Here is a 72,089-nt window from a genome sequence, read left to right as displayed (position 1 = left end):
TCCTCTCTCCGGGCGGCTGTGCGCTGTGGGCAGCGGTTGCCCGCAGCGCACAGCGGCATGTAATGAGTCCGTTTGACTCATTACATGCTTTGGGCCCTTGGACAGAGGCGGCCCCCAGTGCAACGCACTGGCGGTAGGAGATCCCTCAGGAGACCATCCGCCACCTCATCAGGAGCATGCCCAGGCATTGTAGGGAGGTCATACAGGCACATGGAGGCCACACACACTACTGAGCCTCATTTTTACTTGTTTTAAGGACATTACATCAAAGTTGGATCAGCCTGTAGTGTGTTTTTCCACTTTCATTTCATTTTCACTTTCAGGCGCTTCTTCATGCCCCTCCTGCCTCTGAGCTGCATGCCAGGCTCAGCTCAGCATTCAGTTTGTGCTCAGCAGGGACGGCCTCTGCACAAATGGAGATGGGGGCATCTAGAGGCTCCCGGCAGTACTGCACTCGACAGTGATGGGTGCCCTGCTCTCTCTCTGTCAGCGTCCGGCCGGCTCATAACAGCCGTCCTCTGGTCGGAGATGTACTGTACACTAGAGATGAGCGGGTTCGGTTTCTCTGAATCCGAACCCGCCCGAACTTCATGTTTTTTTTCACGGGTCCGAGCGACTCGGATCTTCCCGCCTTGCTCGGTTAACCCGAGCGCGCCCGAACGTCATCATGACGCTGTCGGACTCTCGCGAGGCTCGGATTCTATCGCGAGACTCAGATTCTATATAAGGAGCCGCGCGTCGCCGCCATTTTCACACGTGCATTGAGATTGATAGGGAGAGGACGTGGCTGGCGTCCTCTCCATTTAGATTAGAAGAGAGAGAGAGAGAGAGATTGACCTGATTTACTGGAGCTTAGGAGTACTGTAGAAGTGTAGAGAGTGCAGAGTTTACTAGTGACTGACCACAGTGACCACCAGACAGTGCAGTTTTATTTAATATATCCGTTCTCTGCCTGAAAAAAACGATACACACAGTGACTCAGTCACATACCATATCTGTGTGCACTGCTCAGCCCAGTGTGCTGCATCATCTATGTATATATATCTGACTGTGCTCAGCTCACACAGCTTATAATTGTGGGGGAGACTGGGGAGCACTGCAGTGCCAGTTATAGGTTATAGCAGGAGCCAGGAGTACATATTATATTAAAATTAAACAGTGCACACTTTTGCTGCAGGAGTGCCACTGCCAGTGTGACTGACCAGTGACCTGACCACACTGACCACCAGTATAGTTAGTAGTATACTATATTGTGTGATTGCCTGAAAAAGTTAAACACTCATCGTGTGACTTCACTTGTGTGGTGTTTTTTTTTTTATTCTATAAAAAACTCATTCTGCTGACAGACAGTGTCCAGCAGGTCCGTCATTATATAATATATATTATATACCTGTCCGGCTGCAGTAGTGATATATATATATTTTTTATATCATTATTTATCATCCAGTCGCAGCAGACACAGTACGGTAGTTCACGGCTGTAGCTACCTCTGTGTCGGCACTCGGCAGTCCGTCCATAATTGTATACCACCTACCCGAGGTTTTTTTTTCTTTCTTCTTTATACATACATACTACTACATCTCTTTATCAACCAGTCTATATTAGCAGCAGACACAGTACGGTAGTTCGCGGCTGTAGCTACCTCTGTGTCGGCACTCGGCAGTCCGTCCATAATTGTATACCACCTACCCGTGGTTTTTTTTCTTTCTTCTTTATACATACATACTACTACATCTCTTTATCAACCAGTCTATATTAGCAGCAGACACAGTACAGTACGGTAGTTCACGGCTGTAGCTACCTCTGTGTCGGCACTCGGCAGTCCGTCCATAATTGTATACCACCTACCCGTGGTTTTTTTTTCTTTCTTCTTTATACATACTACATCTCATTATCATCAAGTCTATATTAGCAGCAGACACAGTACAGTACGGTAGTCCACGGCTGTAGCTACCTCTGTGTCGGCACTCGGCAGTCCATCCATAATTGTATACCACCTAACCGTGGTTTTTTTTTCTTTCTTCTTTATACATACTACATCTCATTATCATCCAGTCTATATTAGCAGAAGACACAGTACAGTACGGTAGTCCACGGCTGTAGCTACCTCAGTGTCGGCACTCGGCAGTCCATCCATAATTGTATACCACCTACCCGTGGTTTTTTTTTCTTTCTTCTTTATACATACTACATCTCATTATCATCCAGTCTATATTAGCAGCAGACACAGTACAGTACGGTAGTCCACGGCTGTAGCTACCTCTGTGTCGGCACTCGGCAGTCCATCCATAATTGTATACCACCTAACCGTGGTTTTTTTTTCTTTCTTCTTTATACATACTACATCTCATTATCATCCAGTCTATATTAGCAGCAGACACAGTACAGTACGGTAGTCCACGGCTGTAGCTACCTCTGTGTCGGCACTCGGCAGTCCATCCATAATTGTATACCACCTAACCGTGGTTTTTTTTTCTTTCTTCTTTATACATACTACATCTCATTATCATCCAGTCTATATTAGCAGCAGACACAGTACAGTACGGTAGTCCACGGCTGTAGCTACCTCTGTGTCGGCACTCGGCAGTCCATCCATAATTGTATACTAGTATCCATCCATCTCCATTGTTTACCTGAGGTGCCTTTTAGTTGTGCCTATTAAAATATGGAGAACAAAAATGTTGAGGTTCCAAAATTAGGGAAAGATCAAGATCCACTTCCACCTCGTGCTGAAGCTGCTGCCACTAGTCATGGCCGAGACGATGAAATGCCAGCAACGTCGTCTGCCAAGGCCGATGCCCAATGTCATAGTACAGAGCATGTCAAATCCAAAACACCAAATATCAGTAAAAAAAGGACTCCAAAACCTAAAATAAAATTGTCGGAGGAGAAGCGTAAACTTGCCAATATGCCATTTACCACACGGAGTGGCAAGGAACGGCTGAGGCCCTGGCCTATGTTCATGGCTAGTGGTTCAGCTTCACATGAGGATGGAAGCACTCAGCCTCTCGCTAGAAAACTGAAAAGACTCAAGCTGGCAAAAGCACCGCAAAGAACTGTGCGTTCTTCGAAATCCCAAATCCACAAGGAGAGTCCAATTGTGTCGGTTGCGATGCCTGACCTTCCCAACACTGGACGTGAAGAGCATGCGCCTTCCACCATTTGCACGCTCCCTGCAAGTGCTGGAAGGAGCACCCGCAGTCCAGTTCCTGATAGTCAGATTGAAGATGTCAGTGTTGAAGTACACCAGGATGAGGAGGATATGGGTGTTGCTGGCGCTGGGGAGGAAATTGACAAGGAGGATTCTGATGGTGAGGTGGTTTGTTTAAGTCAGGCACCCGGGGAGACACCTGTTGTCCGTGGGAGGAATATGGCCGTTGACATGCCTGGTGAAAATACCAAAAAAATCAGCTCTTCGGTGTGGAGGTATTTCACCAGAAATGCGGACAACATTTGTCAAGCCGTGTGTTGCCTTTGTCAAGCTGTAATAAGTAGGAGTAAGGACGTTAACCACCTCGGAACATCCTCCCTTATACGTCACCTGCAGCGCATTCATAATAAGTCAGTGACAAGTTCAAAAACTTTGGGCGACAGCGGAAGCAGTCCACTGACCAGTAAATCCCTTCCTCTTGTAACCAAGCTCACGCAAACCACCCCACCAACTCCCTCAGTGTCAATTTCCTCCTTCCCCAGGAATGCCAATAGTCCTGCAGGCCATGTCACTGGCAATTCTGACGAGTCCTCTCCTGCCTGGGATTCCTCCGATGCATCCTTGCGTGTAACGCCTACTGCTGCTGGCGCTGCTGTTGTTGCTGCTGGGAGTCGATGGTCATCCCAGAGGGGAAGTCGTAAGCCCACTTGTACTACTTCCAGTAAGCAATTGACTGTCCAACAGTCCTTTGCGAGGAAGATGAAATATCACAGCAGTCATCCTGCTGCAAAGCGGATAACTGAGGCCTTGACAACTATGTTGGTGTTAGACGTGCGTCCGGTATCCGCCGTTAGTTCACAGGGAACTAGACAATTTATTGAGGCAGTGTGCCCCCGTTACCAAATACCATCTAGGTTCCACTTCTGTAGGCAGGCGATACCGAGAATGTACACAGACGTCAGAAAAAGACTCACCAGTGTCCTAAAAAATGCAGTTGTACCCAATGTCCACTTAACCACGGACATGTGGACAAGTGGAGCAGGGCAGGGTCAGGACTATATGACTGTGACAGCCCACTGGGTAGATGTATGGACTCCCGCCGCAAGAACAGCAGCGGCGGCACCAGTAGCAGCATCTCGCAAACGCCAACTCTTTCCTAGGCAGGCTACGCTTTGTATCACCGCTTTCCAGAATACGCACACAGCTAAAAACCTCTTACGGCAACTGAGGAAGATCATCGCAGAATGGCTTACCCCAATTGGACTCTCCTGTGGATTTGTGGCATCGGACAACGCCAGCAATATTGTGTGTGCATTAAATATGGGCAAATTCCAGCACGTCCCATGTTTTGCACATACCTTGAATTTGGTGGTGCAGAATTTTTTAAAAAACGACAGGGGCGTGCAAGAGATGCTGTCGGTGGCCAGAAGAATTGCGGGACACTTTCGGCGTACAGGCACCACGTACAGAAGGCTGGAGCACCACCAAAAACTACTGAACCTGCCCTGCCATCATCTGAAGCAAGAAGTGGTAACGAGGTGGAATTCAACCCTCTATATGCTTCAGAGGTTGGAGGAGCAGCAAAAGGCCATTCAAGCCTATACAATTGAGCACGATATAGGAGGTGGAATGCACCTGTCTCAAGTGCAGAGGAGAATGATTTCAACGTTGTGCAAGGTTCTGATGCCCTTTGAACTTGCCACACGTGAAGTCCGTTCAGACACTGCCAGCCTGAGTCAGGTCATTCCCCTCATCAGGCTTTTGCAGAAGAAGCTGGAGACATTGAAGGAGGAGCTAACACGGAGCGATTCTGCTAGGCATGTGGGACTTGTGGATGGAGCCCTTAATTCGCTTAACAAGGATTCACGGGTGGTCAATCTGTTGAAATCAGAGCACTACATTTTGGCCACCGTGCTCGATCCTAGATTTAAAGCCTACCTTGGATCTCTCTTTCCGGCAGACACAAGTCTGCTGGGGTTGAAAGACCTGCTGGTGAGAAAATTGTCAAGTCAAGCGGAACGCGACCTGTCAACATCTCCTCCTTCACATTCTCCCGCAACTGGGGGTGCGAGGAAAAGGCTCAGAATTCCGAGCCCACCCACTGGCGGTGATGCAGGGCAGTCTGGAGCGACTGCTGATGCTGACATCTGGTCCGGACTGAAGGACCTGACAACGATTACGGACATGTCGTCTACTGTCACTGCATATGATTCTCTCAACATTGAAAGAATGGTGGAGGATTATATGAGTGACCGCATCCAAGTAGGCACGTCACACAGTCCGTACTTATACTGGCAGGAAAAAGAGGCAATTTGGAGGCCCTTGCACAAACTGGCTTTATTCTACCTAAGTTGCCCTCCCACAAGTGTGTACTCCGAAAGAGTGTTTAGTGCCGCCGCTCACCTTGTCAGCAATCGGCGTACGAGGTTACATCCAGAAAATGTGGAGAAGATGATGTTCATTAAAATGAATTATAATCAATTCCTCCGCGGAGACATTGACCAGCAGCAATTGCCTCCACAAAGTACACAGGGAGCTGAGATGGTGGATTCCAGTGGGGACGAATTGATAATCTGTGAGGAGGGGGATGTACACGGTGATATATCGGAGGATGATGATGAGGTGGACATCTTGCCTCTGTAGAGCCAGTTTGTGCAAGGAGAGATTAATTGCTTCTTTTTTGGGGGGGGGTCCAAACCAACCCGTCATATCAGTCACAGTCGTGTGGCAGACCCTGTCACTGAAATGATGGGTTGGTTAAAGTGTGCATGTCCTGTTTATACAACATAAGGGTGGGTGGGAGGGCCCAAGGACAATTCCATCTTGCACCTCTTTTTTCTTTTATTTTTCTTTGCGTCATGTGCTGTTTGGGGAGGGTTTTTTGGAAGGGCCATCCTGCGTGACACTGCAGTGCCACTCCTAGATGGGCCCGGTGTTTGTGTCGGCCACTAGGGTCGCTTATCTTGCTCACACAGTCAGCTACCTCATTGCGCCTCTTTTTTTCTTTGCGTCATGTGCTGTTTGGGGAGGGTTTTTTGGAAGGGACATCCTGCGTGACACTGCAGTGCCACTCCTAGATGGGCCCGGTGTTTGTGTCGGCCACTAGGGTCGCTTATCTTACTCACACAGTCAGCTACCTCATTGCGCCTCTTTTTTTCTTTGTGTCATGTGCTGTTTGGGGAGGGTTTTTTGGAAGGGACATCCTGCGTGACACTGCAGTGCCACTCCTAGATGGGCCCGGTGTTTGTGTCGGCCACTAGGGTCGCTTATCTTACTCACACAGCGACCTCGGTGCAAATTTTAGGACTAAAAATAATATTGTGAGGTGTGAGGTATTCAGAATAGACTGAAAATGAGTGGAAATTATGGTTTTTGAGGTTAATAATACCTTGGGATCAAAATGACCCCCAAATTCTATGATTTAAGCTGTTTTTTAGGGTTTTTTGAAAAAAACACCCGAATCCAAAACACACCCGAATCCGACAAAAAAAATTCGGTGAGGTTTTGCCAAAACGCGGTCGAACCCAAAACACGGCCGCGGAACCGAACCCAAAATCAAAACACAAAACCCGAAAAATTTCCGGCGCTCATCTCTACTGTACACAGAGTGTCTGTCAGCCAGCACTGATCAGGGGGGATTTCTGGGTACTCAGAAACCCCCTCTGCGTGCGCTACTGCGGTAGGGTTCGGTTCTCTGAGAACCGAACCCGCTCATCTCTAGTCTTAATGGAGAAGATAACTGCGTTATCTTCTCTGAACAGTTTGCTGGACAGCAGGGTTATGTTAAAAATGCAGATACGCTCGTTTCTGCATTTTTAATGTGTGAAATACAGCCTAGATATCTTTGACACATCACCTTGGATGTCCTTTCACAATCTCAAAGTTACTATTTGAGAAACTGAGCGAATAATATTCCCATCATTCAACAGAAGTTAACTGACATCACTATATACAGTATGATGACAACACAATAATTAACTCCACCAATCAAGCTTACTGCCTAAATTTCATCCTAGACTAAATTTTCTCCCATGTTCTCCACATCTAATCTGTATCCTAATCATTTTATATTCATCTATGACACATTTTCAGTATATGGGGAAGATGTTCTAATAACTAACGCCATCACTTTAACACATTGCAGGAACGGGCTTCTTTCGAAGCCCTCATCCCTGCTTGTTTAAAATAGTACATCCCGATGGAACTTAGGGCCCGATTCAGACCTGACCGGTGTTGTGCGTATTTGCACAGCGGCTGATTATCGAATGACTGCGCATGAGATGCACTGCAATGCGCAGGTGCAACGTCAAACAGCGTCAGAAATGGTGCAAAAATTTCGATCGCTAGGCGTACCCAAGGTGATGGACAGGAAGCGGACGTTTGGCGGTGGTAACTGACCATTTTCTGGGAGTGTCAGGAAAAAAGCAGGCGTTCTCAAGCGTTTTCTGGGAGGGTGTGTGACGTCAGTTCTGACCCAGATCAGCCTGTTTCTGTTGCACTGTAGGAGTATGTATTGGGCTACGCACAGACTGCACAGTATTGAAAAATGATTTAATGGTCAGTGAGTTGCGAATGGATTTGCAGATGACCGCTGCCTGGTGAAATTTTCGCACAGCGTACACATGCATTGGCACACTTGTATGGTGCGGGTTTTCACGCTCCCTGGGAGGCGACTATCTGATCGAAGCCCTCTGCAAATTTGCAGCACAGCGATCAGGTCTGAATTAGGCCCTAAATATCTTATTGCCCTGAATAGTGGAGATAATAAATAATTATTGGGTCTAGGACCCGATAATTTATAAATATGTCCCTTAAGCTTTTCTAGCCAATTACAACTCGTCTATTCACATAATGCTAAATTGTTTTATTAGCCAATTCTCAAACATGCCTTTGAACCCAAAACCAACGTTGCTGTGTGATGGGATCATATAGCCTAAACAAGCACTTTTTTCCCATTGTTTATTTTTAAATATGGCTGGAAAGTTATGGGAAATACTACCACCTGCTGGGTACACACACAAACTACTTTAGAGATAAAAGAAAAATATAATAAATACTAGAGATGTGCGGCGGGCACTTTTCATGTTTTGGCCCTCATTCCGAGTTGTTTGCTCGCTAGCTGCTTTTAGCAGCATTGCACACGCTAGGCCGCCGCCCTCTGGGAGTGTATCTTAGCTTAGCAGAATAGCGAACGAAAGATTAGCAGAACTGCTAATAAATATGTCTTTGCAGCTCTGAGTAGCTCCGGACCTACTCACAGATTGCGATCAGCTCAGTCCGTTTAGTTCCTGGTTTGGTGTCACAAACACGCCCTGCGTTCGGCCAGCCACTCCCCCGTTTCTCCAGACACTCCCGCGTTTTTCACTGGCACGCCTGCGTTTTTTAGCACACTCCCGGAAAACGCTCAGTTACCACCCAGAAACGCCCCTTTCCTGTCAATCATTCACCGATCAGCAGTGTGACTGAAAAGCGCCACAGGATCCACAGCAAAACTGCTAAGTTTTTAGTTAAATAACTAAGCGCATGCGCCCTGCGTGCCTTGCGCATGCGCAATTAGCAACAAATCGCAGCATAATGAAAAATAAGATTTTACTCACCGGTAAATCTATTTCTCGTAGTCCGTAGTGGATGCTGGGACTCCGTAAGGACCATGGGGAATAGCGGCTCCGCAGGAGACTGGGCACAACTAAAGAAAGCTTTAGGACTACCTGGTGTGCACTGGCTCCTCCCACTATGACCCTCCTCCAGACCTCAGTTAGGATACTGTGCCCGGAAGAGCTGACACAATAAGGAAGGATTTTGAATCCCGGGTAAGACTCATACCAGCCACACCAATCACACCGTATAACTCGTGATATTATACCCAGTTAACAGTATGAAATATAACTGAGCCTCTCAACAGATGGCTCAACAATAACCCTTTAGTTAACAATAACTATGTACAAGTATTGCAGACAATCCGCACTTGGGACGGGCGCCCAGCATCCACTACGGACTACGAGAAATAGATTTACCGGTGAGTAAAATCTTATTTTCTCTGACGTCCTAAGTGGATGCTGGGACTCCGTAAGGACCATGGGTATTATACCAAAGCTCCCAAACGGGCGGGAGAGTGCGGATGACTCTGCAGCACCGAATGAGAGAACTCAAGGTCCTCCTCAGCCAGGGTATCAAATTTGTAGAATTTAGCAAACGTGTTTGCCCCTGACCAAGTAGCAGCTCGGCAAAGTTGTAAAGCCGAGACCCCTCGGGCAGCCGCCCAAGAAGAGCCCACCTTCCTCGTGGAATGGGCTTTTACAGATTTAGGATGCGGCAGGCCAGCCGCAGAATGCGCCAGCTGAATTGTGCTACAAATCCAGCGAGCAATAGTCTGCTTTGAAGCAGGAGCACCCAGCTTGTTGGGTGCATACAGGATAAATAGCGAGTCAGTCTTCCTGACTCCAGCCGTCCTGGAAACAATTTTTCAAGGCCCTGACTACGTCCAGTAACTTGGAGTCCTCCAAGTCCCTAGTAGCCGCAGGCACCACGATAGGTTGGTTCAAGTGAAAAGCTGATACCACCTTAGGGAGAAACTGGGGACGAGTCCTCAATTCTGCCCTATCCATATGGAAAATCAGATAGGGGCTTTTACATGACAAAGCCGCCAATTCTGACACACGCCTGGCCGAAGCCAAGGCCAAAAGCATGACCACTTTCCACGTGAGATATTTTAAATCCACGGTTTTAAGTGGCTCAAACCAATGTGACTTTAGGAAACCCAACACCACGTTGAGGTCCCAAGGTGCCACTGGAGGCACAAAAGGAGGCTGAATATGCAGGACTCCCTTAACAAATGTCTGAACTTCATGCAGTGAAGCCAGTTCTTTTTGGAAGAAAATCGACAGAGCCGAAATCTGGACCTTAATGGAACCCAATTTTAGGCCCATAGTCACTCCTGCTTGTAGGAAATGCAGAAATCGACCTAGTTGAAATTCCTCTGTTGGGGCCTTTTTGGCCTCACACCAAGCAACATATTTCCGCCATATGCGGTGATAATGCTTTGCAGTTACATCTTTCCTGGCTTTAATCAGCGTAGGAATGACTTCCTCCGGAATGCCCTTTTCCTTCAGGATCCGGCGTTCAACCGCCATGCCGTCAAACGCAGCCGCGGTAAGTCTTGGAACAGACAGGGCCCCTGCTGCAGCAGGTCCTGTCTGAGCGGCAGAGGCCATGGGTCCTCTGAGATCATCTCTTGAAGTTCCGGGTACCACGCTCGTCTTGGCCAATCCGGAACCACGAGTATTGTTCTTACTCCTCGTTTTCTTATTATTCTCAGTACCCTTGGTATGAGAGGCAGAGGAGGGAACACATAAACTGACTGGTACACCCACGGTGTCACTAGAGCGTCCACAGCTATCGCCTGAGGGTCCCTTGACCTGGCGCAATATCTCTCTAGTTTTTTGTTTAGGCGGGACGCCATCATGTCCACCTGTGGCCATTCCCATCGATTTACAATCAGCGTGAAGACTTCTGGATGAAGTCCCCACTCTCCCGGGTGGAGGTCGTGCCTGCTGAGAAAGTCTGCTTCCCAGTTGTCCACTCCCGGAATGAACACTGCTGACAGTGCTAGTACGTGATTTTCCGCCCATCGGAGAATCCTTGTGGCTTCTGCCATTGCCATCCTGCTTCTTGTGCCGCCCTGTCGATTTACATGGACGACTGCCGTGATGTTGTCTGACTGGATCAGTACCGGCTGGTGTAGAAGCAGGGATTTTGCCTGACTTAGGGCATTGTAAATGGCCCTTAGTTCCAGAATATTTATGTGTAGGGAAGTCTCCTGACTCGACCATAGTCCTTGGAAGTTTCTTCCCTGTGTGACTGCCCCCCAGCCTCGAAGGCTGGCATCCGTGGTCACCAGGACCCAGTCCTGTATGCCGAATCTGCGGCCCTCTAGAAGATGAGCACTCTGCAGCCACCACAGCAGAGACACCCTGGTTCTTGGAGACAGGGTTATTAGGCGATGCATCTGAAGATGCGATCCGGACCATTGGTCCAACAGGTCCCACTGAAAGATTCTGGCATGGAACCTGCCGAAAGGAATTGCCTCGTAAGAAGCCACCATCTTTCCCAGGACCCGCGTGCAGTGATGCACCGATACCTGTTTTGGTTTCAGGAGGTCTCTGACTAGAGATGACAGCTCCTTGGCTTTCTCCTCCGGGAGAAACACTTTTTTCTGGGCTGTATCCAGAATCATACCCAGGAACAGTAGACGTGTCGTCGGAACCAGCTGTGATTTTGGAATATTCAGAATCCAACCGTGCTGGTGTAGCACCTCCTGAGATAGTGCTACTCCCACCAACAACTGCTCCTTGGACCTCGCCTTTATTAGGAGATCGTCCAAGTACGGGATAATTAAAACTCCATTTCTTCGAAGGAGTATCATCATTTCCGCCATTACCTTGGTAAACACCCTCGGTGCCGTGGAGAGTCCAAACGGCAGCGTCTGGAATTGGTAATGGCAATCCTGTACCACAAATCTGAGGTACTCCTGGTGAGGATAGTAAATGGGGACATGCAGGTAAGCATCCTTGATGTCCAGGGATACCATGTAATCCCCCTCGTCCAGGCTTGCAATAACCGCCCTGAGCGATTCCATCTTGAACTTGAATTTTTTTATGTATGTGTTCAAGGATTTCAAATTTAAAATGGGTCTCACCGAACCGTCCGGTTTCGGTACCACAAACAGTGTGGAATAGTAACCCCGTCCTTGTTGAAGTAGGGGCACCTTGATTATCACCTGCTGGGAATACAGCTTGTGAATTGCCGCTAGCACAGCCTCCCTGTCTGAAGGAGTAATCGGCAAGGCAGATTTTAGGAACCGGTGGGGTGGAGACGCCTCGAATTCCAGTTTGTACCCTTGAGATACTATTTGCAGGATCCAGGGATCCACCTGTGAGCGAGCCCACTGATCGCTGAAATTTTTGAGGCGGTCCCCCACCGTACCTGGCTCCGCCTGTCATGCGGCGGACTTGGAAGAAGCGGGGGAGGACTTTTGCTCCTGGGAACCTGCTGTTTGTTGCAGCCTTTTTCCCCTACCTCTGCCTCTGGACAGAAAGGACTGTACCTGATAAAACTGCGCCTTTTTAGGCTGTGAGGGAACATGGGGTAAAAATGCTGACTTCCCAGCAGTTGCTGTGGAAACTAGGTCCGAGAGACCATCCCCAAATAACTCCTCACCCTTATTTGTAACACCTCTTTCATTGCTTCAATCATGCAACGAATGGCCTTAGTGGACATTAGACTAGACTCATCGTCGTCGACACTGGTGTCAGTATCCGTGTCGACATCCGCGTCTGCCATCTGAGGTAGCGGGCGTTTTAGAGCCCCCGATGGCCTTTGAGACGCCTGGACAGGCACGAGCTGAGAAGCCGGCTGTCCCGCATTTGGCATGTCGTCAAATCTTTTGTGTAAGGAGTCGACACGTGCACGCAATTCCTTCCATAAGTCCATCCACTCAGGTGTCTGCCCCGCAGGGGGTGACATCCCTTCTATAGGCATCTGCTCCGCCTCCACATCATTATCCTCATCAAACATGTCAGGAAACTTTTAATTTCCTGTATTTTATATCCATTGGGACTGTCTCCTGCGGTGTCCCTTTTTAGATGAACAGATAAGCTATTTTAAACTTTTGATCTTGTACGTGTGTTGTCTAGCCATTGTATGTCTTTGTATATGAAATTGTTACCACTTTTAAATGTCCGGGCTACTAATGAAGTTTAATTGGGAATAAGCATGTTCCCTAATTTATTGCCCTTCATATACAAATGACCTTATTTGATTGTGAGAACGATACACACTACGCCCTATTGTGTTTTTCTCTCTACATGCTAATCCAAAATTGAGGAACACTCGTCGGAAGTTCTGTTACAACCAAATAAGTGTTCTTGGTTATAATTTCACCCACCTGGCCATTTCCTGTATAATTTGTCATCACACTCAGAAGCGCTTGTTTTCTCTGCTATTATATATATATATATATATATATATATGTGTGTGTATATATATATATATATATATATTAAAATCCATGTGTCTGGCACTCACAAATGGTGGCAGATATACTTGCTGTGGTGCCCTCCTAGGGTTGGTAGACCAAATAGATGCATACAGTAGAGATGACAGGTTGCACTCAGCAGACTTGTTAACAGATTAAAAAATGTCCTTTATTCCTACATGGCGGGCATACTTCCGTAATCAGGCACAATATTATGCCTGACAATGGGTGCAAGCCCGAAACATAGGAATGCAGAACGTTTTTAAAACTATTAACAAGTCTGTAGAGTGCAACCTGTCATCTCTCTCTCTCTCTATAATATATATAATGCACACACATACTGTATATATACATATGTCTTTTTCCCCCTCCCAGCAACTGATCACATCCACCCCTTGTATATTTAATGATTCCCCCGACCCCTTATATATGATTCCCACCCCTTAAATATTTAATGATCCCACCTCATCCCCGCCTTGTATATATCCAATTAACTGCACTCATCTGTATACACTGACCTCGGCTGATGTGCACTCAAAGTCGGTCAGCTTATCGTCAACCTCTCGCTCCTCCTGGAAGATGCGCAGCGCCAGCGTCTTCTAGTAGTCACCGGTGCTGCAGTAGCCGGAGTACCGGAGTAGCAGGGGAGCATGCAGCGCCGCGTCCGGTCCCGCTGCTGGTACAGAGTGACATAGGTGCAGGGCAGGCAGATGATTCTACTTTTTGCCAGGCTCCGCCGTCAGCAGCAACTCCACCAGTAGGTTCCGCTGCTGCTGGGAGTCTGCTGCTGGTTGTGAAGCATGCAGAGAAGTAGAATCGTCCCTATACAGCTGCTTTGGCTGGGGGGCCCCATTTGAGTGTGGGGCCCAGGGTACTTACCCCCTGGGCCCCCTCCTTAATCCGGCACTGGTGTAACTGGGATGTCAGTGCTCAAAAGACAGACTTCGGCATTCTGATGCTGAGAATCCTGACAAATGTTGGGTAAGTATAGCAGGGGCGTATCTACCCATTGGCCAGGATGGCACTCGCCAGGGGCGCCAGCCGAGCAAGGGGCGCCGACCGACGGTGCCAACCTCGGCAAATGGGTGGAATCCCTTAAGCCGTAGTGTCTGGCAATACCTTCTGTGCCAAGCTGCCTGTGCATTGCCTGAGATGGAGGGCGGAGGATCGCTCAGCAGGCAGGAGCTGGCGCCGGTGTCCAGCACCGCAATGCACTACAGGGAAGAAACTGAAAATAAACTACATCTCCCATCAGCCCTTGCTGTCGGGAGTTCCCGGCGGCAGAGGCTGCTGGTAGCTGTAGTATTTTTCCCGTTTCTTCATGTAGTTTGGTGCGGTGCCGGACACCGGCGCCAGCTCCTGCCTGCTGAGCAATCCTCCGCCCTCCATCCCAGGAAGCTCGGCACAGCAGGTATTGCCAGACACTATGGCTATCTGCTAGGATGTTGTGGGGTGGGGACTAGGGCTATGTACTGTGTGGGGAGTTTATGTTTGTGCTGGGAGTGGGGGAGACTACCACTATGTGCTAAGGGCAGACTACAGCTATGTGCTGGGAGGGGGATGGGGATTATAGCTATGTGCTTGGGGCGGTGAGGAGCTATGTTGGCAGGGAACTATTTTTATGTAAAGAATAAATAATCACCTGCGCTCCTTGCTTAAAATCAGGCTGCAGAAATCAAACGTGACTTACACCAATCACTAAAACACAATATAACCACAAAAACAAAATTCCTGCGCACTGATCGAGGGTATAAGACACTCTATTAGATGTCAATGAATGAAAAACCCATCTAGGTTTAGCGTTTAAAATAGATCCAAAAAGAAGTCTCAGTGAGGTCAATTTTGGAGACAGTTAATATTCAAAGATACTACAGTCAGTCCTTGTACTGATCTCCCTTAATTATAGAAGATCAGACCGATAATGTGAAGCAACGTCCCAATAAAATGATTTTTCCAATAAAATTATTTTTAATAGTCAGATGTAAATTCTCTTATCTGGTCTCGTCCTGGGTCCTCCAACCAATTAGAAAAGTAAACGTGATAAAACTTAGATTCAGTCAGCCCCACCGTTTTTCAATTCTTTGTCTCTGTCCTCAAGCAATGGTACATGAAAGACAAATAATGGGGAATCATAGTGCAGACTTATAAAAGTTTATTTAGACACGTTTACAATTAAAAGACTTAGCATGCGTACCCTCAGTGACCTTCGGTGGAAGGCACAGTAATAGGCGTATAGGGGTAATAAAGAAGCTTCCCCTATTAAGCTTTACCTTCACTGAGTCCTGGGCCGCAGGAAACACCAACGCGTTTCAACCGGTATGGTCTTTATCAAGGTGTATAAAGTGCATGGAGGACCAGATATTTAAAGATAACATAAACCACACCCATTTCCTGTTACAATGGGCGGGGTTAACGGGCAAATTTCATAAAACAAACAGTAACTCAATATCCCTACATATAATAAAGATGGATTATTGTCCACAATAATAATGGTTAGCCTGGTGTTGGTTTCCAAGGCTAAAAAACCCTAAAATTAGCTCAAAATCGCTTAAAAACGCCATGCGTTCCAACCCCTGGAACGCATGGCGTGACTTCCGGTTCCGCCGGAAGTGAAGTAACGGCCAGTGCGTTCCACCTGCGGGAATACGCAACGTCACTTCCGGTTCCGCGAGAAATGACGTTGCGGGTAGCCGGAGATTAGTGAGAGTGTAACACACTCTCTTCCTGCCTCCGGACAGTGTTTGGGCACCATTTTAAGTGTGGGCAACATGGTATCCCTTTTCCCAAACACGGATGGATAACTCCATGAAACTGCATGAAATGTATAAAACGGCCATTAATAACCCTCGAACATCCAAAATAATAGTATCCATACTTTCTACAAACAGCGAAAAATAGACAGCCACATAATCATTAGTTTGGAACATATCATTACTTCAGGATTCCGCTTACAGTGACATAAAAATGAACGAATGAATAAAAAGCAAATTAAAACACTTCTTTAGACATATACATAAAAATGGAATAAAAAATCATGATATTAAACAAATGTCCATTTAAAACTAAATGTATGGGAATTTGTAATAAACGAATAGAGGATTAATAATTCACTTGTAGTAGTGCTAAAAAACATACCTCCCTATTTTTCCATTTTATTGTGTAGGCATTCAAATATATTTTAGGGGAAGATTTTCTTATTTTAACGCAAGACCCTTGGTCATTCTCTAAATGACATATTATATGATGTCAAATCTAAAGGCAGAAACTAGAGGAACTAAAAAACAGACACGTTGGCGGAGGCTGGTATGCACCCCAGAGGTGGTTATAGAAACCACTTGAGCTCAAAGTCTCCATTTAGACCCCACGGGTCAAGTGTTTTAATTTCATGAATGGCTCTCATCTCCGCTTTAGCCAAAAATGTTTCTATCCCTTTTGTTCTCCAGTGTCCTTCGATTTTTTTGATTCCTATTATGTTTTTAATGTGGTTGAGGGAACATTGATGTTCAAGTGAAAAATGTTGAGAAAGGGAATGATTAGCGAAACCTTTTTTTTATATTTCTCAGATGCTCAGCCCATCGTTCTCTAAGTTTTCTTGAAGTATTTCCTATATACTGAAGACCACAACTGCATTCTATGAGATAGATGCAGTTGGGACTATTGCACGTGATGAATTCATTGATTTTGAAGATTTTGTTTGTGGTATTGGAGATGTATTCAACCATTTTTGTAGGTTGTTTGGTGTGAGCAATGCAGACAATACATGAGCCACATCTATGGAAGCCCTTCGTTTTTATTCGACCTGTTCTTTTCTCTGGAACAGCACTTTTAACTAATCTATTTTTTAAATTAGGTGCTCTCCGGTATACGAATCTGGGTTTAGGAGGAATAATGTCTTTTAAAATGGGGTCTTGTTGTAACAAATGCCAGTTTTTTCTGATGATGTGTTCAATAGTTTTGTATTCATTGTTAAAAGTGGTGATGAACGGGACATGGGGTTTCTCCTTATACTGTGTTTTTGCCTTATAAGTCAGGAGAGATTCTTGGGTTGTTTCTTGAAAGTCTTCTATGGCTTTTTCAATCGTGGTCCTTTCATAACCTTTAACAAGTAGCTTATCTTTCATTTCTTTAATTTGGTCAGTGAAGACTTCTTTATTGGTGCAGTTTCTTCGCACTCTTTGAATCTGACCTTTAGGAATGTTTTGTAACCATCTCGGATGGTGGTGGCTTGTCACTTGGATGTAAGAGTTGCTGTCGGTAGGTTTTGTGAAATTGCGAGTTGCTAGAGACTCCCCTTCCTTATATATTACCAGGTCTAGGAAGCTCACTTCCATAGGGCTGATATTAAATGTTAGTTGAATATTGAAGGGGTTACTGTTCAGTGTCCTACAGAATTCCTCCAGAGTCTCTTTTTCTCCTGTCCAAATGAAAAGGATATCATCTATGAAGCGAATCCACAGGGAGATGTTTTCTTTTTGGGGGTTGTTATGCCATATGACATTGTCTTCCCACCACCCCATGAATAAATTTGCGTAAGCAGGAGCAAATTTCGTGCCCATTGCTGTTCCCCTTTTTTGAATATAATACTGATTATTATACTAAAAGAAGTTGTTTTCCAAGATGAACATGATGGATTCCTTTATGAAGTTTAATTTATTTTCATTTATGATCTCGTTATTCTTTCTAAAAAAATATTCTACTGCAGTGATACCTAACTGATGATCTATGATGGTATATAGAGAGGCAACGTCGGCTGTTACTAGAAAATGTTGGTTCGTGACTTTCACTTTTTTTAATCGATTAATAGTATCTATGGTGTCCTTAATATAAGATGGAATTTTCAATACTTCCGGTTGTAGATGAGCATCTATGAAATGTGATAGGTTAGATGATATGGAATCCATTCCTGCAATTATGGGGCGTCCTGGGGGATTTATGGGGTCTTTATGTATTTTGGGTAGAACATACATGACAGGTAGCACTGGGTGTTCTTTTATGAGGTACTTTCTCTCTGCATTCGTGATGGTTCCGTTTTCTACGTATTTATTCACCAGTACGGTTAAGTGTTTTTCCATTCTGTCAGTGGGGTTCCCTCTTAATAGCCCATAGGTGGTTTTATCTTCCAACTGTCTCAGAATTTCCTGATTGTATTTGCACGTATCCATAATTACGACCCCTCCCCCTTTGTCCGCCGGTTTAATGGTGATGCTTTCATTTTTTTCCAAATGGTTAATTGCTTCATTTTCTTCTTTAGTGATGTTATAATTTAATTTCCTTTTGTCGTTGATTTTCTCGACCTCAGTACAGACAATCTTATTAAATGTTTCTAAAAAACAACCTCTACTGTAGGTGGGATTGAACGTGGACTTTGGTTTAAAATGTTTCACATTCTCATCATCAGATGTTTTTTGACCGACAAAATTGTCAAATTCCTGACAAATTTTTGAATGTCAACATAAGTGTCAAACTTATTAAGTTTATTGACAGGAGCAAATTTGAGTCCTTTTTGTAGGACGGCTACTTCATGTTTTTTCAACTCATAATTACTTAGGTTGAATATTTTCATGGAAGGATCTTTAGATGGTGGTGGTGTTGTATTTATTTCATTTACCACTCTTTTGATTTTTCCATTCCCCCTTTTTCCTCTATGTGTTCTTTTTCTTCCTTTTATCTCCACATGTTCTTTCTCTGACCCTGTTCTAAAAAAACTTCCCTATCTAGTATTTCAAACCGATTGGAAGTTGTTGTAGGGTGGCGATTAGGTCTATAAGGGCGGGAGTTTTCTTCATAGCTTCTTGTTGTTGATAATCTACGGCGTGTGAATCTCCTCCTGTTTCTTAATGAGTTCCAGGTGTCTTTCTGTTCCCAGTTTCCTTTTGTTTCCCTCTCCCGATCATTTCTTCTCCTATGTCGGGATTCTTCTTTATGTTCGGAACGACGGTCTGTGTTCCTAAAATGTATTCTTTTAATCTGTCTTGATATATAAGAGTTGTGGTTTTGTCGTGGTGCATGGGTCCGGTGATCAATGAGGGGTGTGTGGATAGGACAGAAGGTGGGGGGGGGTTATATTCACCCTGATCTAAAGTTATGAGACTGTCACCTTCTCCAAGATCTATCTGTTCATTTTCTTTTATGTCTCTATTATATTTGGTTTGTTTCCTTATAATAAGTTCTTTCTCTTTTTTAACAATTTTATATTCTAGTTCCTTCTCTAAATCTTTATATTCCCTTAGTTCCCGAAAAGGTTCTATTTGTGCTGTTAGTTCACCAATGGTATTTTCTATTCTAACAAGTTCTTGTTTTCTTTCATTAATGATGAGTTCCATCAGTGACAGTGAACATTAATTGAGAATGATACCCCATTCTTTTTCAAAGCCCTCATTATCTGTTTGAAAGGTGCACGGTTTGTTTATTTTCAGCCCTCTTGGGATCAGATCTTCTGCTACATATCTCTCTAGAGTGGCTATTTTCCACCATGTCTTACTCTCCTTGGTGAGAATTTTTTCTAATTTATCCATAATGTTATTCAAATCTGTATCAACTAATTCTGTATCAGCTTGATTATTTTTACCTTTAACCATATCAAAAACAGAGTTGACAAGGAGTCTCCGTTTTTCTCTATACCCCAGCATGGTCAGCAGTTGATAGGTGGTGAATAGAACGTGAATATAAAGAATAAATAATCACCTACGCTCCTTGCTTAAAATCGGGCTGCAGAAATCAAACGTGACTTACACCAATCAAAAAACACAATATAAACACAAAAACAAAATTCCTGCGCACTGATCGAGGGTATAAGACACTCTGTTAGATGTCAATGAATGAAAAACCCATCTAGGTTTAGCGTTTAAAATAGATCCAAAAAGAAGTCTCAGTGAGGTCAATTTTGGAGACAGTTAATATTCAAAGATACTACAGTCAGTCCTTGTACTGATCTCCCTTAATTATAGAAGATCAGACCGATAATGTGAAGCAACGTCCCAATAAAATGATTTTTCCAATAAAATTATTTTTAATAGTCAGATGTAAATTCTCTTATCTGGTCTCGTCCTGGGTCCTCCAACTAATTAGAAAAGTAAACGTGATAAAACTTAGATTCAGTCAGCCCCACCGTTTTTCAATTCTTTGTCTCTGTACTCAAGCAATGGTACATGAAAGACAAATAATGGGGAATCATAGTGCAGACTTATAAAAGTTTATTTAGACACGTTTACAATTAAAAGACTTAGCATGCGTACCCTCAGTGACCTTCGGTGGAAGGCACAGTAATAGGCGTATAGGGGTAATAAAGAAGCTTCCCCTATTAAGCTTTACCTTCACCGAGTCCTGGGCTGCAGGAAACACCAACGCGTTTCAACCGGTATGGTCTTTATCAAGGTGTATAAAGTGCATGGAGGACCAGATATTTAAAGATAACATAAGCCACACCCATTTCCTGTTACAATGGGCAGGGTTAACGGGCACATTTCATAAAACAAACAGTAACTCAATATCCCTACATATAATAAAGATGGATTATTGTCCACAATAATAATGGTTAGCCTGGTGTTGGTTTCCAAGGCTAAAAAAACCTAAAATTAGCTCAAATTCGCTTAAAAACGCCATGCGTTCCAACCCCTGGAACGCATGGCGTGACTTCCGGTTCCGCCGGAAGTGAAGTAACGGCCAGTGCGTTCCACCTGCGGGAATACGCGACGTCACTTCCGGTTCCGCGGGAAATGACGTCGCGGGTAGCCGGAGATTAGTGAGAGTGTAACACACTCTCTTCCTGCCTCCGGACAGTGTTTGGGCACAATTTTAAGTGTGGGCAACATAGTATCCCTTTTCCCAAACACGGATGGATAACTCCATGAAACTGCATGAAATGTATAAAACGACCATTAATAACCCTCGAACATCCAAAATAATAGTATCCATACTTTCTACAAACAGCGAAAAATAGACAGCCACATAATCATAAGTTTGGAACATATCATTACTTCAGGATTCCGCTTACAGTGACATAAAAATGAACGAATGAATTGTAAACGTGTCTAAATAAACTTTTATAAGTCTGCACTATGATTCCCCATTATTTGTCTTTCATGTACCATTGCTTGAGGACGGAGACAAAGAATTGAAAAACGGTGGGGCTGACTGAATCTAAGTTTTATCACGTTTACTTTTCTAATTGGTTGGAGGACCCAGGACGAGACCAGATAAGAGAATTTACATCTGACTATTAAAAATAATTTTATTGGAAAAATCATTTTATTGGGACATTGCTTCACATTATCGGTCTGATCTTCTATAATTAAGGGAGATCAGTACAAGGACTGACTGTAGTATCTTTGAATATTAACTGTCTCCAAAATTGACCTCACTGAGACTTCTTTTTGGATCTATTTTAAACGCTAAACCTAGATGGAATTTTCATTCATTGACATCTAACAGAGTGTCCTATACCCTCGATCAGTGCGCAGGAATTTTGTTTTTGTGTTTATATTGTGTTTTAGTGATTGGTGTAAGTCACGTTTGATTTCTGCAGCCTGATTTTAAGCAAGGAGCGCAGGTGATTATTTATTCTTTATATTCACGTTCTATTCACCACCTATCAACTGCTGACCATGCTGGGGTATAGAGAAAAACGGAGACTCCTTGTCAACTCTGTTTTTGATATGGTTAAAGGTAAAAATAATCAAGCTGATACAGAATTAGTTGATACAGATTTGAATAACATTATGGATAAAGTAGAAAAAATCCTCACCAAGGAGAGTAAGACATGGTGGGAAATAGCCACTCTAGAGAGATATGTAGCAGAAGATCTGATCCCAAGAGGGCTGAAAATAAACAAACCGTGCACCTTTCAAACAGATAATGAGGGCTTTGAAAAAGAATTGGGTATCATTCTCAATAAATGTTCACTGTCACTGATGGAACTCATCATTATTGAAAGAAAACAAGAACTTGTTAGAATAGAAAAAATCATTGGTGAACTAACAGCACAAATAGAACCTTTTCGGGAACTAAGGGAATGTAAAGATTTAGAGAAGGAACTAGAATATAAAATTGTTAAAAAAGAGAAAGAACTTATTATAAGGAAACAAACCAAATATAATAGAGACATAAAAGAAAATGAACCGATAGATCTAGGAGAAGGTGATAGTCTCATAACTTTAGATCAGGGTGAATATAACACCCCCCACCTTCTGTCCTATCCACACACCCCTCATTGATCACCGGACCCGTGTACCATGACAAAACCACAACTCTTATATATCAAGACAGAATAAAAGAATACATTTTAGGAACACAGACCGTCGTTCCGAACATAAAGAAGAATCCCGACATAGGAGAAGAAATGATCGGGAGGGGGAAACAAAAGGAAACTGGGAACAGAAAGACACCTGGAACTCATTAAGAGAAACAGGAGGAGATTCACATGCCGTAGATTATCAACAACAAGAAGCTATGAAGAAAACTCCCGCCGTTATAGACCTAATCGCCACCCTACAACAACTTCCAATCGGTTTGAAATACTAGATAGGGAAGTTTTTTTAGAACGGGGTCAGAGAAAGAACAGGTGGAGATAAAAGGAAGAAAAAGAACACATAGAGGAAAAAGGGGGAATGGAAAAATCAAAAGAGTGGTAAACGAAATAAATACAACACCACCACCATCTAAAGATCCTTCCACGAATATATTCAACCTAAGTATTTATGAGTTGAAAAAACATGAAGTAGCCGTCCTACAAAAAGGACTCAAATTTGCTCCTGTCAATAAACTTAATAAGTTTGACACTTATGTTGACATTCAAAAATTTGTCAGGAATTTGTCACTAAAAAAGTATTTTGTCGGTCAAAAAACATCTGATGATGAGAATGTGAAACTTTTTAAACCAAAGTCCACGTTCAATCCCTCCTACAGTAGGGGTTGTTTTTTAGAAACATTTAATAAGATTGTCTGTACTGAGGTCGAGAAAATCAACGACAAAAGGAAATTAAATTATAACATCACTAAAGAAGAAAATGAAGCAATTAACCATTTGGAAAAAAATGAAAGCATCACCATTAAACCGGCGGACAAAGGGGGAGGGGTCGTAATTATGGATACGTGCAAATACAATCAGGAAATTCTGAGACAGTTGGAAGATAAAACCACCTATGGGCTATTAAGAGGGAACCCCACTGACAGAATGGAAAAACACTTAACCGTACTGGTGAATAAATACGAAGAAAACGGAACCATCACGAATGCAGAGAGAAAGTACCTCATAAAAGAACACCCAGTGCTACCTGTCATGTATGTTCTACCCAAAATACATAAAGACCCCATAAATCCCCCAGGACTCCCCATAATTGCAGGAACGGATTCCATATCATCTAACCTATCACATTTCATAGATGCTCATCTACAACCGGAAGTATTGAAAATTCCATCTTATATTAAGGACACCGTAGATACTATTAATTGATTAAAAAAAGTGAAAGTCACGAACCAACATTTTCTAGTAACAGCCGACGTTGCCTCTCTATATATCATCATAGATCATCAGTTAGGTATCACTGCAGTAGAATATTTTTTTAGAAAGAATAACGAGATCATAAATGAAAATAAATTAAACTTCATAAAGGAATCCATCATGTTCATCTTGGAAAACAACTTCTTTTGGTATAATAATCAGTATTATATTCAAAAAAGGGGAACAGCAATGGGCACGAAATTTGCTCCTGCTTACGCAAATTTATTCATGGGGTGGTGGGAAGACAATGTCATATGGCATAACAACCCCCAAAAAGAAAACATCTCCCTGTGGATTCGCTTCATAGATGATATCCTCTTCATTTGGACAGGAGAAAAAGAGACTCTGGAGGAATTCTGTAGGATACTGAACAGTAACCCCTTCAATATTCAACTAACATTTAATATCAGCCCTATGGAATTGAGCTTCCTAGACCTGGTAATATATAAGGAAGGGGAGTCTCTAGCAACTCGCAATTTCACAAAACCTACCGACAGCAACTCTTACATCCAAGTGACAAGCCACCACCATCCGAGATGGTTACAAAACATTCCTAAAGGTCAGATTCAAAGAGTGCGAAGAAACTGCACCAATAAAGAAGTCTTCACTGACCAAATTAAAGAAATGAAAGATAAGCTACTTGTTAAAGGTTATGAAAGGACCACGATTGAAAAAGCCATAGAAGACTTTCAAGAAACAACCCAAGAATCTCTCCTGACTTATAAGGCAAAAACACAGTATAAGGAGAAACCCCAGGTCCCGTTCATCACCACTTTTAACAATGAATACAAAACTATTGAACACATCATCAGAAAAAACTGGCATTTGTTACAACAAGACCCCATTTTAAAAGACATTATTCCTCCTAAACCCAGATTCGTATACCGGAGAGCACCTAATTTAAAAAATAGATTAGTTAAAAGTGCTGTTCCAGAGAAAAGAACAGGTCGAATAAAAACGAAGGGCTTCCATAGATGTGGCTCATGTATTGTCTGCATTGCTCACACCAAACAACCTACAAAAATGGTTGAATACATCTCCAATACCACAAACAAAATCTTCAAAATCAATGAATTCATCACGTGCAATAGTCCCAACTGCATCTATCTCATAGAATGCAGTTGTGGTCTTCAGTATATAGGAAAGACTTCAAGAAAACTTAGAGAACGATGGGCTGAGCATCTGAGAAATATAAAAAAAGGTTTCACTAATCATTCCCTTTCTCAACATTTTTCACTTGAACATCAATGTTCCCTCAACCACATTAAAAACATAATAGGAATCAAAAAAATCGAAGGACACTGGAGAACAAAAGGGATAGAAACATTTTTGGCTAAAGCGGAGATGAGAGCCATTCATGAAATTAAAACACTTGACCCGTGGGGTCTAAATGGAGACTTTGAGCTCAAGTGGTTTCTATAACCACCTCTGGGGTGCATACCAGCCTCCGCCAACGTGTCTGTTTTTTAGTTCCTCTAGTTTCTGCCTTTAGATTTGACATCATATAATATGTCATTTAAAGAATGACCAAGGGTCTTGCGTTAAAATAAGAAAATCTTCCCCTAAAATATATTTGAATGCCTACACAATAAAATGGAAAAATAGGGAGGTATGTTTTTTAGCACTACTACAAGTGAAGTATTAATCCTCTATTCATTTATTACAAATTCCCATACATTTAGTTTTAAATGGACATTTGTTTATTATCATTATTTTTTATTCCATTTTTATGTATATGTCTAAAGAAGTGTTTTAATTTGCTTTTTATTCATCCGTTCATTTTTATGTCACTGTAAGCGGAATCCTGAAGTAATGATATGTTCCAAACTTATGATTATGTGGCTGTCTATTTTTCGCTGTTTGTAGAAAGTATGGATACTACTATTTTGGATGTTCGAGGGTTATTAATGGCCGTTTTATACATTTCATGCAGTTTCATGGAGTTATCCATCCGTGTTTTGGAAAAGGGATACCATGTTGCCCACACTTAAAATGGTGCCCAAACACTGTCCGGAGGCAGGAAGAGAGTGTGTTACACTCTCACTAATCTCCGGCTACCCGCGACGTCATTTCCCGCGGAACCGGAAGTGACGTCGCGTATTCCCGCAGGTGGAACGCACTGGCCGTTACTTCACTTCCGGCGGAACCGGAAGTCACGCCATGCGTTCCAGGGGTTGGAACGCATGGTGTTTTTAAGCGATTTTGAGCTAATTTTAGGTTTTTTTAGCCTTGGAAACCAACACCAGGCTAACCATTATTATTGTGGACAATAATCCATCTTTATTATATGTAGGGATATTGAGTTACTGTTTGTTTTATGAAATGTGCCCGTTAACCCCGCCCATTGTAACAGGAAATGGGTGTGGTTTATGTTATCTTTAAATATCTGGTCCTCCATGCACTTTATACACCTTGATAAAGACCATACCGGTTGAAACGCGTTGGTGTTTCCTCCGGGGGCCAGGACTCGGTGAAGGTAAAGCTTAATAGGGGAAGCTTCTTTATTACCCCTATACGCCTATTACTGTGCCTTCCACCGAAGGTCACTGAGGGTACGCATGCTAAGTCTTTTAATTGTAAACGTGTCTAAATAAACTTTTATAAGTCTGCACTATGATTCCCCATTATTTGTCTTTCATGTACCATTGCTTGAGGACAGAGACAAAGAATTGAAAAACGGTGGGGCTGACTGAATCTAAGTTTTATCACGTTTACTTTTCTAATTGGTTGGAGGACCCAGGACGAGACCAGATATGAGAATTTACATCTGACTATTAAAAATAATTTTATTGGAAAAATCATTTTATTGGGACGTTGCTTCACATTATCGGTCTGATCTTCTATAATTAAGGGAGATCAGTACAAGGACTGACTGTAGTATCTTTGAATATTAACTGTCTCCAAAATTGACCTCACTGAGACTTCTTTTTGGATCTATTTTAAACGCTAAACCTAGATGGGTTTTTCATTCATTGACATCTAACAGAGGGTCTTATACCCTCGATCAGTGCGCAGGAATTTTGTTTTTGTAACTCTTTTTATGTGATGGGAGAGAGGTGTGGACTACTGTATGACTGTTTTGGGTGAGTTGGAGACTACAGCTATGTGCTGGTGGGACTACGGCTATTGCTTGGGGAGGTGGGAGCTATTTACAGGGAGGGGACTGTGGCTATGTGCTGGGAGGGGTATGGGGACTATGACTATATGACTGTGGGGGCATATCTGACACTGTGGGGGCTTCTCTGGCACTGTGGGGGCATATGTTTATCTGGAACCGTGGGGGCATGTGTATCTGGCAATGTGGGGGCATATCTGGCAATGTGGAGGCATATCTGGCACTGGGGGGTGAATATGTGTATCTGGCACTGTGGGGGCATATCTGGCAATGTGGGGGCATCTGTGTATCTGGCACTATTAGGGGCATATGTGTATCTGGCACTTCAGTATTGGGGTTATATGTGTATCACGCCCATATTTTCATTGGCAATGCCCCATGTGGCCACACCCATTTTTTGGCGTGTGCGCGCTGAAGGTGCGCACGCACAGTACCACTAACATTTTTTTTTCTACTTGCACCACTGGGTAGTGCGCTGCACTGCACTTCTTTGCACTACTATTTGATTATACTACCTGGCCTTGGGTGGCATTGCGTCCTTAGCCAGGCCAGGCACTGCTGCTGTCTCCTCAGTATTATAAGAATTACTGTGTGGGCATAATGTGTAAAGGGAACTACTACTGTGTAGGCATTGTCACGGGCTGGTCTGATTGTGTTCCCGGTAATGACCTGGGTGAGCCAGTGGAGGGCGCAGGGAGGCAGAAGTTAGGTGGCTTGAGATATGGACAAGTCATATGCTGGAGCACTCTGGAAGTTTACACAGTGAGCACAGAGAATTGCCGAGATCTGAAGCAGAGGGACGGAGTCTAACTCGCCAGGGGTTTTCGCCAGTGACCCCCGCCAGGGGATATGGTCTTCGCTGCGCCTGACGAGCAGGTCGCGGCCCTATGCTCAGATTCCTCTGTGGAGGCTGTGAGACACTCGGGTATACAGGGATGCTTAATACCGGATTATACTGAAGTGCGTAACCGTCGATGGTGAGTCCGATGGTGACATGAAAAGGTAAGTATATCGGAGATGGTGAACTCTGGAGTGCTTGGGTAGCTGAGGATATCCGGAGCCTGTGAGGGGAATCCTGGACTGAGCACCGCAGACTGGTAACACACTGAGATGGAGATAGTGGAAGTCTCTGGCGGCAAGTAAGTAACCAGGAAAGGCAGGTACAGCGGTACACAGGTAAACGGATCTCTGGAGCAAGCTTGGAGCCTTGAGAGTGACGCTGGAGAACTTGCAGGAGAACTGACAATTTGTTCAAGGCAATGAGGTCTCTGGGAAGCCTGCTTATATCCCCCAAGAAGGATGCTGATTGGTTGCTGCTGGCAGAAGCAGCAGCATGCACAGAACCAGGAAGTAATTACCTGGATACCTGGATCATGTGACTCTGGATCATGTGACTCTGGATCATGTGACTCGGCCAGAGTCAGTGGAAATCATGCTAGTAACCACAGAAAGCACCAGCGGCTGATCTGCGGCACAGAATACACCAGCGTGCCGGTAAGTGGCGTGTGCGAGCAGTGCGTGAACTGTGGTTCCTGACAGTACCCCCCCCCCCCCCCTTTAGGGTGGGCACCGAACACCCACAAGGCTTGGAAGGATTGTCCCTGTGGAAGGCTGTGATCAGACGTGGAGCGTGAACATCAGAGGCATTAACCCAGCTTCTCTCTTCTGGGCCATAGCCCTTCCAATCGATAAGATACTGGATATGCCCATATCTCTGGCGAGAATCCGCAATTTTATTGACCTCGAACTCAACTCCTCAACGGGTGTAGACTCTGGGGGACTAAGGGGAAGATTTTTGGAAGCGGTTAAGAATGAGAGGCCGCAGCAAAGAGATGTGGAAAGAATTAGGTATTCCCAGGTAGGCTGGTAGTTTTAACTTGTATGCCACAGGATTGATCATTTGTTCCACGGAGTATGGGCCTATGAATCGAGGGGCAAACTTCATGGAAGGAACCCTTAAACGTAGATTCCGAGTGGAGAGCCAAACTTTGTCTCCAGGTTTCAGCAGAGGAACAGCTCACCGTTTGCGATCAGCAAAGATTTTATATCGCTTGGAAGCTTTCTTGAGCGAGACATGGACATTTTTCCAAACTAGAGAGAAGTGCTTGAGTGTAGAAGATGCAGCTGGCACTTCTAAAGCTGGTAGTGCCTCGAAGTTAGGTGGATGCGGATGTTGACCGTACACAATATAGAATGGTGAATAACCCATAGCCGTAAGGTACCTGAAATTATGGGCAAACTCTGCCCAAGGAAGTAGACTAAACCAGTTATCCTGTGAAGAGGAAATGTACAGCCTGAGGAATGCTTCAAGGTCCTGGTTGACCCTCTCCGTTTGCCCATTGGACTGGGGGTGGTACGCTGTGGAGAAATTTAACTTCACTTGTAAGGCAGAACAAAGGGATTTCCAGAAGCAGGCTACAAATTGTACACCACAGTCAGAGACAATTTCTGTAGGAAGTCCATGAATCTTGAAAATATGCTGTATGAATATTTGGGCGAGCTTGGGAGCTGAAGGTAGACAGGTGAGTGGTATAAAGTGTGCCATCTTTGAGAATCGATCCACCACAACCCAGATGGTATTACACTCTTGGGACTTTGGGAGCTCTGAGATGAAGTCCATGGATAAGTGTGTCCATGGACGCGTAGGAATGGGCAATGGGAGGAGAGCACCTGCAGGAGCTTGGCAATGTACTTTATGTTGGGCACATGTGGAACAAGAGGCCACAATATCTTGGACGTCTTTCCTAATTTTGGGCCACCAGTAAGAGCGACGAACAAGTTCAAGTGTCTTGAGAACCCCAGGATGACCAGAAAACGGTGAGGCGTGAGCCCAAGATAGTAACTTCGGCCGAAGTTCAGGCGACACATATATTTTCCCTGGAGGTGGCACAGGAGACACGTGAGTGGTGGCAAAGGCAGTGGGACTGATGATGGGACGCCAGTCATGAGGCTGAACATCTTCCTCCATGGACCGTGATAAAGTGTCTGCCTTTACATTCTGGGAGCCTGGACGATACAGGATCTTGAAATCAAAACACGAGAAGAATAGTGACCAGCGGGCTTAGCGAGGATTCAGGCACTGGGCCGCTTGGAGGTAGAGCAAGTTCTTGTGGTCTGTAAAAATGGTTACGTGAATTTGGCACCCTCTAACAAGTACCTCCACTCTTCCAATGCCAACTTGATCGCTAACAACTCTTGATCGCCAATGGAGTAGTTTTTCTCTGCAGGAAGGAATTTTCATGAGAAAAAACCGCATGGATGTTTCTTCCCATCTTCCGCGGTCTGGGATAGCACTGCGCCAATACCCACATTAGAGGCATCAACCTCAAGGGAAAAGGGCTTATCAGGGTCTGGTTGCTGGAGAATAGGAGCCGAGATTAAGGCTTGTTTTAGCAGATGGAATGAGGACAAGGCTTCTTCAGACCAGGCGGTGGGATTTGCTCCTTTTTTGGTCAGGGCTGTAATTGGAGAGATGAGCGTGGAGAATCCCCTGATAAATTTTCTGTAATAATTGACAAAGCCAATGAAGCGCTGAACAGCCTTTAGTGTAGTTGGTTGGGACCAACTGTTGATGGCCTCAGGTATTTCGGAGTCCATCTGTAATTTTGAGCCGGAGATAATGTACCCAAGAAAGGTATAGAGGGTACTTCAAAGGTACACTTGGAGAGTTTACCGTACAATTTATTTGCACGTAAACGGGACAGGACTTCTTTCACCTGATGGGTTTGGAGATCTTGGGAAAATATCAGGATGTCGTCGAGATATACTACGAGGAACTTGTATAATACATCTCTGAATATATCATTCACAAACTGTTGAAAAACTGCAGGGGCATTACTTAATCCGAAGGGCATTACAAGGTGGGTGGGTAGTGGGTGCTAGTCACCCTAGTCCTGGGTATATTGTAGTGTAGCTGAGGGGGGCACGCATAGTGTTTTTTTTTTTCATTTGTTTACGGAGGGGAAGTGGTCATACCTCCCTGATTTGGCCACACCCCCAGTACTTGAATCCTGTACAGCTCTCAGCATTGGTCTCCCAATTGTAGTGCCTCTCCCATAGGTTTCTGGCAAGATGATTAATTCTCATGCATAACAGAGCAGCCCACAAGTGGATGCTATAAATGTGGCTGCCCTTTAAGTGCACAGAACGGAAACAAGTCCATCTCAAGTTATTGCAATAGGAAGGACCTCTCTGCTAATAGTCAATACTTGCATGGAAACAAATGTCTGTATAAACTGTGAAAAAAAGAATCCTCTTTATTCTTTGCTAAAGCAGTGATGCTGATTAAATATCTAGGTATAAACAGAGAGTGAATGTGAAGGAGGCTCTTGTTTGCTTTTTTTTTTTTTTTTTGGATCGAGCCAGACGCCATGGAACAGAGATTTGTTGTACTAAGCAAACCACATTGCACAGTACATTTCCTTCAAGCAAGTGTGTTCAAGTTTATGTTCCACTGAAATGCATCAACATTTTCATATGTACGGTAGTCTTGTGTACTGTAGGTTGTCTGAATACGTGGATTCATAAACAGCACACATCTAGTAGTGCACAATAATCTTTAAAATATGTGACATCACAAACTTTATTATTCTAGTCCCAAATGATTTCTGTGAGGTAATTACCTGGATATTTCGCACATATTCTGTAGAAAATAATCACTAACTGCACAAACATCTGCATTGTGTGTGGTTAGCGTGCATCTCGGAATTAGGCCCACTGTCTCTTAAAAATAAACCTTATTGTCACAATATAAGGAGATAAAGATTGTTCCTTTTCGGGCGCTGGCTGCAATTATTAATAAATATGCCCCTTAATCATCTATAAAATACTAATATAAATGGCCCTCATTGCTTTGTAGAATTTGACGGCAGACAAGAACCACTTGGCCCATTTAGTCTGCTCATAAATCATTATCACCCAGGGACATTATTGTATCCTGTATTTCCAATAGAAGAACATAGATATATTTCTCTTATATAGATAGTAATATTATAGAGTATATTATATATCATACAGAGAGAATACCTGAGGAGTATCACATGTTCCTGCTATACTAGACCAACATATAGAAATTACTGATATTAAACAGCATTAATTAAAATACATAGATATTTTATGTACAGGATATACTGATAACATATATGAATAATTGGTGTGAAGAGATAAATTTACTAACTGTCGGTTTTTGGTTCGGACATCAACGATGCTTAGCTATCAGAAAACCAGCTATTTATCATCTGGTGTTTTTGAGCATCAATTGAAATCCAACGTCGATATCACTCGGGTTTTGTATTAGTAAATGCCATCGGTTTTGATATTTCAGCTAAGACCAACACCATATACTGTAGAAGTTAAAAAATTACACCAGAGAGGCTTCATCAGGATAAATTGGGTTAAAAAGCAAAGAAAGAGTTGAAATAAAAAAAGTGTGGCCTCTCCAAAAAAAAAAAAAAAAAACAACAAAAAAACATTTTATAATCACGTATCCTTGTATGGGCTCTTTTTTGTTCTGTGCAGGCATCAACAGGTCTTGGAAAATTAAAATGCATCCGCCGAAACCCCAAGGGCGTAAGTTCATCCTAGTCGCCTATAGGCAAGCTGGAGTCCAGTGCCCCCCCCTTAAAAACCAAATATTGTGTGCAGGGCCGGTTCTACACTTTGTGGAACCCAGACCAGTGCGAAAGTTTCCACTGCAGCCCGGGAGCGGTGTTCGGGTAGGCGGTGGGCACCTGAGGATTGATTGCGTCCGCAGAACCCCAGGCACAGGCACTGCTTGCCTGCGCCAAGAACCACTCCTGATTGTGTGTGTGGGAAACGGGCAGACACGAGATTCAGCCATTTGCAGTATGCAGAATCAGCATTCATCGATGGGTCCCATCTCCCAGTCCAGCAGCAGTGACGGGTGCACCATTGTTTGCTGCAGCACAGGCTGAGCGCTACCAGGCAGGAGCCATCTTGTCCCCTATTGCAGATGTTTGCAGGGCTCCTGGGATAGAGCCAATTAACTATGCAGCAGCAGCAGGTGCACCACAGAACTCCAGTGGAAGAGCAGCAGTCACTCTTGGATCCCACTGTGAACCACACAGGTACTGCTGTACATGTAGGTGCCCCTTCATGGCTTGGAGCCCTTAGGTAGGTGCCTCCATTGCCTCTGGGAGTTATGCCCCTGCCGAACCCCATGGACACACACTGTACGCTTTGAGTACAGTGCTAGAGCTAAATAACAGGTCATTATTCTTTAACCATATGTACAACTCCGGATTGGTTGCAACGCTGGCAACATGCCCATGACACGCCCACAGATCACTTTTCTAACATCGGAATGCCCAGTTACTACCCAATATTGTCCAAAAATTCATCAGCCAGGACTGATTGGGATGGTGAACCAGCCCGGAAAATTACTGGAAGCAGCCATAATTTAGGACGGAGTTTGTTGAGGGGCGGGATACTGCTTCCTTATAGGGTCTGATTCTGAGGTATTCACAGCTTTCTGGCAAGTCCCCTTATTCACATTACACCACACAACAATAGTGTCCCCGATTTATGTTACACTGCACAGTAGTAATTCTTATACAAGGGCGTAGCTATAATAGGTGCAGGGAGTGCAGCTGCTATGGGGTCCAGAGCTGAGAGCGGCTCCACTTCCCTGTCAAAGTTACATGTATTTTATACATTTTGCACCATTGGGGAGTACATAGGGGTCCTTTCAAACTTTTGCCTTCGGGCCTACAATATTTGTCCAATTTGAAATAGAAAAAATGTAGGTTCCGCACAGAAATATCTCCTTAAATAAGGACAATTTTATTTTATATTTATTATCAAGCCCCTCTCGTATTCAATTGTATATTAATTTACATAGAAGCGGTGCTACCTGTCTCACCATTAATCAATATAGTCATAACAAACTAGAAAAAGGTATCGAGATCCGTCGGTGAACTCACAGGGCCTCTACCCGCCGGGCTCTGCTAATACTAGGGGCCTGGTTGCCTGTTAGATGGTGGTGGGGTTCAGTGATGTGCGATGGGGTGAGGCAGGTGAGGCAGAGCCTTTCCTGTCATACTAACGTTTGTACCAGAGTTTTGATTGTATAAAGTATATGAAAAATACAAAGAATATGTAAAAATATCTTCTTTGCATTATTCTAATAATTTTTATAGTCAAAACTGTGGAGTAAAAAGTCTATGGCAGGTGAGGCAGTGCCTCACCTGGCTAACTTTTCCGCACATCTCTGATCAAAACTCACCAAATTTCCAGGAGTTTATAATGCTGCACCTTTATATAATGCCTAGATGTACACTTTGGCTCATATATTGCATGTAAATCTGTCTCTGGTGCCAGCCAGTGCCTCATGAGCTATTTAGCTCACCGCACGTCCCTGGTGGGGTTCTTCTGGCCTGTAAGATTGTACTGGTGGCCTTTTTTCCAGTCTGATGGTACTGGGGCCTTCTTGCTTGTCTGATGATGCTGTGGGCCCACAGGAAAGTCAGATGGTACTGGTGGCCTTTTTTCCTGTCTGATGGTGCTGGGGGCTTTCTGACCTGTCTGATGGCGCTGGGGGCTTGCCGGCATGTCAGATGATGCCGGTGGCCTTCTGGCCTGTCAGATGGTGCTGGGGGCCTTCTGGACTGTCTTGTGGTGCTGCGGGCCCGCTGGATGTCAGATGGTGCCGTGGCCTTCTGTCCTCTGTAATCATGCTGTGGGCTTACTGGCCTATCTGATGGTGCTGGAGTTCTTCTGGCCTGTTAGATAATGTTGGGGCCCTGCTGGGCTGTTAGATAATGCTGGGGTCCTGCTGGCCTGTCAGAATGTGCTGAGTGCCCTCCGACCTATCAGATGGTGCTGTGGTTCTTCTGGCCTACCTAATGGTGCTGGGGGCCCCTTAAAAAAATGGCTACTGATAGGGATGATGGGGAAAATGCTGCCATCATGTACCGACTTGCAGTAGGCACTCCTTTTCAAATTGCTCTTGAAAGCGGCCTTGTCACTATCAGGGATATTACAAAAGTTGCCACTAATATACACTCAGTACTGAGGCCAAAGACCTGGGCACTCCACCACTTACTGGCCGTGCAGAAGCAGTTGTCTGTCTGATTGATGTTAATGACAATTACCCTGTTGTAAAATTCCATTATTTTCCTGCCAATCTCATTATGCATCAGTGATGAGAATACACAGGTTGGAACTGTGGTGTCATTACTTACTGTCACTGACTCAGACTCTCCTTCTGCAAATGGTAATGTCAAAGTGGCTATTTTTGGAGGCAGTGCGCAGCGCCATTTTGAGGTACAAACATCCAAAGTACCCAACCTGAGCCTAATCAAAGTAGCAAATGAACTGACCAAGAATGCATACCTTCCTAGAAATTTACTGTTGGTGTGTCAGATCAGGGTCACCCTAAGCTAGATCATCAGTGGCTAGCCTTGTGCCAATGACATCAATGATCACTCTCCAGTCTTCCAGGAACCACAGAGTAAAGTAGAGGTCAGTGAGGACTTTCCTCCTGGCTCATACATCTGAGGTGTTTCAGCTAGAGATGGTGACACAGGACTGAATGCCAATCTACGATACGCTATTGTATCTGGAGATACGTTAGGATGGTTCTCCATCAGTGGTTTGGTGACAAGCTCCTCCACATTAGACTGTGAAACTACCCACCAATTGCTTCTTAATCAGTGCAGGGGATCAGGGCCCTGAGCCCAAAACTAGCTATGCTTCTCTTTTTGTTAGTCTTTTGGATGTAAATGATCAAAGGCCTACTTTCACTGGCTCCCCAGCTTATGACCAACACTGGGTGTCCTTACCAGAAAATTCTCTTATTGGCATTGAATTTATAACATTAACGGCTACAGGTGGTGATCTTAGGAACAATGACACCATCCCTTTCCATTTTGATTCTGATAACCAAAGTCCATGTAAAAGTTCTATCTGTCTATACCCATTTACTGGCCAACTTAGTACTTGGACCGAGATGGACAGAGAGCAGCAAGAAAAGTGCAAGTTAGTGGTTCTGGCTACTGACCTCGGAACCCATCATTGTCATCTTCTGCTAAAATCACTGTAACTCTATTGGATGTAAATGACAACAGTCCTGTGTTTTATCCTGTGCACTACTTCACCAACATTCAGGAAAATGAACCACCTGTGAGTTTTGTTGTGTCTGTGACTGGTGCAGACCCTGATTTGGGCATAAATGGTACCGTTAAATACTCTATCAGGGTCAAGGACACTTCCAAATTTCAGATTAATCCCAACACAGGAGCCATTTATACAAAAGCTGCATTAGACAAGGAAGAAATAACAGCTTACCAATTGAAAGTCATGGCCACTGATGGCGGAGGTTTCCAATCTCACAACTATGCTATTATGACCATCTCTGTGTGGGATACTCAAGATAATACATCATCATTTACCCAGGACACATACACTTTTGTCATATTTGAGAATGTGCTATTAGGATATAAAGTTGGGGCAGTGACAGCAACCACTATGGCTCTGAATACTAATATCATTTACCTTATCACCACAGGGGACCAAATAGGGGTATTTGCTATCCAGAAAGTCACAGGACCATCATGACTGCAAGTGTGATAGATAAAGAAGAACAAGGATTTTACCACTTGAAAGTTGTAGTTAGTGGTAAAGCAGTAACTGGGGAAGCAATTATTTATATTACAGTAATAGACTTACATTTCAATGATCCCCGCTCTCTACATGCAGTAGGAAGCGTAAATGTGGTGCCACTCTCCTGATTGGCTGTGTGCTCCTGTAGTGTCTGTGAGGCAGCACACGGCAGAGATACAATGTAGCGCCTATGCGCTCCATTGTAGCCAATGGTGGGAACTTTGCGGTCAGCGGTTGACCAAAAGTAACCTCACCGCTGACCGCAAAGTTCCCACCATTGGCTACAATGGAGCGCATAGGCGCTACATTGTATCTCTGCCGTGTGCTGCCTCACAGACACTACAGGAGCACACAGCCAATCAGGAAAGTGGCACGACGTGGCGCTCCCTGATTGGCTGAAGGGACCCTCTTTGACAGGAGTCAGGGGGTGTCCTGGCAGTCGGGAAAAGGGGTCCCATGTGTAAACATGGGACCTCTTTCAGTGCATGGATCGGGTATGCGGTTTGTTTTTTTGCCAAGTACGTGGATTATTAAAAAAGGACACGACACACTGGATTTAGGTGAGTATAATTTTATTTTCAGGTACCCTGGAATCGACGTCGAGACGTGGGCCGAGTCGGCATCTGAACATAGGTATGTGTGTGTCGGAATGTATGTAATAAAGTTGTACTTTCAAGGTGTGTGTGTCCTGTTTTTATTTGGGTATTTTTTTTGCAGAAGAACTATAGGTACCAGCGGGCCCGTTTAACCCCCGCATGCTGGTACTTGTGGTTCTCCAAGTACCAGCTTGCAGAGGAGGCTTGTAGAGACTTGTAGTTCTTGTGCCAAAAACAATATTCTTTTATTTTACACTTGGCTATCAGCCCCCCATCCGCAGCCCATGGATGGGGGGGATAGCCTCGGGCTTCACACCTGGCCCTTGGGTGGCTGGAGGGGGGGACCCCTTGATTTAAGGGGTTCCCACTCCTCCAGGGTACCCCGGCCAGTGGTGACTAGTTAGTGATTTAATGCCAGGGCCGCAGGGACCTATATAAAAGTGTCCCCCGGCTGTGGCATTATCTCTCTGACTAGTGGAGCCCAGTGCTGGTTCAAAAAATACGGGGGACCCCTACGCTTTTTGTCCCCCGTATTTTTTGCACCAGAACCAGGCGCAGAGCCCGGTGCTGGTTGATCAAATATGGGGGAATCCCTGTCAATTTTTCCCCCATATTTTTTCAACCAGGACCGGTTCAAAGAGCCCGAGGCTGGTTATGCTTAGGAGGGGGGACCCCACGCAATTTCTTTCAGATTTTGAAACACTTTAAAAACCTTTTTAAGGTACACAATGAAGCCCTGCATGGATCTCACAGATCCGGCCGGGATTCCTTGTGTTTTGTCAGGCAGTGTTTTACTCGTCACTCCCGTAAAACACTGCCTGATATTACGAATCACATCGACATCGGAAAATACGAATTGTGAAAAGTCGGCAGCTTAGTGAATGACCGTATCAGGATTCAAAAAGTTGCAGTAAAATGCACCCGATACCATCCGAGTTCAAACACCCTTCAAAACGGCCAAAACACGAATCTTTGTAAATATACCCCATGGTTCTTCCAAAGCTCTCATCCAGCTTTATATTAACTGTTTCTGTGGAATACATACAGTACTATTTACCGGCGGGCGGGATGCAAACTGTCAAGATCCCGACATCGGCATCCCACCTGCCAGAATGCTGGCAGTGGGGCAATTGCTAAGAGTCCCCTTGTGGGCTCGGCGGCTCACTTCGCTCGCCACATGTTCTATTCTCACTCTGTGGGTGTCGTGGACACCCATGTGTTGGAAGGAATAGCCCCTGTGCGCCGGTATTACGGCTGTTGGCATTGTCGGCTGTCGGGATTCCGGCGTCGGCATCCTGACAGCCGGCAAATTGATTGCATCCCATTTCTGTGCATAATGTGAATGATAACCCTGTGTTTGATCAGCTGTCATATGAAGTGACCCTCTTAGAGTCAGAACCAGTTAACTCCAGGTTTTTTTTATAGCGCATGCTTCTGACAAAGATTCTGGGGATAATGGAGAAATCACATATCATATTACAGGTGGAAATGTGGTGGAGGCATTTGGCATGTTCACAGGTGGACAGCTATATGTAAAGAGTGAGCTGGATAGAGAGGTTAAGGATAAACAGTAGTGTGCAAAAGTTTTAGGCAGTTGTGGATAAATTGCTGCAAAGTAAGAATGCTTTTAAAAAATAGAAGTGTTAATAGTTTATTTCTCTGACGTCCTAAGTGGATGCTGGAACTCCGTCAGGACCATGGGGAATAGCGGCTCCGCAGGAGACTGGGCACAACTAAAGAAAGCTTTAGGACTACCTGGTGTGCACTGGCTCCTCCCTCTATGACCCTTCTCCAGACCTCAGTTAGAATCTTGTGCCCGGCTGAGCTGGATGCACACTAGGGGCTCTCCTGAGCTCCTAGAAAAAGAAAGTTTATTTTAGTTTTTTTTATTTTCAGTGAGATCTGCTGGCAACAGACTCACTGCTACGAGGGACTAAGGGGAGAAGAAGCGAACCTACCTGCTTGCAGCTAGCTTGGGCTTCTTAGGCTACTGGACACCATTAGCTCCAGAGGGATCGAACACAGGCCCAGCCTCGGTCGTCCGGTCCCGGAGCCGCGCCGCCGTCCCCCTTACAGAGCCAGAAGCAAGAAGTTGGTCCTGGAAATCGGCGGCAGAAGACTTCGGTCTTCAACAAGGTAGCGCACAGCACTGCAGCTGTGCGCCATTGCTCCTCATGCACACCTCACACTCCGGTCACTGATGGGTGCAGGGCGCTGGGGGTGGGCGCCCTGAGCTGCAATATAAAACACCTTGCTGGCATAAAAATCACATAATATAGTCCTAGAGGCTATATATGTGAAAAATACCCCTGCCAGATATCCATAAAAAAGCGGGAGAAGTCAGCTGAAAAAGGGGCGGGGCTATCTCCCTCAGCACACTGGCGCCTTTTTTCCCTCACAGCTCCGCTGGAAGGATCGCTCCCAGGCTCTCCCCTGCAGTTTCAAGACTACAAAGGGTAAAAAAGAGAGGGTGGGCACTAAATTTAGGCGCAGTAGTATACATATAAGCAGCTATAGGGGAAAATCACTCAGTTATAGTGTTAATCCCTGTGTTATATAGCGCTCTGGTGTGTGCTGGCATACTCTCTCTCTGTCTCCCCAAAGGGCTTTGTGGGGTCCTGTCCTCAGTCAGAGCATTCCCTGTGTGTGTGCGGTGTGTCGGTACGGCTGTGTCGACATGTTTGATGAGGAGGCTTATGTGGAGGCGGAGCAGATGCCGATAAATGTGATGTCACCCCCTGCGGGGCCGACACCTGAGTGGATGGACTTGTGGAAGGAATTACGTGAAAGTGTCAACTCCTTACATAAAAGGTTTGACGACATAGCAGATGTGGGACAGCCGGCTTCTCAGCTCGTGCCTGCCCAGCTGTCTCAAAAGCCATCAGGGGCTCTAAAACGCCCGCTACCTCAGATGGCAGACACAGATGTCGACACGGATACTTACTCCAGTGTCGACGACGACGAGACTAATGTAACTTCCAATAGGGCCACACGTTACATGATTGAGGCAATGAAAAATGTGTTGCACATTTCTGATGTTACCCAAGGTACCGCAAAAAAGGGTATTATGTTTGGGGAGAAAAAACTACCAGTGGTTTTTCCCCCATCTGAGGAATTAAATGAAGTGTGTGAAGAAGCGTGGGCTTCCCCCGATAAGAAACTGGTAATTTCTAAAAAGTTACTAATGGCGTACCCTTTCCCGCCAGAGGATAGGTCACGTTGGGAAACATCCCCTAGGGTGGATAAAGTGCTCACACGCCTGTCAAAAAAGGTGGCACTACCGTCTCCGGATACGGCCGCCCTAAAGGAGCCTGCTGATAGGAAGCAGGAGGCTATCCTGAAGTCTGTAAATACACACTCAGGCATTATACTAAGACCAGCTATTGCTTCAGCATGGATGTGCAGTGCTGCAGCTGCGTGGTCAGATTCCCTGTCGGAAAATGTAGATACCCTTGACAGGGATACTGTATTGTTAACCATAAGAGCATATTAAAGACGCAGTCTTATACATGAGAGATGCACAGAGGGATATTTGCCGGCTGGCATCTAAAATAAGTGCAATGTCCATTTCTGCCAGGAGAGGGTTATGGAATCGGCAGTGGACAGGGGATGCAGATTCTAAAAGGCACATGGAAGTTTTGCCTTATAAAGGTGAGGAGTTTTTTGGGGATGGTCTCTCGGACCTTGTTTCCACAGCGACAGCTGGGAAGTCAGCGTTTTTACCCCATGTTCCCTCACAGCCAAAGAAAGCACCGTATTATCAGGTACAGTCCTTTCGGCCCCAAAAAGGCAAGCGGGTTAAAGGCGCATCCTTTCTGCCCAGAGGCAGAGGTAGAGGGAAAAAGCTGCAGCATACAGCCAGTTCCCAGGAACAAAAGTCCTCCCCCGCTTCCTCTAAGTCCACCGCATGACGCTGGGGCTCCACAGGCGGAGCCAGGTACGGTGGGGGCCCGTCTCAAAAACTTCAGCAATCGGTGGGCTCGCTCACAGGTGGATCCCTGGATTCTTCAAGTGGTATCTCAGGGGTACAAGCTGGAATTCGAGACGTCTCCCCCTCGCCGTTTCCTCAAATCTGCCTTGCCAACAACTCCCTCAGACAGGGAGGCTGTGCTAGAGGCAATTCACAAGCTGTATTCCCAGCAGGTGATAGTCAAGGTGCCCCTCTTTCAACAAGGACGGGGTTATTATTCCACAATGTTTGTGGTACCGAAACCGGACGGTTCGGTGAGACCCATTTTAAATTTGAAATCCTTGAACACTTATATAAAAAAATTCAAGTTCAAGATGGAATCGCTCAGGGCGGTTATTTCAAGCCTGGACGAGGGGGATTACATGGTATCACTGGACATCAAGGATGCTTACCTGCATGTCCCCATTTATCATCCTCACCAGGAGTACCTCAGATTTGTGGTACAGGATTGTCATTACCAATTCCAGACGTTGCCGTTTGGTCTGTCCACGGCACCGAGGGTATTTACCAAGGTAATGGCCGAAATGATGATACTCCTTCGAAAAAAGGGAGTTTTAATTATCCCGTACTTGGACGATCTTCTGATAAAGGCGAGGTCCAGGGAGCAGTTGTTGGTCGGGGTAGCACTATCTCGGGAGGTGCTACAACAGCACGGTTGGATTCTAAATATTCCAAAGTCACAGCTGGTCCCTACGACACGCCTACTGTTCCTGGGGATGGTTCTGGACACAGAACAGAAAAAAGTGTTTCTCCCGGAGGAGAAAGTCAGGGAGCTGTCATCTCTAGTCAGAGGCCTCCTAAAACCAAAACAGGTGTCGGTGCATCACTGCACGCGAGTCCTGGGAAAAATGGTAGCTTCCTACGAAGCAATTCCATTCGGCAGGTTCCATGCAAGGACCTTTCAGTGGGATCTGTTGGACAAGGGGTCCGGATCGCATCTTCAGATGCATCGGCTGATAACCCTGTCTCCAAGGACCAGGGTGTCTCTGCTGTGGTGGCTGCAGAGTGCTCATCTTCAAGAGGACCGCAGATTCGGCATACAGGACTGGGTCCTGGTGACCACGGATGCCAGCCTTCGAGGCTGGGGGGCAGTCACACAGGGAAGAAACTTCCAAGGACTATGGTCAAGTCAGGAGACTACCCTGCACATAAATATTCTAGAACTGAGGGCCATTTACAATGCCCTAAGTCAGGCAAGACCCCTGCTTCAAAACCAGCCGGTACTGATCCAGTCAGACAACATCACGGCAGTCGCCCATGTAAATCGACAGGGCGGCACTAGAAGCAGGATGGCGATGGCAGAAGCAACAAGGATTCTCCGATGGGTGGAAAATCATGTGTTAGCACTGTCAGCAGTGTTCATTCCGGGAGTGGACAACTTGGAAGCAGACTTCCTCAGCAGACACGACCTCCACCCGGGAGAGTGGGGACTTCATCCAGAAGTCTTCCAACTGATTGTAAACCGTTGGGAAAGGCCACAGGTGGACAGGATGGCGTCCCACCTAAACAAAAAGCTAGAAAGATATTGCGCCAGGTCGAGAGACCCTCAGGCGATAGCTGTGGACGCTCTAGTGACACCGTGGGTGTACCAGTCGGTTTATGTGTTCCCTCCTCTTCCTCTCATACCCAAGGTACTGAGGATAATAAGGAAAAGAGGAGTAAGAACTATACTCATTGTTCCGGATTGGCCAAGAAGAGCTTGGTAACCGGAACTTCAAGAAATGATCTCAGAGGACCCTTGGCCTCTGCCGCTCAGACAGGACCTGCTGCAGCAGGGGCCCTGTCTGTTCCAAGACTTACCGCCGCTGCGTTTGACGGCATGGCGGTTGAACGCCGGATCCTGAAGGAAAAGGGCATTCCGGAGGAAGTCATTGCTACGCTGATAAAAGCTAGGAAAGAAGTGACCGCTAACCATTATCACCGCATATGGCGAAAATATGTTGCGTGGTGTGAGGCCAAGAAGGCCCCATCGGAAGAATTTCAGCTGGGCCGATTTCTGCACTTCCTACAGTCAGGGGTAACTATGGGCCTAAAATTGGGTTCCATTAAGGTCCAAATTTCGGCTCTATCGATTTTCTTCCAGAAAGAACTGGCATCCCTACCTGAAGTTCAGACTTTTGTTAAGGAAGTGCTGCATATTCAGCCCCCTTTTGTGCCTCCAGTGGCACCTTGGGATCTCAACGTGGTGTTGGATTTCCTGAAATCACATTGGTTTGAGCCACTAAAAACCGTGGAATTAAAATATCTCACGTGGAAAGTGGTCATGCTGTTGGCCTTGGCTTCGGCCAGGCGTGTGTCAAAATTGGCGACTTTGTCATGTAAAAGCCCTTATCTGATTTTCCATATGGATAGGGCAGAATTGAGGACTCGTCCCCAATTTCTCCCTAAGGTGGTATCAGCTTTTCACTTGAACCAACCTATTGTGGTGCCTGCGGCTACTAAAGACTTGGAGGATTCCAAGTTGTTGGACGTAGTCAGGGCCCTGAAAATGTATGTTTCCAGGACAGCTAGTGTCAGAAAAACTGACTCGCTGTTTATCCTGTATGCACCCAACAAGCTGGGTGCTCCTGCTTCAAAGCAGACTATTGCCCGCGGGATCTGTAGTACGATTCAGCTTGCACATTCTGCGGCTGGACTGCCGCATCCTAGATCAGTAAAAGCCCATTCCACAAGGAAGGTGGGCTCTTCTTGGGCGGCTGCCCGAGGGGTCTCGGCTTTACAACTTTGCCGAGCAGCTACTTGGTCGGGGTCGAACACATTTGCTAAATTCTACAAGTTTGATACCCTGGCTGAGGAGGACCTAGAGTTTGCTCATTCGGTGCTGCAGAGTCATCCGCACTCTCCCGCCCGTTTGGGAGCTTTGGTATAATCCCCATGGTCCTGACGGAGTCCCAGCATCCACTTAGGACGTCAGAGAAAATAAGATTTTACTCACCGGTAAATCTATTTCTCGTAGTCCGTAGTGGATGCTGGGCGCCCATCCCAAGTGCGGATTGTCGGCAATACTTGTACATAGTTATTGTTTAACTAAAGGGTTATTGTTGAGCCATCCGTTGAGAGGCTCAGTTATATTTCATACTGTTAACTGGGTATAGTATCACAAGTTATACGGTGTGATTGGTGTGACTGGTATGAGTCTTACCCGGGATTCAAAATCCTTCCTTATTGTGTCAGCTCTTCCGGGCACAGTATCCTAACTGAGGTCTGGAGGAGGGTCATAGAGGGAGGAGCCAGTGCGCACCAGGTAGTCCTAAAGCTTTCTTTAGTTGTGCCTAGTCTCCTGCGGAGCCGCTATTCCCCATGGTCCTGACGGAGTCCCAGCATCCACTACGGACTACGAGAAATAGATTTACCGGTGAGTAAAATCTTATTTTTGTATCAATTAACAAAATGCAAAGTAAATAGATAAAATAGGAAATCAAATCAATATTTGGTGTGACCACCCTTTGCCTGCAAAACAGCATCAATACTTCTAGGTACACTTGCACACAGTTTTTAAAGTAACTTGGCAGGGAGGTTGTTCCAAGCTTCTTGGAGAACTAACCACCGATCTTCTGTGGATTTAGGCTTGCTTTGTCTCTTTATGTAATCCCAGACAGGCTTAATGATGTTGAAATCAGGTCTCTGTGGGGGCCATATAATTTCTTCTAGGACTCCTTGTTCTTCTCTATGCTGAAGATAGTTCTTGAAGACATTGGCTGTATGTTTCAATGACCTGCTGCAGAATAAATTTGGAGCTAATCAGGTGCCTCCCTGATGGTATTGAATGATGGATAAATACCTGCCTGTATTTCTTAGCATTGAGGACACCATTAATCCTGACCAAATCCACAACTCCATTTGCTGAAATGCAGTTGAAAGTTGCAGGGGACCTCCACCATGCTTCACTGTTACCTGCAGACACTCATTATTGTACGGCTCTCCAGCCCTTCAGCAAACAAACTGCCTTCTGTTACAGCCAAATATTTCAAATTTTGACAGCTGCCTTCTCTCTGCACCCCAGTTCCTTTGTTTTTGTGCATAGTTGAGTAGCTCTTTTTCAAACAAATTGCATTATGGTACATCCAAATATTTAACATTTTGACACATCAGTCCAGAGTACCTGCTGCATTTTTCTGCACCCCAGTTCCTATGTTTTCGTGTATAGTTGAGTCACTTTAACTTGTTTCCATGCTGAAGGTATAGTTTTTAGGCCGCAGCTCTTTCATGAAGACCACTTCTGGCCAGACTTCTCCGAAAAGTAATTGGGTGTACCTGGTTCCCACTGGTTTTTGCCAGTTTTGAGCTGATGACACTGTTGGACATCTTCCGATTTTAAAGAGAAGCATGATGTGTATTTCATCTGATGCACTGAGTTTCCTTGGCCAACACTGCGTCTGTGGTCCTTAACATTGCCCATTTCTTTGTGATTCTACAAAAGAGCTTGAACAGCGCATCTTGAAACCCCAGTCTGCTTTTAAATCTTTGCCTGGGAGAGACCTTGCTGATGCAGTGTCTTGTGTCTTGCCATGGTGTATGACCTGTGACATGAAACTGTCTTCTACAACCTCACCTTTCTAGCAGAGTTTGGCTGTTCCTAACCCAGTTTTAAGCCTCCTACACAGCTGTTTCTGTTTTAGATAACGACTGTGTTTCAACCTACATATGAAAATGATGATCATTATTACCTGTTTGGTATGTTTGGTTGATCATAGACCTGACTATAATCCTACAAACCCCTGACTTTGTGCAAGTGTACTTAGAAGAATTGATGCTGTTTTTGAAGGCAAAGTGTGATCATCCTAAATATTATTTTGATTTAGATTTCTCTTCTCTTCTTCATTCACTTTGCATTTTGTTAATTGATAAAAATAAACTATTAACACTTCTATTTTTGAAGCATTCTTACTTTGCAGTATTTTTCCCATACCTGCCTAAAATATTTACACAATACTGTATATAATGATTTTGTTTGCTAATTAGCCAGTTAACATAATAGCAAGATGATTCAAACTGTAGCCTATATTATTCCGAGGATCTCAAGGAACATTTCAGTGAAAACCCAAACAAAATCGGTTCAGTGCAGATGTGTCCTTTTGCATCCTTGATGTATATTTTATACTGTAAACATTGATCACAAAATGTATTTATAAGCAATATTTGCAGTTTATCCTTTAGAGATTAATACAAAAGATGCTTGGGGCTACTAAGTCGTGAGCAAGCCACGTAGAGCTGCCCATGAAAGAAGCAGCTGGTCCTGAGCTCTATACTTGCAGTCCTGAGCATTTGACCCTGCAACTTGATGATCATCATGGCAAAGCAAACGCTTACAGGAAATTGCAGGTGCTTGAATTGAAAAGGAAAACTGTAGGGAATAAGGGGTATAAACAAAGTCTTACCTGCATAACATCCCATTAGATTCTCTGCCTTGATTAGGTTCCTCTGCAGAGCAGTCACTTTACATCAGTTTCCATTGCATCACTTGGGTGGAATCCAGTTCTGCAGAAGTGTCAAGCATCCGTTTTTTCCTTTGTTGCTCCTCACACTGATGTCACATTGAGTTCATACATACCTTAGTTTCTTTCTGTGTCACTAAGCTATACAATAGTGAAAACGCAATTCAAATTCATTCAGTAGTCTTTGCGTAATGCCAGAGCGAACAGACAAAAATGTAGATTTTTTTTTGTCTCCATAGTCCATAAACATTTCCCTAGAAGTATATTTATCAAAATAAAATTGCTATGCAAAAATATAACCCTTACAGTTTTATTATATGGTAAGATATATAGATAAAGTGTGTTCACAACAATTGCATGTCAGTGATCGTGAATGAATTAATAATCTCTTCCCACTGTTGGTGAGAAGCAACTGAGCTGTATACTGCTCAGAATCTGTTGTAGCTTCTCTAAGATAAGTTAGTCAGCTGTGGTGCAAATAATCAACAACTGCAGACACGTTCACACTTGCATGTAACTCAGAATGAGACTCAACATGTGAACAAATAGTAAGGTAACTAAGCAAGGTATTTTGAAAAGTAGAGAGCCTATCACATCAAAAGAAAACAGGAAAGGGGTTTTCTGGGCATTAGAACCTACACGTCTGTACTTCATGACACTTTCTGTAGTATACTGTATAGGGGGGTACTTAGCAAATCTTCTGAACAGGACAAGTGGAGGTGTTGCCCATAGCAACCAATCAGATTATATTATATGTTTGAATGTATTTGATAAATGATATCTAGAATCAAATTGGTTGCCATGGACAACAGCTCCACATATCCTCTTTAGAAGGTTTAATAAATCTCCCCCATAGTATTAATGTCTCGTGACCACCAAACGAAAAATACTAAGGACATCTTTTTGTAAATAACGGTCTTCCTTCTTGGTGTTTGTTGGTGCTTGAATGGGGGAAGATCCATTACTTAACATGCCCTCTCTCATCCCCTGGCTTTACTAATATTTATGCAGCGTAGGGTGTTATGGTTTTGTGATCATAGGTGATCCCAGACCATAGCCACTAAGAGGCCTCATCATTTGAAAAGAGAGGACTTCTCTCTTTCAAACGAGGGTACCACTGAATTAATAGAAATCAGAAGGGATAAAGGAGACAATCCACATCACTTAAGTGGCCAATCCTGGGATCGACGGGATCCTGGGATTTGGGGCCAAAAATACCGGGATTGAAATCCCGGTATTGGAGGTTCCAATCCCGGTGTTTTGGGATTGCCCTGCGCATGTGCTGTTTCATCTCAACGGAGCAGCACTGAGCACTTGGCTCAGACACTGACCGGATGTGCGCTGCGCCGCGTGATGCTGGCCTGCCCCTTCAGCCGCGCGGCAGTACTCCATCCGTCCCCTGTGCCAGTGGCAATAAAAGTGGACTGTGGGACTTGGGAGAAGGAGGGAGCCCTGCTGCTGCAGACCAGTGCAACAAAGGCCAGTGAGACAGAGCCTCTGCCCGGGCTCTGCTTGACCCTGTTGCTTCTCTTAGAGGAGTAAAGAGGAGGACTGGATGAGTATATATGTGATTATGGATATTTTATTTGATTATTTCTGTGTTGCGGGGGAAGGGGGGATTGGTGCAGCTGGCCTGTGCTGGGCCATTCATGTTTGAAGTTATTTATTTTATACCTGTGGCATTGGGGCCCCGGCTGAGCCCTAGCATAACACCTCAGCAATAAAATAACATTCATGGCACAGCATAGGTCCACAGGAAAAATAATAGTTTTATTTTTTACCGGTGGGCCTGTGCTGCTCGGCCGTGCATAAAAAAATAATATTTTCATTGGCCAACTCAATCCTGGGATCCCAGGAATCCCGGGATTGAGAGTTTTTCAATCCCGATACCCAAGATTGAAAAAACACTCCAGTATTGGCCTCCCTACCATCACTAGGATTGCTGTTAGTCTTAGGTGGTAATAATTGAACTCCACTGTTTATAGTCTTTTTGATCGACTTAATATCTCCTCTTTTTATGTGCGAATGCACCTATAATCTCTAGGCTTATTTAAATTTAATGATAGAATATAAGGGGAAATATTCTCTTCCTTTCTTCATGAAACATCTGAGTGGTGTACACAATAGTAAATAGATAATAGTAAATATTATTGGATTATATATACAAAATTGCTAATATGAAATAAACTATTTTTTAATAATTTAAATTATTAATATTAAAAATATGGACAAGTAGTTCCATAGAAATGTCTATGTAGTGTGTGCATTTAGTCATTTCTATATATTTAATTTTTATATTTTATATTGTACATGTTTGTGAATATATTATAACTTCGTGCAACTGATTTTAGTTAGGACCACAGGGAGTTTAGCGGACTCCGATCATTTCCTCTTTGGAAGCTAAGTGGAACGCATTTAAGCACTTTTATATTGTATCAATAAAGTTGTATTGTATCTCTAACTGAGACGTGAGACGCAGTCATGTGACCAGGAGAGGTGACTAACACGTTGGAGTCCGCCGACGTATGCGCTCCGTTCCGAAAATGAGGCTTGATATAGACACGTGACGCGCATGACGCCCCTGCAGGCGGGAGATTGTCCGCTATTTAAATGCAAGCACGGAGGGACGGTGATGTACTTCTCTGAGGAAGCCGCTGATTAAGTGACAGGCGGAGAAACGCGTAAGAGTCTTCACCAGTTGTCCGGTACCGGATGCTTAAGCCTTTTCACGTGCTCATGCCTGGACCATTGTTGGGATACTCTGGATAAGACCCATGAAAACGGTTATTAAAAGCACCAGGAGTTGGGAGACACCAACTATTGGACCATAGAGGGTTAAGTCTGAATCCCTAAAGCAGGTTGTATTTACCAGTAACATGGACTCTTTCTCTAAATCTGACAGTTCAATTTAAAGCATGCACTAATCTACCACTATTGCTTTGAATACTCCTTGCAACTAATTGACAAGCTTGTTATAGTGGGAACTGCTAACACTGCCTCATCTGCTGCTACTAACTGATCAGCTTTTACTATCAATTAATCACTGCTTTGAAAGAGACTGCTACTTTAGAGAGTGCTAATACTCATTGACCTGATCGAATTAATTCACAGACTTAATACCACTATAAAGGTTCTGAATTGCACTGTGTCAATTGTGCTTATTATGTCATGCTTTGCAGGATTAACCGGTACCTATGATTCAGTCATTTAAATGTGATTTTTCATTGTTTTTAATCGTGTAAAATAAAAAGCACACATATGTTTTAAATCAGCGCTGTTATTGGTGTGTTTTTGTTTTCGGTTATTATATGGTGATCATACTGATAATGAGAAGGAGAGGACTCCTCTCTTTTAAACAAGTCTCCCCTCAAGTTTCTAGCTTCTTGGATGGGGACTATAGAGCATTTTATGTGTCCTCCCAATCCAATCAGTCGGTATCATTTTCTCTACCCAACCACCTCTAAGCAATGGCATAATGAAAATATAATTCTGCTGTCTCCTCCTCCAGTCTTACCCCAAAAATATGAAATATGGGGCAGGCTGCATCTAGCTGTAAAATGAGGCCAAATCTCTGGAAATGCAGTTTTGGAGGTTTGACTGCTTACCGCATATGCACCAAGTCCTGGAATGCAATAGATTCCTGGATCTGGATGCGGTGGGCAATTCTGTGTTTAGATGGCATTGTCCTATAGAAGTCTATGGGCTTCTTTTGCATTTCCTTGATGAGAGGGATCCAATCAGATCCCTAGCAGCACCGCCGTGGTGCTTGTGTCTCTAGACACATGCGCAGATGTGCACCTGGTTTGTAAACCCAGAATTCCATACATCGCAAAGGACAGTTCTTATTGCAAGAGCTGTCCTTTGCTTACTAAAACCTTAGTAAATGCAGATATGCATGGGGCGAGTGGTGCACCCCGTCCATGGTTGTTAATGCATAGTTACTAAACTGATTTTATCAATTATTGTGCTAATATATGTAATAGTGATGAGCGGGTTCGGTTTCTCGGAAACCGAACCCCCCCGAACTTCACCCTTTTTACACGGGTCCGAGGCAGGTTCGAACCTTCCCGCCTTGCTCGGCTAACCCGAGCGCGCCCGAACGTCATCATCTCGCTGTCGGATTCTCGCGAGATTCGGATTCTATATAAGCAGCCGTGCGTCGCCGCCATTTTCACTCGTGCATTGGAAATGTTAGGGAGAGGACATGGCTGGCGTCCTCTCCGTTATTGTTGAACTTGATTGTGCTGTGCACTTTTGCTTAATTGTGGGGAGGGCTGGGGAGCAGCTGTATAATATAGGAGGAGTACAGTGCAGAGTTTTGCTGATCAGTGACCACCAGTTATCCGTTCTCTGCCTGAAAAAAACGCTTCATATCTGTGCTGTGTGCTGCATATATCTGTGCTCACACTGCTTAATTGTGGGGACTGGGGAGCAGCTGTATTATATAGCAGGAGTAGAGATGAGCGCCGGAAATTTTTCGGGTTTTGTGTTTTGGTTTTGGGTTCGGTTCCGCGGCCGTGTTTTGGGTTCGACCGCGTTTTGGCAAAACCTCACCGAATTTTTTTTGTCGGATTCGGGTGTGTTTTGGATTCGGGTGTTTTTTTCAAAAAACCCTAAAAAACAGCTTAAATCATAGAATTTGGGGGTAATTTTGATCCCAAAGTATTATTAACCTCAAAAAACATAATTTACACTCATTTTCAGCCTATTCTGAACACATCACACCTCACAATATTATTTTTAGTCCTAAAATTTGCACCGAGGTCGCTGTGTGAGTAAGATAAGCGACCCTAGTGGCCGACACAAACACCGGGCCCATCTAGGAGTGGCACTGCAGTGTCACGCAGGATGGCCCTTCCAAAAAACCCTCCCCAAACAGCACATGACGCAAAGAAAAAAAGAGGCGCAATGAGGTAGCTGACTGTGTGAGTAAGATTAGCGACCCTAGTGGCCGACACAAACACCGGGCACATCTAGGAGTGGCACTGCAGTGTCACGCAGGATGTCCCTTCCAAAAAACCCTCCCCAAACAGCACATGACGCAAAGAAAAAAAGAGGCGCAATGAGGTAGCTGACTGTGTGAGTAAGATTAGCGACCCTAGTGGCCGACACAAACACCGGGCCCATCTAGGAGTGGCACTGCAGTGTCACGCAGGATGTCCCTTCCAAAAAACCCTCCCCAAACAGCACATGACGCAAAGAAAAAAAGAGGCGCAATGAGGTAGCTGACTGTGTGAGTAAGATTAGCGACCCTAGTGGCCGACACAAACACCGGGCCCATCTAGGAGTGGCACTGCAGTGTCACGCAGGATGTCCCTTCCAAAAAACCCTCCCCAATCAGCACATGATGCAAAGAAAAAGAAAAGAAAAAAGAGGTGCAAGATGGAATTATCCTTGGGCCCTCCCACCCACCCTTATGTTGTATAAACAAAACAGGACATGCACACTTTAACCAACCCATCATTTCAGTGACAGGGTCTGCCACACGACTGTGACTGATATGACGGGTTGGTTTGGACCCCCCCCAAAAAAGAAGCAATTAATCTCTCCTTGCACAAACTGGCTCTACAGAGGCAAGATGTCCACCTCATCTTCACCCTCTGATATATCACCGTGTACATCCCCCTCCTCACAGATTATCAATTCGTCCCCACTGGAATCCACCATCTCAGCTCCCTGTGTACTTTGTGGAGGCAATTGCTGCTGGTCAATGTCTCCGCGGAGGAATTGATTATAATTCATTTTAATGAACATCATCTTCTCCACATTTTCTGGATGTAACCTCGTACGCCGATTGCTGACAAGGTGAGCGGCGGCACTAAACACTCTTTCGGAGTACACACTTGTGGGAGGGCAACTTAGGTAGAATAAAGCCAGTTTGTGCAAGGGCCTCCAAATTGCCTCTTTTTCCTGCCAGTATAAGTACGGACTGTGTGACGTGCCTACTTGGATGCGGTCACTCATATAATCCTCCACCATTCTATCAATGTTGAGAGAATCATATGCAGTGACAGTAGACGACATGTCCGTAATCGTTGTCAGGTCCTTCAGTCCGGACCAGATGTCAGCATCAGCAGTCGCTCCAGACTGCCCTGCATCACCGCCAGCGGGTGGGCTCGGAATTCTGAGCCTTTTCCTCGCACCCCCAGTTGCGGGAGAATGTGAAGGAGGAGATGTTGACAGGTCGCGTTCCGCTTGACTTGACAATTTTGTCACCAGCAGGTCTTTGCACCCCAGCAGACTTGTGTCTGCCGGAAAGAGAGATCCAAGGTAGGCTTTAAATCTAGGATCGAGCACGGTGGCCAAAATGTAGTGCTCTGATTTCAACAGATTGACCACCCGTGAATCCTTGTTAAGCGAATTAAGGGCTGCATCCACAAGTCCCACATGCCTAGCGGAATTGCTCCCTTTTAGCTCCTTCTTCAATGCCTCCAGCTTCTTCTGCAAAAGCCTGATGAGGGGAATGACCTGACTCAGGCTGGCAGTGTCTGAACTGACTTCACGTGTGGCAAGTTCAAAGGGCATCAGAACCTTGCACAACGTTGAAATCATTCTCCACTGCACTTGAGACAGGTGCATTCCATCTCCTATATCGTGCTCAATTGTATAGGCTTGAATGGCCTTTTGCTGCTCCTCCAACCTCTGAAGCATATAGAGGGTTGAATTCCACCTCGTTACCACTTCTTGCTTCAGATGATGGCAGGGCAGGTTCAGTAGTTTTTGGTGGTGCTCCAGTCTTCTGTACGTGGTGCCTGTACGCCGAAAGTGTCCCGCAATTTTTCTGGCCACCGACAGCATCTCTTGCACGCCCCTGTCGTTTTTTAAAAAATTCTGCACCACCAAATTCAAGGTATGTGCAAAACATGGGACGTGCTGGAATTTGCCCATATTTAATGCACACACAATATTGCTGGCGTTGTCCGATGCCACAAATCCACAGGAGAGTCCAATTGGGGTAAGCCATTCCGCGATGATCTTCCTCAGTTGCCGTAAGAGGTTTTCAGCTGTGTGCGTATTCTGGAAAGCGGTGATACAAAGCGTAGCCTGCCTAGGAAAGAGTTGGCGTTTGCGAGATGCTGCTACTGGTGCCGCCGCTGCTGTTCTTGCGGCGGGAGTCCATACATCTACCCAGTGGGCTGTCACAGTCATATAGTCCTGACCCTGCCCTGCTCCACTTGTCCACATGTCCGTGGTTAAGTGGACATTGGGTACAACTGCATTTTTTAGGACACTGGTGAGTCTTTTTCTGACGTCCGTGTACATTCTCGGTATCGCCTGCCTAGAGAAGTGGAACCTAGATGGTATTTGGTAACGGGGGCACACTGCCTCAATAAATTGTCTAGTTCCCTGTGAACTAACGGCGGATACCGGACGCACGTCTAACACCAACATAGTTGTCAAGGACTCAGTTATCCGCTTTGCAGTAGGATGACTGCTGTGATATTTCATCTTCCTCGCAAAGGACTGTTGAACAGTCAATTGCTTACTGGAAGTAGTACAAGTGGGCTTACGACTTCCCCTCTGGGATGACCATCGACTCCCAGCGGCAACAACAGCAGCGCCAGCAGCAGTAGGCGTTACACGCAAGGATGCATCGGAGGAATCCCAGGCAGGAAAGGACTCGTCAGACTTGCCAGTGACATGGCCTGCAGGACTATTGGCATTCCTGGGGAAGGAGGAAATTGACACTGAGGGAGTTGGTGGGGTGGTTTGCGTGAGCTTGGTTACAAGAGGAAGGGATTTACTGGTCAGTGGACTGCTTCCGCTGTCACCCAAAGTTTTTGAACTTGTCACTGACTTATTATGAATGCGCTGCAGGTGACGTATAAGGGAGGATGTTCCGAGGTGGTTAACGTCCTTACCCCTACTTATTACAGCTTGACAAAGGGAACACACGGCTTGACACCTGTTGTCCGCATTTCTGGTGAAATACCTCCACACCGAAGAGCTGATTTTTTTGGTATTTTCACCTGGCATGTCAACGGCCATATTCCTCCCACGGACAACAGGTGTCTCCCCGGGTGCCTGACTTAAACAAACCACCTCACCATCAGAATCCTCCTGGTCAATTTCCTCCCCAGCGCCAGCAACACCCATATCCTCCTCATCCTGGTGTACTTCAACACTGACATCTTCAATCTGACTATCAGGAACTGGACTGCGGGTGCTCCTTCCAGCACTTGCAGGGGGCATGCAAATAGTGGAAGGCGCATGCTCTTCACGTCCAGTGTTGGGAAGGTCAGGCATCGCAAACGACACAATTGGACTCTCCTTGTGGATTTGGGATTTCAAAGAACGCACAGTTCTTTGCGGTGCTTTTGCCAGCTTGAGTCTTTTCAGTTTTCTAGCGAGAGGCTGAGTGCTTCCATCCTCATGTGAAGCTGAACCACTAGCCATGAACATAGGCCAGGGCCTCAGCCGTTCCTTGCCACTCCGTGTGGTAAATGGCATATTGGCAAGTTTACGCTTCTCCTCCGACAATTTTATTTTAGGTTTTGGAGTCCTTTTTTTTCTGATATTTGGTGTTTTGGATTTGACATGCTCTGTACTATGACATTGGGCATCGGCCTTGGCAGACGACGTTGCTGGCATTTCATCGTCTCGGCCATGACTAGTGGCAGCAGCTTCAGCACGAGGTGGAAGTGGATCTTGATCTTTCCCTAATTTTGGAACCTCAACTTTTTTGTTCTCCATATTTTATAGGCAGAACTAAAAGGCACCTCAGGTAAACAATGGAGATGGATGGATTGGATACTAGTATACAATTATGGACGGACTGCCACGGTTAGGTGGTATAAAAAAACCACGGTTAGGTGGTATATATTATAATAATAATACAATTATGGATGGACGGACTGCCTGCCGACTGCCGACACAGAGGTAGCCACAGCCGTGAACTACCGCACTGTACACTGGTTGATAAAGAGATAGTAGTATACTCGTAACAACTAGTATGACACTATGACGACGGTATAAAGAATGGAAAAAAAACCACGGTTAGGTGGTATATATTATAATAATAATACAATTATGGATGGACGGACTGCCTGCCGACTGCCGACACAGAGGTAGCCACAGCCGTGAACTACCGCACTGTACACTGGTTGATAAAGAGATAGTAGTATACTCGTAACAACTAGTATGACACTATGACGACGGTATAAAGAATGAAAAAAAAACCACGGTTAGGTGGTATATATTATAATAATAATACAATTATGGATGGACGGACTGCCTGCCGACTGCCGACACAGAGGTAGCCACAGCCGTGAACTACCGCACTGTACACTGGTTGATAAAGAGATAGTAGTATACTCGTAACAACTAGTATGACACTATGACGACGGTATAAAGAATGAAAAAAAAACCACGGTTAGGTGGTATATATTATAATAATAATACAATTATGGATGGACGGACTGCCTGCCGACTGCCGACACAGAGGTAGCCACAGCCGTGAACTACCGCACTGTACACTGGTTGATAAAGAGATAGTAGTATACTCGTAACAATTAGGATGACACTATGACGGTATAAAGAATGAAAAAAAAAACCACGGTTAGGTGGTAGGTATATAATAATAAATAATACAATTCTGGTCGGACGGACTGCCTGCCGTGTGCCGACACAGAGGTAGCCACAGCCGTGAACTACCGCACTGTACACTGGTTGATAAAGAGATAGTAGTATACTCGTAACAATTAGGATGACACTATGACGGTATAAAGAATGAAAAAAAAAACCACGGTTAGGTGGTAGGTATATAATAATAAATAATACAATTCTGGTCGGACGGACTGCCTGCCGTGTGCCGACACAGAGGTAGCCACAGCCGTGAACTACCGCACTGTACACTGGTTGATAAAGAGATAGTAGTATACTCGTAACAATTAGGATGACACTATGACGGTATAAAGAATGAAAAAAAAACCACGGTTAGGTGGTAGGTATATAATAATAAATAATACAATTCTGGTCGGACGGACTGCCTGCCGTGTGCCGACACAGAGGTAGCCACAGCCGTGAACTACCGCACTGTACACTGGTTGATAAAGAGATAGTAGTATACTCGTAACAATTAGGATGACACTATGACGGTATAAAGAATGAAAAAAAAACCACGGTTAGGTGGTAGGTATATAATAATAAATAATACAATTCTGGTCGGACGGACTGCCTGCCGTGTGCCGACACAGAGGTAGCCACAGCCGTGAACTACCGCACTGTACTGTGTCTGCTGCTAATATAGACTGGTTGATATTTAAAGAGATATTAGTAGTATACAACAATACTATACTGGTGGTCAGGCACTGGTCACCACTCCTGCAGCAAAAGTGTGCACTGTTAATTAATATAATTGTACTCCTGGCTCCTGCTAACAACCTGCAGTGCTCCCCAGTCTCCCCCACAATTAATTATAAGCTTTTAATTTATACATTGATGACTGTGCAGCACACTGGGCTGAGCTGAGTGCACACAGACTGAGTCACACTGTGTGACTGACTGTGCTGTGTATCGTTTTTTTTTTCAGGCAGAGAACGGATATAGCAGAGAGAAGTGAACGGATATATTATATTAAATAAAAGTTAACTAGCAACTGCACTGGTCACTGACTGTGGTAAACTAACTCTGTCTGCGACTCTGCACAATCTCTCTCTCTCTATCTAATCTATCTCTATTCTAATGGAGAGGACGCCAGACACGTCCTCTCCCTATCAATCTCAATGCACGAGTGAAAATGGCGGCGACGCGCGGCTCCTTATATAGAATCCGAGTCTCGCGATAGAATCCGAGCCTCGCGAGAATCCGACAGCGTCATGATGACGTTCGGGCGCGCTCGGGTTAACCGAGCAAGGCGGGAAGATCCGAGTCGCTCGGACCCGTGAAAAAAAACATGAAGTTCGGGCGGGTTCGGATTCCGAGGAACCGAACCCGCTCATCTCTAAGTAGGAGTACAGTGCAGAGTTTTGCTGACTGACCACCAGTATACGTTGTCTGCCTGAAAAATACTCCATATCTGTGCTCAGTGTGCTGCTTTATTGTGGGGACTGGGGACCACCAGTATAATATTATATAGGAGGAGTAGTTTTCCTCACCTCTGTGTCGTCATTAAGTATATCCATCTACATTCTATACCTGTGGTGCATTTTAGTTTTGCAGTTTGCTGACACAGTGACCACCAGTATACTATATATAATAGCAGTACGGTACGGAAGGCCACTGCTGTACCTACCTCTGTGTCGTCATTAAGTATACTATCCATCTACATTCTATACCTGTGGTGCATTTTAGTTTTGCAGTTTGCTGACACAGTGACCACCAGTATACTATATATAATAGCAGTACGGTACGGAAGGCCACTGCTGTACCTACCTCTGTGTCGTCATTAAGTATACTATCCATCTACATTCTATACCTGTGGTGCATTTTAGTTTTGCAGTTTGCTGACACAGTGACCACCAGTATACTATATATAGCAGTACGGAAGGCCACTGCTGTACCTACCTCTGTGTCGTCATTAAGTATACTATCCATCTACATTCTATACCTGTGGTGCATTTTAGTTTTGCAGTTTGCTGACACAGTGACCACCAGTATACTATATATAATAGCAGTACGGTACGGAAGGCCACTGCTGTACCTACCTCTGTGTCGTCATTAAGTATACAATCCATCTACATTCTATACCTGTGGTGCATTTTAGTTTTGCAGTTTGCTGACACAGTGACCACCTGTATACTATATATAATAGCAGTACGGTACGGAAGGCCACTGCTCTACCTAACTCTGTGTCGTCATTAAGTATACTATCCATCTACATTCTATACCTGTGGTGCATTTTAGTTTTGCAGTTTGCTGACACAGTGACCACCAGTATATATAGCAGTACGGTACGGAAGGCCACTGCTCTACCTACCTCTGTGTCATCAAGTATACTATCCATCCATACCTGTGGTGCATTTCAGTTGTGCGCAGTATATATAGTAGTAGGCCATTGCTATTGATACTGGCATATAATTATACACATTAAAAAATGGAGAACAAAAATGTGGAGGTTAAAATAGGGAAAGATCAAGATCCACTTCCACCTCGTGCTGAAGCTGCTGCCACTAGTCATGGCCGAGACGATGAAATGCCATTAACGTCGTCTGCCAAGGCCGATGCCCAATGTCATAGTAGAGAGCATGTAAAATCCAAAAAACAAAAGTTCAGTAAAGTGACCCAAAAATCAAAATTAAAAGCGTCTGAGGAGAAACGTAAACTTGCCAATATGCCATTTATGACACGGAGTGGCAAGGAACGGCTGAGGCCCTGGCCTATGTTCATGGCTAGTGGTTCAGATTCACATGAGGATGGAAGCACTCATCCTCTCGCTAGAAAAATGAAAAGACTTAAGCTGGCAAAAGCACAGCAAAGAACTGTGCGTTCTTCTAAATCACAAACACCCAAGGAGAGTACAATTGTGTCGGTTGCGATGCCTGACCTTCCCAACACTGGACGGGAAGAGCTTGGGCCTTCCACCATTTGCACGCCCCCTGCAAGTGCTGGAAGGAGCACCCGCAGTCCAGTTCCTGATAGTCAAATTGAAGATTTCACTGTTGAAGTACACCAGGATGAGGATATGGGTGTTGCTGGTGCTGGGGAGGAAATTGACAAGGAGGATTCTGATGGTGAGGTGGTTTGTTTAAGTCAGGCACCCGGGGAGACACCTGTTGTCCATGGGACGAATATGGCCATTGACATGCCTGGCCAAAATACAAAAAAAATCAGCTCTTCGGTGTGGAATTATTTCAACACAAATGCGGACAACAGGTGTCAAGCCGTGTGTTGCCGTTGTCAAGCTGTAATAAGTCGGGGTAAGGACGTTAACCACCTCGGAACATCCTCCCTTATACGTCACCAGCAGCGCATTCATCATAAGTCAGCGACAAGTTCAAAAACTTTGGGTGACAGCGGAAGCAGTCCACTGACCACTAAATCCCTTCCTATTGTAACCAAGCTCCTGCAAACCACACCACCTACTCCCTCAGTGTCAATTTCCTCCTTACCCAGGAAAGCCAATAGTCCTGCAGGCCATGTCACTGGCAAGTCTGACGAGTCCTCTCCTGCCTGGGATTCCTCCGATGCATCCTTGAGTGTAACGCCTACTGCTGCTGGCGCTGCTGTTGTAGCTGCTGGGAGTCAATCGTCATCCCAGAGGGGATGTCGGAAGACCACTTGTACTACTTCCGGTAAGCAATTGACTGTCCAACAGTCCTTTTGCAAGGAAGATGAAATATCACAGCCGTCATCCTGCTGCAAAGCAGATAACTCAGGCCTTGGCAGCATGGGCGGTGAGAAACGTGGTTCCGGTATCTACCGTTAATTCAGAGCCAACTAGAGACTTGATTGAGTTACTGTGTCCCCGGTACCAAATACCATCTAGGTTCCATTTCTCTAGGCAGGCGATACCGAAAATGTACACAGACCTCAGAAAAAGAGTCACCAGTGTCCTAAAAAATGCAGTTGTACCCAATATCCACTTAACCACGGACATGTGGACAAGTGGAACAGGGCAGACTCAGGACTATATGACTGTGACAGCCCACTGGGTAAGGTATTGCCTCCCGCAGCAAGAACAGCAGCGGCGGCACCAGTAGCAGCATCTCTCAAACGCCAACTCGTTCCTAGGCAGGCTACGCTTTGTATCACCGCTTTCCATAAGAGGCACACAGCTGACAACCTCTTACGGGAACTGAGGAAGATCATCGCAGAATGGCTTACCCCAATTGGACTCTCCTGGGGATTTGTGACATCGGACAACGCCAGCAATATTGTGCGTGCATTACATCTGGGCAAATTCCAGCACGTCCCATGTTTTGCACATACATTGAATTTGGTGGTGCAGAATTATTTAAAAAACGACAGGGGCGTGCAAGAGATGCTGTCGGTGGCCCGAAGAATTGCGGGCCACCTTCGGCATTCAGCCACCGCGTACAGAAGACTGGAGCACCACCAAACATTCCTGAACCTGCCCTGCCATCATCTGAAGCAAGAGGTGGTAACGAGGTGGAATTCAACCCTCTATATGCTTCAGAGGATGGAGGAGCACCAAAAGGCCATTCAAGCCTATACATCTGCCCACGATATAGGCAAAGGAGGGGCAATGCACCTGACTCAAGCGCAGTGGAGAATGATTTCAACGTTGTGCAAGGTTCTGCAACCCTTTGAATTTGCCACACGTGAAGTCAGTTCAGACACTGCCAGCCTGAGTCAGGTCATTCCCCTCATCAGGCTTTTGCAGAAGAAGCTGGAGACATTGAAGGAGGAGCTAAAACAGAGCGATTCCGCTAGGCATGTGGGACTTGTGGATGGAGCCCTTAATTCGCTTAACCAGGATTCACGGGTGGTCAATCTGTTGAAATCAGAGCACTACATTTTGGCCACCGTGCTCAATCCTAGATTTAAAACCAACATTGAATCTCTCTTTCCGGCAGACACAAGTCTGCAGAGGTTCAAAGACCTGATGGTGAGAAAATTGTCAAGTCAAGCGGAACGTGACCCGTCAACATCTCCTCCTGCACATTCTCCCGCAACTGGGGGTGCGAGGAAAAGGCTAAGAATTCCGAGCCCACCCGCTGGCGGTGATGCAGAGCAGTCTGGAGCGAGTGCTGACATCTGGTCCGGACTGAAGGACCTGCCAACGATTACTGACATGTCGTCTACTGTCACTGCATATGATTCTCTCACCATTGAAAGAATGGTGGAGGATTATATTAGTGACCGCATCCAAGTAGGCACGTCAGACAGTCCGTACGTATACTGGCAGGAAAAAGAGGCAATTTGGAGGCCCTTGCACAAACTGGCTTTATTCTACCTAAATTGCCCTCCCTCCAGTGTGTACTCCGAAAGAGTGTTTAGTGCAGCCGCTCACCTTGTCAGAAATCGGCGTACAAGGTTACTTCCAGAAAATGTGGAGAAGATGATGTTCAACAAAATGAATTATAATCAATTCCTCTGTGGAGACATTCACCAGCAGCAATTGCCTCCACAAAGTACACAGGGACCTGAGATGGTGTATTCCAGTGGGGATGAATTAATGATCTATGAGGAGGGGTATGTACACAGTGAAAGGGGTGAGGAATCGGAGGATGATGATGAGGTGGACATCTTGCCTCTGTAGAGCCAGTTTGTGCAAGGAGAGATTGATTGCTTCTTTTTTTGGTGGGGGCCCAAACCAACCAGTCATTTCAGTCACAGTCGTGTGGCAGACCCTGTCGCTGAAATGATGGGTTCGTTAAAGTGTGCATGTCCTGTTTATATACAACATAGGGGTGGGTGGGAGGGCCCAAGGACAATTCCATCTTGCACCTCTTTTTTCTTTAATTTTTCTTTGCATCATGTGCTGTTTGGGGACAATTTTTTTTGAAGTGCCATCCTGCCTGACACTGCAGTGCCACTCCTAGATAGGCCAGGTGTTTGTGTCGGCCACTTGGGTCGCTTAGCTTAGTCACACAGCGACCTTGGTGCGCCTCTTTTTTTCTTTGCATCATGTGCTGTTTGGGGACAATTTTTTTGAAGTGCCATCCTGCCTGACACTGCAGTGCCACTCCTAGATGGGCCAGGTGTTTGTGTCGGACACTTGTGTTGCTTAGCTTAGTCACACAGCGACCTTGGTGCCCCTCTTTTTTTCTTTGCATCATGTGCTGTTTGGGGACAATTTTTTTGAAGTGCCATCCTGCCTGACACTGCAGTGCCACTCCTAGATGGGCCAGGTGTTTGTGCCGGCCACTTGTGTCGCTTAGCTTAGCCATCCAGCGACCTCGGTGCAAATTTTAGGACTAAAAATAATATTGTGAGGTGTTCAGAATAGACTGGAAATTAGTGGAAATTATGGTTATTGAGGTTAATAAAACTATGGGATCAAAATGACCCCGAAATTCTATGATTTAAGCTGTTTATTAGAGTTTTTTGTAAAAAACACCCGAATCCAAAACACACCCGAATCCGACACAAAATTTTCGGTGAGGTTTTGCCAAAACGCGTCCGAATCCAAAACACGGCCGCGGAACCAAATCCAAAACCAAAACACAAAACCCGAAAAATGTCCGGTGCACATCTCTAATATGTAATGCCGGATGATACTTCTTTATTGTTCTGTTTTATTTTATGTAGCGTACTGTAGCTACTGTATCTGTTGGTTCACCTCCTGAGAAAACCAGCTCAGGTTTAAGATATTTCTACAAGGTAGATAAAACATAATTTGTTCTGAGCCTGAGGATTTGTCCTTTATTACAAAAGTGAATTTATTAATATTTATGTGTTATATGCTCGTTAAACATAGAACTTGCCTGGTTTCAGGACATTTTACATTAAGAAACAAGAGGCATTTAATAATTTTTTTATTGACCTAGTATTAATACAAACTCTAGTTAATACTAGAGATGAGCGCCGTAAATTTTTCGGGTTTTGTGTTTTGGTTTTGGGTTCGGTTCCGCGGCCGTGTTTTGGGTTCGACCGCGTTTTGGCAAAACCTAACCGAATTTTTTTTGTCGGATTCGGGTGTGTTTTGGATTCGGGTGTTTTTTTCCAAAAAAACTAAAAAATAGCTTAAATCATAGAATTTGGGGGTCATTTTGATCCCAAAGTATTATTAACCTCAAAAACCATCATTTCCACTCATTTTCAGTCTATTCTGAATACCTCACACCTCACAATATTATTTTTAGTCCTAAAATTTGCACCGAGGTCGCTGGATGACTAAGCTAAGCGACCCTAGTGGCCGACACAAACACCTGGCCCATCTAGGAGTGGCACTGCAGTGTCACGCAGGATGTCCCTTCCAAAAAACCCTCCCCAAACAGCACATGACGCAAAGAAAAAAAGAGGCGCAATGAGGTAGCTGTGTGAGTAAGATAAGCGACCCTAGTGGCCGAAACAAACACCGGGCCCATCTAGGAGTGTCACTGCAGTGTCACGCAGGATGTCCCTTCCAAAAAACCCTCCCCAAACAGCACATGACGCAAAGAAAAAAAGAGGCGCAATGAGGTAGCTGTGTGAGTAAGATAAGCGACCCTAGTGGCCGACACAAACACCGGGCCCATCTAGGAGTGTCACTGCAGTGTCACGCAGGATGTCCCTTCCAAAAAACCCTCCCCAAACAGCACATGACGCAAAGAAAAAAAGAGGCGCAATGAGGTAGCTGTGTGAGTAAGATAAGCGACCCTAGTGGCCGACACAAACACCGGGCCCATCTAGGAGTGGCACTGCAGTGTCACGCAGGATGTCCCTTCCAAAAAACCCTCCCCAAACAGCACATGACGCAAAGAAAAAAAGAGGCGCAATGAGGTAGCTGTGTGAGTAAGATAAGCGACCCTAGTGGCCGACACAAACACCGGGCCCATCTAGGAGTGGCACTGCAGTGTCACGCAGGATGTCCCTTCCAAAAAACCCTCCCCAAACAGCACATGACGCAAAGAAAAAAAGAGGCGCAATGAGGTAGCTGTGTGAGTAAGATAAGCGACCCTAGTGGCCGACACAAACACCGGGCCCATCTAGGAGTGTCACTGCAGTGTCACGCAGGATGTCCCTTCCAAAAAACCCTCCCCAAACAGCACATGACGCAAAGAAAAAAAGAGGCGCAATGAGGTAGCTGTGTGAGTAAGATAAGCGACCCTAGTGGCCGACACAAACACCGGGCCCATCTAGGAGTGTCACTGCAGTGTCACGCAGTATGTCCCTTCCAAAAAACCCTCCCCAAACAGCACATGATGCAAAGAAAAAAAGAGGCGCAATGAGGTAGCTGTGTGAGTAAGATACGCGACCCTAGTGGCCGACACAAACACCGGGCCCATCTAGGAGTGTCACTGCAGTGTCACGCAGGATGTCCCTTCCAAAAAACCCTCCCCAAACAGCACATGACGCAAAGAAAAAAAGAGGCGCAATGAGGTAGCTGTGTGAGTAAGATAAGCGACCCTAGTGGCCGACACAAACACCGGGCCCATCTAGGAGTGTCACTGCAGTGTCACGCAGGATGTCCCTTCCAAAAAACCCTCCCCAAACAGCACATGACGCAAAGAAAAAAAGAGGCGCAATGAGGTAGCTGTGTGAGTAAGATAAGCGACCCTAGTGGCCGACACAAACACCGGGCCCATCTAGGAGTGGCACTGCAGTGTCACGCAGGATGTCCCTTCCCAAAAACCCTCCCCAAACAGCACATGACGCAAAGAAAAAAAGAGGCGCAATGAGGTAGCTGTGTGAGTAAGATAAGCGACCCTAGTGGCCGACACAAACACCGGGCCCATCTAGGAGTGGCACTGCAGTGTCACGCAGGATGTCCCTTCCAAAAAACCCTCCCCAAACAGCACATGACGCAAAGAAAAAAAGAGGCGCAATGAGGTAGCTGTGTGAGTAAGATAAGCGACCCTAGTGGCCGACACAAACACCTGGCCCATCTAGGAGTGGCACTGCAGTGTCACGCAGGATCTCCCTTCCAAAAAACCCTCCCCAAACAGCACATGACGCAAAGAAAAAAAGAGGCGCAATGAGGTAGCTGTGTGAGTAAGATAAGCGACCCTAGTGGCCGACACAAACACCGGGCCCATCTAGGAGTGGCACTGCAGTGTCACGCAGGATGTCCCTTCCAAAAAACCCTCCCCAAACAGCACATGACGCAAAGAAAAATTAAAGAAAAAAGAGGTGCAAGATGGAATTGTCCTTGGGCCCTCCCACCCACCCTTATGTTGTATAAACAGGACATGCACACTTTAACCAACCCATCATTTCAGTGACAGGGTCTGCCACACGACTGTGACTGATATGACGGGTTGGTTTGGACCCCCACCAAAAAAGAAGCAATTAATCTCTCCTTGCTCAAACTGGCTCTACAGAGGCAAGATGTCCACCTCATCATCATCCTCCGATATATCACCGTGTACATCCCCCTCCTCACAGATTATCAATTCGTCCCCACTGGAATCCACCATCTCAGCTCCCTGTGTACTTTGTGGAGGCAATTGCTGCTGGTCAATGTCTCCGCGGAGGAATTGATTATAATTCATTTTAATGAACATCATCTTCTCCACATTTTCTGGATGTAACCTCGTACGCCGATTGCTGACAAGGTGAGCGGCGGCACTAAACACTCTTTCGGAGTACACACTTGTGGGAGGGCAACTTAGGTAGAATAAAGCCAGTTTGTGCAAGGGCCTCCAAATTGCCTCTTTTTCCTGCCAGTATAAGTACGGACTGTGTGACGTGCCTACTTGGATGCGGTCACTCATATAATCCTCCACCATTCTTTCAATGTTGAGAGAATCATATGCAGTGACAGTAGACGACATGTCCGTAATCGTTGTCAGGTCCTTCAGTCCGGACCAGATGTCAGCATCAGCAGTCGCTCCAGACTGCCCTGCATCACCGCCAGCGGGTGGGCTCGGAATTCTGAGCCTTTTCCTCGCACCCCCAGTTGCGGGAGAATGTGAAGGAGGAGATGTTGACAGGTCGCGTTCCGCTTGACTTGACAATTTTGTCACCAGCAGGTCTTTGAACCCCAGCAGACTTGTGTCTGCCGGAAAGAGAGATCCAAGGTAGGTTTTAAATCTAGGATCGAGCACGGTGGCCAAAATGTAGTGCTCTGATTTCAACAGATTGACCACCCGTGAATCCTTGTTAAGCGAATTAAGGGCTCCATCCACAAGTCCCACATGCCTAGCGGAATCGCTCCGTGTTAGCTCCTCCTTCAATGTCTCCAGCTTCTTCTGCAAAAGCCTGATGAGGGGAATGACCTGACTCAGGCTGGCAGTGTCTGAACTGACTTCACGTGTGGCAAGTTCAAAGGGCATCAGAACCTTGCACAACGTTGAAATCATTCTCCACTGCGCTTGAGACAGGTGCATTCCACCTCCTATATCGTGCTCAATTGTATAGGCTTGAATGGCCTTTTGCTGCTCCTCCAACCTCTGAAGCATATAGAGGGTTGAATTCCACCTCGTTACCACTTCTTGCTTCAGATGATGGCAGGGCAGGTTCAGTAGTTTTTGGTGGTGCTCCAGTCTTCTGTACGTGGTGCCTGTACGCCGAAAGTGTCCCGCAATTCTTCTGGCCACCGACAGCATCTCTTGCACGCCCCTGTCGTTTTTTAAATAATTCTGCACCACCAAATTCAATGTATGTGCAAAACATGGGACGTGCTGGAATTTGCCCATATTTAATGCACACACAATATTGCTGGCGTTGTCCGATGCCACAAATCCACAGGAGAGTCCAATTGGGGTAAGCCATTCCGCGATGATCTTCCTCAGTTGCCGTAAGAGGTTTTCAGCTGTGTGCGTATTCTGGAAAGCGGTGATACAAAGCGTAGCCTGCCTAGGAAAGAGTTGGCGTTTGCGAGATGCTGCTACTGGTGCCGCCGCTGCTGTTCTTGCGGCGGGAGTCCATACATCTACCCAGTGGGCTGTCACAGTCATATAGTCCTGACCCTGCCCTGCTCCACTTGTCCACATGTCCGTGGTTAAGTGGACATTGGGTACAACTGCATTTTTTAGGACACTGGTGAGTCTTTTTCTGACGTCCGTGTACATTCTCGGTATCGCCTGCCTAGAGAAGTGGAACCTAGATGGTATTTGGTAACGGGGGCACACTGCCTCAATAAATTGTCTAGTTCCCTGTGAACTAACGGCGGATACCGGACGCACGTCTAACACCAACATAGTTGTCAAGGCCTCAGTTATCCGCTTTGCAGCAGGATGACTGCTGTGATATTTCATCTTCCTCGCAAAGGACTGTTGGACAGTCAATTGCTTACTGGAAGTAGTACAAGTGGGCTTACGACTTCCCCTCTGGGATGACCATCGACTCCCAGCAGCAACAACATCAGCGCCAGCAGCAGTAGGCGTTACACGCAAGGATGCATCGGAGGAATCCCAGGCAGGAGAGGACTCGTCATAATTGCCAGTGACAGGGCCTGCAGGACTATTGGCATTCCTGGGGAAGGAGGAAATTGACACTGAGGGAGTTGGTGGGGTGGTTTGCGTGAGCTTGGTTACAAGAGGAAGGGATTTACTGGTCAGTGGACTGCTTCCGCTGTCGCCCAAAGTTTTTGAACTTGTCACTGACTTATTATGAATGCGCTGCAGGTGACGTATAAGGGAGGATGTTCCGAGGTGGTTAACGTCCTTACCCCTACTTATTACAGCTTGACAAAGGCAACACACGGCTTGACACCTGTTGTCAGCTTTTCTGTTGAAATACCTCCACACTGAAGAGCTGATTTTTTTGGTATTTTCACCAGGCATGTCAACGGCCATATTCCTCCCACGGACAACAGGTGTCTCCCCGGGTGCCTGACTTAAACAAACCACCTCACCATCAGAATCCTCCTGGTCAATTTCCTCCCCAGCGCCAGGAACACCCATATCCTCCTCATCCTGGTGTACTTCAACACTGACATCTTCAATCTGACTATCAGGAACTGGACTGCAAATGGTGGAAGGTGCATGCTCTTCACGTCCAGTGTTGGGAAGGTCAGGCATCGCAACCGACACAATTGGACTCTCCTTGTGGATTTGGGATTTCGAAGAACGCACAGTTCTTTGCGGTGCTTTTGCCAGCTTGAGTCTTTTCAGTTTTCTAGCGAGAGGCTGAGTGCTTCCATCCTCATGTGAAGCTGAACCACTAGCCATGAACATAGGCCAGGGCCTCAGCCGTTCCTTGCCACTCCGTGTGGTAAATGGCATATTGGCAAGTTTACGCTTCTCCTCCGACAATTTTATTTTAGGTTTTGGAGTCCTTTTTTTACTGATATTTGGTGTTTTGGATTTGACATGCTCTGTACTATGACATTGGGCATCGGCCTTGGCAGACGACGTTGCTGGCATTTCATCGTCTCGGCCATGACTAGTGGCAGCAGCTTCAGCACGAGGTGGAAGTGGATCTTGATCTTTCCCTAATTTTGGAACCTCAACATTTTTGTTCTCCATATTTTAATAGGCACAACTAAAAGGCACCTCAGGTAAACAATGGAGATGGATGGATACTAGTATACTTATGGATGGACTGCCGAGTGCCGACACAGAGGTAGCTACAGCCGTGGACTAACGTACTGTGTCTGCTGCTAATATAGACTGGATGATTGATAATGAGATGAAATCAATATATATATGTATGTATATATAATATCACTAGTACTGCAGCCGGACAGGTAGATAATATATTTATTAGGTAATGATGACTGATGACGGACCTGCTGGACACTGTCAGCTCAGCAGCACCGCAGACTGCTACAGTAAGCTACTATACTATAGTAGTATGTACAAAGAAGAAAGAAAAAAAAAAACCACGGGTAGGTGGTATACAATTATGGATGGACTGCCGAGTGCCGACACAGAGGTAGCTACAGCCGTGGACTACCGTACTGTGTCTGCTGATAATATAGACTGGATGATAATGAGATGAAATCAATATATATGTATATATAATATCACTAGTACTGCAGCCGGACAGGTATATATTATATATTTATTATGTAATGACTGATGACGGACCTGCTGGACACTGTCAGCTCAGCAGCACCGCAGACTGCTACAGTAAGCTACTATAGTAGTATGTATAAAGAAGAAAGAAAAAAAAAACAACCACGGGTAGGTGGTATACAATTATGGATGGACTGCCGAGTGCCGACACAGAGGTAGCTACAGCCGTGGACTAACGTACTGTGTCTGCTGATAATATAGACTGGATGATAATGAGATGAAATCAATATATATGTATATATAATATCACTAGTACTGCAGCCGGACAGGTATATATTATATATTTATTATGTAATGACTGATGACGGACCTGCTGGACACTGTCAGCTCAGCAGCACCGCAGACTGCTACAGTAAGCTACTATAGTAGTATGTATAAAGAAGAAAGAAAAAAAAAACAACCACGGGTAGGTGGTATACAATTATGGATGGACTGCCGAGTGCCGACACAGAGGTAGCTACAGCCATGGACTACCGTACTGTACTGTGTCTGCTGCTAATATAGACTGGATGATGAGATGTAGTATGTATAAAGAAGAAAGAAAAAAAAAACCACGGGTAGGTGGTATACAATTATGGATGGACTGCCGAGTGCCGACACAGAGGTAGCTACAGCCGTGGACTACCGTACTGTACTGTGTCTGCTGCTAATATAGACTGGATGATAATGAGATGTAGTATGTATAAAGAAGAAAGAAAAAAAAAAAACCACGGTTAGGTGGTATACAATTATGGATGGACTGCCGAGTGCCGACACAGAGGTAGCTACAGCCGTGGACTACCGTACTGTACTGTGTCTGCTGCTAATATAGACTGGATGATAATGAGATGTAGTATGTATAAAGAAGAAAGAAAAAAAAAACCACGGGTAGGTGGTATACAATTATGGATGGACTGCCGAGTGCCGACACAGAGGTAGCTACAGCCGTGGACTACCGTACTGTACTGTGTCTGCTGCTAATATAGACTGGATGATAATGAGATGTAGTACGTATAAAGAAGAAAGAAAAAAAAACCACGGGTAGGTGGTATACAATTATGGATGGACTGCCGAGTGCCGACACAGAGGTAGCTACAGCCGTGGACTACCGTACTGTACTGTGTCTGCTGCTAATATAGACTGGATGATAATGAGATGTAGTATGTATAAAGAAGAAAGAAAAAAAAAACCACGGGTAGGTGGTATACAATTATGGATGGACTGCCGAGTGCCGACACAGAGGTAGCTACAGCCGTGGACTACCGTACTGTACTGTGTCTGCTGCTAATATAGACTGGATGATAATGAGATGTAGTATGTATAAAGAAGAAAGAAAAAAAAAACCACGGGTAGGTGGTATACAATTATGGATGGACTGCCGAGTGCCGACACAGAGGTAGCTACAGCCGTCGACTACCGTACTGTGTCTGCTGATAATATAGACTGGATGATAATGAGATGAAATCAATATATATGTATATATAATATCACTAGTACTGCAGCCGGACAGGTATATATTATATATTTATTATGTAATGACTGATGACGGACCTGCTGGACACTGTCAGCTCAGCAGCACCGCAGACTGCTACAGTAAGCTACTATAGTAGTATGTATAAAGAAGAAATAAAAAAAAAACAACCACGGGTAGGTGGTATACAATTATGGATGGACTGCCGAGTGCCGACACAGAGGTAGCTACAGCCATGGACTACCGTACTGTACTGTGTCTGCTGCTAATATAGACTGGATGATAATGAGATGTAGTATGTATAAAGAAGAAAGAAAAAAAAAACCACGGGTAGGTGGTATACAATTATGGATGGACTGCCGAGTGCCGACACAGAGGTAGCTACAGCCATGGACTACCGTACTGTACTGTGTCTGCTGCTAATATAGACTGGATGATAATGAGATGTAGTATGTATAAAGAAGAAAGAAAAAAAAACCACGGGTAGGTGGTATACAATTATGGATGGACTGCCGAGTGCCGACACAGAGGTAGCTACAGCCGTGGACTACCGTACTGTACTGTGTCTGCTGCTAATATAGACTGGATGATAATGAGATGTAGTATGTATAAAGAAGAAAGAAAAAAAAAACCACGGGTAGGTGGTATACAATTATGGATGGACTGCCGAGTGCCGACACAGAGGTAGCTACAGCCGTGGACTACCGTACTGTACTGTGTCTGCTGCTAATATAGACTGGATGATAATGAGATGTAGTATGTATAAAGAAGAAAGAAAAAAAAACCACGGGTAGGTGGTATACAATTATGGATGGACTGCCGAGTGCCGACACAGAGGTAGCTACAGCCGTGGACTACCGTACTGTACTGTGTCTGCTGCTAATATAGACTGGATGATAATGAGATGTAGTATGTATAAAGAAGAAAGAAAAAAAAAACCACGGGTAGGTGGTATACAATTATGGATGGACTGCCGAGTGCCGACACAGAGGTAGCTACAGCCGTGGACTACCGTACTGTACTGAGTCTGCTGCTAATATAGACTGGATGATAATGAGATGTAGTACGTATAAAGAAGAAAGAAAAAAAAAACCACGGGTAGGTGGTATACAATTATGGATGGACTGCCGAGTGCCGACACAGAGGTAGCTACAGCCGTGGACTACCGTACTGTACTGTGTCTGCTGCTATTATAGACTGGATGATAATGAGATGTAGTATGTATAAAGAAGAAAGAAAAAAAAAACCACGGGTAGGTGGTATACAATTATGGATGGACTGCCGAGTGCCGACACAGAGGTAGCTACAGCCGTGGACTACCGTACTGTACTGTGTCTGCTGCTAATATAGACTGGATGATAATGAGATGTAGTATGTATAAAGAAGAAAGAAAAAAAAAACCACGGGTAGGTGGTATACAAATATGGATGGACTGCCGAGTGCCGACACAGAGGTAGCTACAGCCGTGGACTACCGTACTGTACTGTGTCTGCTGCTAATATAGACTGGATGATAATGAGATGTAGTATGTATAAAGAAGAAAGAAAAAAAAAACCACGGGTAGGTGGTATACAATTATGGATGGACTGCCGAGTGCCGACACAGAGGTAGCTACAGCCGTGGACTACCGTACTGTACTGTGTCTGCTGCTAATATAGACTGGATGATAATGAGATGTAGTATGTATAAAGAAGAAAGAAAAAAAAAAC

Source organism: Pseudophryne corroboree, chromosome 4, assembly GCF_028390025.1.
Source record: "Pseudophryne corroboree isolate aPseCor3 chromosome 4, aPseCor3.hap2, whole genome shotgun sequence".
In the NCBI taxonomy this organism is placed as follows: Eukaryota; Metazoa; Chordata; class Amphibia; order Anura; family Myobatrachidae; genus Pseudophryne; species Pseudophryne corroboree.
The sequence above is the reverse complement of the archived record's forward strand: the minus strand, read 5'-3'. Positions refer to the sequence as shown.